The sequence below is a fragment of the Cyprinus carpio genome, chromosome A19 (genome assembly GCF_018340385.1).
Source record: "Cyprinus carpio isolate SPL01 chromosome A19, ASM1834038v1, whole genome shotgun sequence".
NCBI lineage: Eukaryota > Metazoa > Chordata > Actinopteri > Cypriniformes > Cyprinidae > Cyprinus > Cyprinus carpio.
In genome coordinates this window covers 9,239,927-9,312,015 of record NC_056590.1, presented here as the reverse complement: position 1 = coordinate 9,312,015, position 72,089 = coordinate 9,239,927, and the positions used below count along the sequence as shown (strand labels likewise).

The following is a 72,089-nucleotide window of genomic DNA, read 5'->3' as shown; positions in this document are numbered from 1 at the left end:
AATGTTGTTTGTTTAGGTTAAACAGCCTCAGTCTGTTGTTTTGACATCCTTTAGGTGAGTTTGACTCTTAAAAAGCAGGTAAGACTCCTGTAATACACAGAACTACTGCAAACTCCAGGAATCAGTCTGTGCATGTGGCTTTGCTGAGTCGGACGGTTTTCTGGCTTTCTGGCACTTTTACTCTGTCCGTTCAGTGCCATGGGCAGACCTGGTTGCCATGACGACCTGTTCCTTTTTTTGTGTGTGCTGTGACATCGTGGTTACCCCCAACAACCGTTCTAGAGCAACAGGCATCACAACCGTACTGACGTGGTAAACCAGAGATCAGCAGAATGTTGTGTTTAATGGCAGGAGCTTGAAGGTGAATCATTCTGACTTGGCTAAGTACATAACCACCTAGCGACCACCCTAGTAACCACCTAGCAACAAACTAGCAATATGGCGGTGAGTTTTGCACTATTCCCGTTTTCTTCGGAGAATGTAAAAATGTTGTTTTTGTACAGAGTTTGCATTTCTCTGCATGTCTGATTGCCCCTTTCTCTCTCTGTCATTGTTCTGTTCTCCTTATGAAGGAATATCTCCTCCCGTCAGCAGATGATTTACCTATCACTGTCACATCTCCTAGCAACAGCTCTTTAAAAAACTAAATATAACACTTGGTAAGGTGTCGCACCAGAGCCATGTGTATGAGCGCGTGTACATGCATTTGGTGCAGGTGCGTTTTGCAGTGTATTGTTTCCATGCAGATCCAGCTGTATCCATGGGAATTTGTGTGCTGTAACTCTAACTGATGTACTTTCTGATGCCAGTCAACTCACAAAGAAATGTCCAGCTCAAAAGTCAGCACAAAATCAAGAGTATTACGAATTTTAAACTGATTTTCTTTTTATGAAGATTAACCATATTTTTTTCACCTAATTAAACATTACTGTAATGCATCCTGAAATCTAACCTTTTTTTTTCAGTTGTGATTCTCATTAGACTTTCATGACTGTAATACTGCAGTGTAGTCCAATGATTTTAATAAAAAAAAAAAATAGTATAACAAATGTTGCCATGCATAAACATTTATTTTAATTTAATTTAATTTATTTTATTTTTACTTTATCAAATCTGACTTATTGTTGTAGTAGCCTGGAATTGAGAAACAGCCAGAAAAATTCAACATTTTAAATACTCAGCTGTCAAAATGTCTCTCTGTCCGTCCGTCCATCCATCCATCCATTTATCCATCCATCCATCCATCTTATTTTATGTTATTGCATTAGAGAATAAGGGTAAATGTGTTTCATTTTCATGAAAATGAATCATGTCCAACAAATGGCCCTGTATGAGCATCATTTTCTTGCAAAATATGTTTTCTTATTGAGAAATGTGACCCAGACATCTCCTTGACCAGTTTGGTGAGATTCACCTGTAGAGATTTTCTGATTGAATACATTGGTTACTGAAGTGTGTGTGGGTGGCAGATGAAATGCTGGGCTATTAATTTTAAAGTGGATCGAGCGAAAATAAGATAAAATTTCAGAAAAGTGGAGACTGTGGTCACATATTGTCTACAAGCTGAAACGCACACAGAGAGAGAGAGTGATATGGATACTCCTGAACTAGCACAGCAGAATCAACCTCTGAACTTGTGTTCAGAATACAAGATTAAGTGTTGAGAAGGAGGTATAACTACATGATTCATGTTTTGGATGATTTTTTTTGGTGGATTTTGTATTCCAAATCTAGACTTTGTATCTTATGAAAGCTGCAATGGATTTAAAGACAACATGAAAATGCAATGTGATCCATTTCAGTGCAAAATAAATACTCTCTGAAAAAAGTACAGTGGGACTTAAATTTAATTGTGACCCTGGACCGCAAAATCATACAGGTAAAGTTTTTGAAATTGAGACTTATACATAATCTGAAAGCTGAATAAATAAGCTTTCTATTGATGTATTTGTTAGGATAGGACAATATTTGGCTGAGGTACAACTATTTGAAAATCTGGAATCTGAGGGTGCAAAAAAATCAAAATACTGAGAAAATCTCCTTTAAAGCAATGCATATTACTAATCAAAAATGAAGTTTTAATATATTTACAAAATATCTTCATGGAACATGATCTTTACTTAATATCCTAATGATTTTTGGCATAAAAGAAAAATTGATAATTTTAACCCATACAATCAATATATACCCCATCCAACAAATATAAACCAGCAAAAAAAGAAATGCAACATGACATGCATACCCTGAAAGTATATATATCTGCTGATTAATTCTTTCTTTTTTTTTTAAGAAATGAATACTTTTATTCATCAAGGATGTGTTAAATTAATAAAAAGTGATTGTGAAGACTATTGTTAGAATAGATTAAAATTTTGAATAGATGATCTTCTATTAAAAAAGAAAATTATTTTAAATTGCAGTAATATTTTTTAAAAAAAATAAACAAACTACTATATTTTTAAAGCGTATAAATGCAGCCTTTATAATCATAATATAAAATTTAAAAAAACAAAAAAATATCATAAATATACAAAACTATAAAAAATTATTAATTATATTACAGTGTGTGTGTGTGTGTGTGTGTGTGTGTGTGTGTGTGTGTGTGTGTGTGTATAAATATATAAAATAAAAACGACTAATGAAACACCCCTTTTTCCATAAATCCAGTTTTTCCCTATTTTCAGCTGAATATTGTTCCATACGTCACATTATTTTGATAGCTAAGTGGCAGTGTTTGTGTTTGATCTTTGGCATTTAAAGACAAACCTTTAAATGAAACAGGAGTTGTTGGAATGAATCTTGATTGAACAGCTTGTGTTTAGTCAGTGCCGGTGGCATTGTTCTGTTCCAAAACCACTTTCTGTTTCTGGTGGAATGCTATTTTGGGACTTGAAATAACATTTGGGTTTGCAGAGTGAAAAACTTTATTTCACCAAGTCTTACGTCAGTCAGTTGGGACTATGAATATTTGATGATGCAAAGCTAAACATTTGGGCTCGGCTTATAAAAAAAAAACCTTGACATTTGCCTTCACGGTTATGATAGCAACTGTTAAATCATCATTACCCAAACAGACGGCCGTACCTGCCGCTTCTCAGAGCTTAAACCTAGTCCTCGGAGAGCAGCTCTGCCGTTCCTGACATCTACAGCTGTCTTGTCAATGAGAGATTATTTATCTGTGTGGGACTCGTCCTGCAGTGAGCTGCTGTAGTCCTGCGGGGCAGGCTGTCTGTCTGTATGTCATTGACAGAGGCCCGCAGGGACCACATCTCCCAGCATGCTGCTCTCCAGGGACAGGGATCGTGTTATGTGAGAAAGAGAGATGCAATTTTCTTCACTATAACACATAACCTGTATTATTTTCTGATTCTTTTTTATTTTTAGTGAGCGTTTATTTATGATCTGCTCTGAGATCAGTCCTGGTACATCGTGGGTTACCACTGTTTGACTCCCTGAGAGGCAGAACTAAGGTTGATGATCAACTGAAATAGCCTAGTAGATTGTTTTTGTGGGTATCATTTCATTTTAAAGGGTTTGTTCACTCAAGATTGAAAATTCTGTCGTCATTTATTTACTCACCCACATGTCGTTCAGACCGATTTTCTCTTCCTTGGAGCATAAAAGGGGATCTACTCTTTTTTTCATACAATGAAAGTGAATGTGGAATAAAGTTGTTCTGCAAAAATGCAAAAAAAATAGTCCAAATTGCAATACCGTTTATAAGTTTTTGGTCATTTTTTTTTTTTTATGATTTTGAAATTATAATGAGTGGAAATATTTTGCTTTCAGTAGGTTATTTTCTACACATTTTATTTTATTTTTTAAATATCTCTGCTAAATGTCTAAATGTAAATTTATATATACAAACATACATATATATATATGTTTGTATGTATGTATATAATTTATTTATTTTTACAGTTTTTCTACAGACTTCTTACTGTGTTCATTCGCATCCAAAATATTGGAAGTATTCTTTTCCTGAAGTGATGCTTCATTTTTCTGAATCACACTGTAATCACAAAAGCAAAACTTTCATATAAAAAAAGTGTTTTATATTTGATGGTATTGGTTTTTCAGTGCCTGCATGCTCATTCCTTTAAATGCTGGGAGTTTTTCACTATGTTAAACATTTCAAGCTGTTTTGATTCATGCATAGTGGTGGAGTTCATTTTGTTTTTAATGAATCAGACAGTGTGTAATGAGTGCTCTGTGTATATTCATATTTGATGGCTTTATGAAGGCAAAGTGATATAGTTTTGAATAGTGAGCTTGTCCTTGAAGTTTGAGGTTTGTGAGATTTTTTTGTCATAGTTTGGAGAAATGTGTTACATGATTCAGTAAATGAGCTTGTGTTTGTGTTTGTGATGTTATGACTGAATGACTTCTTATTGCAGTTTAGTTGCAATAAATATTCTGGGTGAGCTGAAGAGTTTTGCATTGCAAATATAAAGCATGTCTACACAGTGTTTCAAAAGAGGAGACTCCTTTAGCTTCTCTCATGCTTTCGGCTGAACTTCTCCTGTCTGTCTCTCTCTCTTTTTGTCTGCAGATGTTGTGGTTAACGGTGAGCCGTGTGACTGTGACATGATCGCTGACTGCAGGGTCGGAGACGCTGTGCCGTTAGAGGTGAAACTGACCAACCGCAGCAAGAGCGCTGTCGGGCCATTCTCTCTAACTGTCATCCCCTTCCAAGACTATCAGAACGGAGTCCAAAACTACGACCTGCAGGATGCCATCACTTTTATCGGCTCCAACACCTTCTACATGGGCACGGTGAGCCAGTGACGCACAGAGCAAAGCACACAGCAGCAGGAATCAGTCTGAGCTGGGTCATGTCCTCAACTTCTGAGAATCGTCTAGCTTTCAGTCACAGTCAAGGTGTTGAAGACCCACTTACATACAAGGTTCTTTCAACAGAAATCCAAATTTAGCTTCCCCCAATCACTTTGGGTGTTTTCACATTATTTTGTTTCTTTCGAGAGAGGTTTGCAAAACGTTTGGCTTATACACTAACACACATCTACTTATTCTTTATTAGTGTTATTTTCCACATTGGAGTAAAGTCATCATAGCTATGAAAAAAGTGTGGGAGTTATGTAAAACAAATGAAAATTCATATTTTTCTTTATTTAGTTATTCAGAAATAATTGAAACCATAACATAATTAACCTTTAGATAAAAACATCCAGTCTTTTAACTGGTATTGTGTATGTGAAATATATTAATATACAGGTGCATCTCAATAAATTAGAATGTCGTGGAAAAGTTAATTTATTTCAGTAATTCAACTCAAATTGTGAAACTTGTGTATTAAAAAAACGCACACAGACTGAAGTAGTTTAAGTCTTTGGTTCTTTTAATTGTGATGATTTTGGCTCACATTTAACAAAAACCCACCAATTCACTCAACATCTCAACAAATTAGAATATGGTGACATAACAATCAGCTAATCAACTCAAAACACCTGCAAAGGTTTCCTGAGCCTTCAAAAGGGTCTCTCAGTTTGGTTCACTAGGCTACACAATCATGGAGAAGACTGCTGATCTGACAGTTGTCCAGAAGACAATTGTTGACACCCTTCACAAGGAGGGTAAGCCACAAACATTCATTGCAAAAGAAGCTGGCTGTTCACAGAGTGCTGTATCCAAGCATGTTAACAGAAAGTTGAGTGGAAGGAAAAAGTGTGCAAGAAAAAGATGCACAAACAACCGAGAGAACCGCAGCCTTATGAGGATTGTCAAGCAAAATCGATTCAAGAATTTGAGTGAACTTCACAAGGAATGGACTGAGGCTGGGGTCAAGGCATCAAGAGCCACCACACAGATGTGTCGAGGAATTTGGCAACAGTTGTCATATTCCTCTTGTTAAGCCACTCCTGAACCACAGACAATGTCAGAGGTGTCTTACTTGGGCTAAGGAGAAGAAGAACTGGACTATTGCCCAGTGGTCCAAAGTCCTCTTTTCAGATGAGAGCAAGGTTTGTATTTAATTTGGAATCCAAGGTACTAGAGTCTGGAGGAAGGGTGGAGAAGCTTATAGCCAAAGTTGCTTGAAGTCCAGGGTTAAGTTAAGTTTTTGTTAAATGTGAGCCAAAATCATCACAATTAAAAGAACCAAAGACTTAAACTACTTCGGTCTGTGTGCATTGAATTTGTTTAATACACGAGTTTCACAATTTGAGTTGAATTACTGAAATAAATGAACTTTTCCACGACATTCTAATTTATTGAGATGCTCCTGTACATGTCGTGTTGCATAATATTTTTAGATTATCTGTAATGGATTTTTAGATTTCAATATTTGTTACTAGTGCTATATATATGCTATATATATATATTAAATCATAAACCTTTAATGTTTTTAAGATAATATGAAGCATAAATTAAGTTCCTTGTACCCAAAATTTTACCTTGTAGCGTATGTGAAATTCTGAAATAAATATATAAATGCATAATACACTACATGTAATACTGCATGACAGTTTTCTAATATTTATGTATTTTTTATTTAAATGTTTATTACTACTATTAATAATAATAATACTCAAATAAATTGAATTAAATTAAAATGTATGAGTAATTTTATTTATTGATTTATTTGTACAAACAATAATTACAAGCATTAAATCATAAACCTTTAGATTAAAATGTTTTTAAGATCATGAGAAGCATAAATTCAGTTATTCGTGTCTGAACCTTTAACTGGTAGCTTTTGTGAAATTATGTCAAATATTTTTTAATAATACTACTGATATTATTATTATTATTAATATTATAAAAAAAGCATGAAGTAGATTGAATCACTAAAATGGAACAAAGTGAGATCTACGGACTGACCACCACAGGACTATGATCAGAGTGTGTAGGTTGAAGTGCTGAAGTCAGCAGGTGTTTGAGGTGTGTGATGTTCTCATCTGCAGGTGAACCCTACAGAGAACTCAGTGTGCGTGGGAGCCCTGCTCTTCTTGTACACCGGTGATTTCTATCTGAACATCAAGTTTCAAGATGACAGCACAGCCCGCGACCTGCCGCCCGCCTGGTTCTGTCTGCCAAGCGTCCACATCAGAGCCCAGGAGCCAATCCAAGCAGCCGCCTGAGCTTCTGAACTCTGACCTTTGACCTCACACACTCAGTAGGCCTTTGCAAAAGGACCTGGGAGAAATCTGCTGTTTTTCAGAGTACTACTGAGCTAATCTAGAGCAAGTGCGCTTCTAGTGTATGAAGCTTTTAGAGTTTGAAGATGTTTCAGTTTATGCCAAATCCTCCACTTTACGATCCGTTCTGAAGCCCTCATTCTCCTCTTTAGAGACACACAAAAGGATGAAGTTCATTTTTCAGGTAACCACTAAGTGAAAACATCTAAGGAGGTCTTACAATTTAGTCCTGATGAAAACATCTCCAGCTCATATTTCATTAAATTGGATTTAGTTGAAGCCTCTAGTTGATTTTTTTTTTTTTTAATGACAAATAAGAACTTTTTGTCTTAAGTCGCATTACTGTAATGTGTTTGGTCATTTTTTTAATTAGTTTGTTTTGTAATTCTCATAATTGTAAATATTGATTCTCAGAATTATTGCATTACTGCAATGTTTTTGTTATTTTGCAATAATATATATAACAATAATTTGACTACAGTATTTAACAAAAATATATATTATATTGTAATAAAATGATAAAACAATCATCATAGATAAAATCGAAATTTGATTAGATTTTTGTGCATTGTAGTAATGAGAGTTGGAGGGAAAATGTTCTCAATTGTTATAAGAAAAATTCTGAATTCTAAAATAATTCTTAGTTCTCAAAAAAAAAAGTAATTTGATACAAACAGGCATTAAAAAAAAAAAAAAAAAAAAAAAAAAAAAAAAACATGATTTTGGGCTGAAATATGACCTGGATATGTTCTCAGCAGGTTTTGTAGGGGTTTTGTCTTAATAGTGCATGTAAATATGGTTTACACACTTATCACAAAATTTTCATGTAGGAATGCATACAGCTTTTAGCACATTTGGATCAGTTTTTTGGGGGTTTATGCATAAATGGTTTTGTGACAGAGTGAATTTGATTCACATGTAATTCTGAAACTAGTCTAGTCTCTTTAATGTGTTTGCTTATGAATCTGAATTCCAATCAGCTGATGATTTTAATCTATTTATGAATCTAAGCTAATGATTGGTATGTTGACTTCACTTGACTTTGCAGTTATACAAATTAGATAAAATATTGATTAAATGTTAATTAAAAACTCAAAATATAATCAAAAAATAGTGGTTTGAAGAGTTTTTTTCAGCACTTTAGAATTCATTTCTTAAATGTGTATCAGACCTGCTCTAAAATACAAAAAACACCCAGACTTAAGAATGAACTCGAGCACAACAGGATATGAATGTGCTGGTTTTCACCTCATATTGTTCTAGGAACTGAGGTCATATTTCTGAGGTGAGCTTTCTAGCAACTGATGATTGCTGGAAATGTGATATTAATGCTTTTATTGTGGTGCGGTTCAGTGATGATAATGCAAGAGGCGGATGAAATGGTCTACATTATGTGCTGTAATGGTAAGTGATTGCAGTTGCAGTTATTCAATTAGCATTAAACGTCCACTCAGGGATTCCAGCGCTGAGATTGTCTCAAAGTCCATCTGACCAAATTGTGTCTCTAAATCTCAGAATCATTAACAGAAGAGGTCATTTGCTTTTAAAATTATTCATCTGAGGGATCAGATAATATAACAATGGCCGTTTATGTAGAATATTTAGGTTACACAAGGAATAATATCAGTTAACTCTAAAAAATAAATAAATAAATTAGGTTTTGATTGCATTGTCATGAAAAACTGAAGTTGATTGTAAATTTTACAGTATATATTGAAAGTAATTTAAACCAACATTAACGAAATGACACTTTTGGAGCAGAAACCCAGTGTCCTGTAGTGTATAAATTACAGTAAATAAGAGTTATTTAATAGATTGTGATAATTGGCAATAAAATAATGAAATAACATTATTTAATATTTAGAAATATCACTATATTATGACAGTATTTAGGACTATAATTGATTATATTATTTAGTATTTATCAATAATTAAATTAATTTATATAAAGCAATTTTGACTTGTAAAGTTTAAAAAAAGTCCTTGGTCTTTCCACATACAAAGATAATTAAATCAAATTATACAACATATTAAATAATCTTATTAAACTAAATTAAGATGATTATTGATTCCAGACACGGCATTTAATTTAAGATGGAAATGGAAAAATATATCTATTAAACGTGCATATAATTGCAAATTCAACAGGCATCTGAAATTAAATGCGGTTTCTACAATCAATAATCTTCTTAATTTATTTTTTATTTTTTCTTCCCCAGTGGTAGCATGTTGTATAACCTGATACAATTATCTTTGCGTGAGGAATGTATTTTTATTATAAATTAATTTTAATTATTAGTAACTATAAAATAATAAAATAAGGTTTTATATTTCTTAGAGACCTTTACCTTTGTTTATTTAAAACTTCCAAATGTTCAGAAAAGATAAACTGCTGGAGACATTGAGCAGTGATCAAAGAGAAATGAATAATTTTAATGACACTTTAAACTTTTCATATTTATCTCAATTAGCATGAGTTAATGAGCCGAGATGCTTAAACACACACAAGCTCTGAATGATGAACCTAACAAACTCAGAATATCGAGTTTTTGCGGCCCAGACCTCACAACTTCAATTACCATTGTGTGTGTGTGTGTGTGTGTGTGTGTGTGTGTGTGTGTGTGTGTGTGTGTGTGTGTGTGTGTGTGTGTGTGTGTGTGTGTGTGTGTGTGTGTGTGTGTGTGTGTCCGTGCATGTGTGTCCTTGATGTCCGTTTGTGTGTGTGTTCACTTCATGTTCCGTCATGAATGAGATTATCTCAGCACAGGTTTCCTGACGTTCACTTTGATCTGCTCTGTCGCCACAGGATGGAAAACTCTCATCAAACACACACACACCAAACAAAAACACACACAGGCACACACACACACACACACACACACACACACACACACACACACACACACACACACACACACACAAAATACAGTGAAAATGCAGAATACTGTTTTTCTTAATCTTCTCAGGGAGATGAACCTCTACTAATGCTGTCGTACTGTTCCTCCTGAACCTACAGCACATCCGAGGGTGTCACCACTGACCTATGACATCATCCATTTGACCTTGAATTCAGTCTTAGGTCATTTGCATGCTCTATTCCAGCCTGAAAGTAACTATAGAAGAGGTATGTTAAATGCTAATGTCAGCTATAGCGCCTCTTTTGGCAATTCTAAATATGCAACATATAAATCAAGCTTAAAGTGATAATTCACCTAAAAATTTAAATTCGGTCATTAATCATTGAACAGAGTCGCTATTTTTGTTTTCTCGGTGCACAAAAAGTCTTCTTGTAGCTTCATAAAATTACGGTTGAACCACTGATGTCACATGGCCTATTTTAACGATGAACTTTCTACCTGTCTGGGCCTTGAATGTGGTAGTTGCATTGCTGTTTATGCAGGGTCAGAAAGCTCACAGATTTCATCAAAAATACATTAATTTGTGTTCATGTGTTTGTATGCATTTCTGTACATTACAGTAAAAAATTCACCATAAAAAATCAGTTTGTAGGCTTTTCATGTAGTTAAAGCAAGACATTACAGACAAAACCATTGTTTTTTCAGGTCAGTTTTGAGATTTTGGGCTGTTTTGCTTCTATGCCATCTTCTTTCAGACTTTTAAAGTAAAATATCCAAAATATTCAGCATTTTAGTGTTTTATTACACTTTAATTTAGATATTTTCTGCACTGAGCCAAAAATCTCCACTTCTTTAGCATGTTTATCAAACTTTAGTGTTATTCCCATCTATATTCTGAAAGTTTAGGGTTTTTCATGTAACATTCACCTGATTTATGTTACATTTTATTCCTAAATATATGGTGAATTAGTATTTTCTGATTTATGGAGTAATAAAACGAGATCAAAAATCTCCTCTGTAAAAACCTTGAACACTAATTAGCTAACAATATGAAACAAGAAATTTGAACCTGGCTTTATCCAGAGTTTGGATTTCTGTCCTGGAAATCTACATGCATATTTAATTACATAATGCCTCATTTGCATTTGTAGTCATAACATATGTAGTAATAAAATGTGTAAACTTTTAATAGAAATAATTGTCTTAATGTATTGTGATTAATCAACTGGGGGAAGTATGTTGATATCAATTAGTAGAAATTTTACCCGATTCACCTGTAATGTCTCGCCTTATAGGAATAGTTCACTAAAAAATGAAAATTTGCTGAAAATGTACTCTCCCTCAGGCAATCCACGATGTAGTTGAGTTTGCTTCTTCATCAGAACAGTTTTGGAGAAATTTAGTATTGCATCACTTGCTCTCCAGTGGATCCTGTGCAGTGAATGGGTGCCGTCAGAATGAGAGTCCAAACATCTGATAAAAACATCACAATAATCCACAAGTAATCCACACCACTCCAGTCCAGCAATTATTAACATCTTTTGAAGTGAAATGTTGCATGTTTGTGAGAGAAAAAAAAAATCCAAGTTGTTTATCTTTTGATTCTGCCCAAAATACCAAAACTCCATAATCTATACTAAACTCTTCCTCCAGTAAAAAGTCAATCTCCTGTTGTCCTCTCACTTCAAAATCCACCCACATATTTGTTTAGAGCTGTTTTGGACTGTTTTTACGTTAAACGGTGCTTGATCTGTGCAGATTTCTCTCCTGATTCAGGCAAGATGACTTTTTCACTTGAAAAAGCAATATTATGGATTATAGACGTATTTTGGCGAGAAGCAACAGTTTGAAGTTTATAATGTCTTGATGGATTTGTGTCTTACAAATTTGCAGCTTTTCACTTCACAGGATGTTAAGTGATAGACTGGAGTGATGTGGATTATTGTGATGTTTGAAAAAAGCAGAAGTTGAACTGGCATATGAATTAATGAAGACTAGTTTAGCTTCATTGTTATTCATTATCTTGTATTGTTTGCTACTGCATTGCTCATGCAAAACGGTTCCAAAGAATCGATTCAGTGAACTTCACAAACTTGTGATTTGCAATTTTGACTGTGTTTTGTGTACAGTGTTGATCAGTCTGTGCGCAAGCCGTCTGATGCTCAAACTATATAATGGTGATAGATACCATATGACAACAAAGAGCGCTTTCTCACGCTCTACTGCAACCTAAAGCTGATCTGTGCTGTTGTAAGTGCACACTTGTGTGGATTAAGTGCACTTTCACACACTCAGCAGTGAGCGTCAGTTGCTGGAGTGCTCTCACAGCTCATGGAAGGAGAACCAGAGACCACTCAAGTTACTCTTGCTGATTCAGCCTCTCCAAAAGACGTACTGAATGGTCAAGCGTACATGTGCTAATGTCTGTTTTCCCCATTCAGCTTGTTCTCTTAGCCATGGAGTCCCCGTAACAGTGCATTGTGGGAGTCAGAGACTCGGCAGGTAGAGCTGAGAAGGATTTGTGTGTGTCTGTGCGGTCTGATCCTGGTCTTTGGCGGTGAGGTTCTGACCGCCTCTGGTTTGTCTGAGTGGCCTCTCTGTGCCTCTCCGTCTCCTTGACAACCACCTGTGAATGAGCAGGAGTCTTATCAGTCAGCAGACAGCATCCTTCAGGCGGTGCAGAGCCACAGTCACGTCTCTCTCACTCTGTCTCGCTCTCGCTGGATGTGCTAAATCAGGGGTCTCAACTGGGGGTTTGTGACCCAAAAATGAATAGCAAAATAAACAGGCCAAACACCTTTTATTAGGAGCTGTATATGCCGCTCATAAACATGGTAAAAAAAAATAAAATCTACTACTAGATGCAGCATGGATGTCGCTTGGCATCATCTTATTCTCACAAAACATGAAGAAAACTATAATAATATTACTCATACTTACATTTATTTGGGGTTCATGTGCAACAAATATGAACATATCAGTGTGTTTGTGAAGTGAATTACTTTTAGTAATTCTTAAAAAGTTTTTATGCATAATCAAGTTGGTTGTACAAGTCATTTAAAACTTTAATTACATTAACCTGGCTTAAAAAATCAAGTTGACTTTCATATAACAATGTTGAAATTGCTCAACTTGTGATGAGATGCAGTCATTTAAAAACAAGCTGCCATGACTTAATGATCATGTCATTTTTCATAACGTAATAAAAATAAATGAAAATATAAATAAAATGAAATAAAAATTCATTCAGTTTAAGTAACTGAAATTAGAAAGCAATTCTCCTGGAATTTTAAGTTGTTTATGAAATGTTTAAGGATATTTTCAAGACATTTTTAAATAGGATAATGCTTAAGACAACACAAATCTAAACTATTGTAATTATTGCTTTATATATATATATATATATATATATGTATGTATATATATATATATGTATGTATATATTTGGGGATTTTATTTTTAGATTTCGAAAGAAGTCTCTTATGCTCACCAAGACTGCATTTATTTAATCAAAATACAGTAAAGCAGTAATGTTGTGAAATATTAAAATTAAAACATCTGTTTTCTGTTTGTTTTTGTTTAGTTTTTTTCTGTGATGCAAAGTTGAATTTCCAGTCTTCAGTGTCACATTTTTTTTTTATGTTGAAAACAGTTTTTGTGGAATCTCCTATTACATTTTTCAAAATTCTTTGATGAATAGAAAATTCAAAAGAAGTTTCACAGTTTCTTTTTACTTTGCTCCATACTGTATCTGTATAACAAAGCATACAGGGTTTTTCAGTTACAGATCAATCAATTTGGTGGGGAAAATAATCCAGCAGTTCAGTTTAGAAGTCTACTTTACACAGTTCTACAATTTCATTTCAAGATTCTGATAGATTTTTTCATAGTGATACATACTGATAATTCTATTAGTGTGCCATTCACAGAAGGAATTTTGTGAACTCTGCATCATGTTCATCATCTCACTGTTTCTCTACATGTCGCTGTATTCTGCTGTGATCTCGGGGGTCTCTACTCTTCATATGACACTTTATGTGTTTGTGTGTTTTTGCAGGACCTTGTGATTCCTTCAGGAACTTTTTACAGTTTTGTTTGGAGATTGTTTGAATAATTTAGTGATCAGTGCATGGACTGTCGCAATTCTTTTAATGCCTACCAGATGAATCAAATCAGCGTGTCTCACTGTGTTTCTGCTGTAGGGTCTGTGTGTGAATGCTGAAATGAGATCCAGTGAAGAGAACACAGAAGAGTGGCCCTGTGAAGTCCCAAAGCTATTGTGTGTGTGTGTCGTGGAAAACGAGAGCAGTATTGTTTTCTGTTCTAGTATTCTTTTTGTCTGTTTGTGGCCTGTCTGTCTCTCTCTCCCCAAACGTAAGACGATAATTTGAAGCTAATTTATGAGATGAAAGGAAATCACAGGCTAGAACAAACTTTCCTGTGATATATTATTTTGTCTGTGTTCATCTGTCATTTTCAACCACTTGAACGTTCTTGACTGATATAGATATAGCTGCCTTCTTTTATTGTTTTTTTTTTTAACACACTTTTCTAACCGCACAACCTTCAAAACGTCAGTGACTCAGTGATCAGATAGACAGAATCAACAGCAAGGCCTAATGTACAGATCTCATATTTTCGATTCACTTCGGTTATTCACAGAACACATTTCACAACACACATTTTTCCAAAGCAACTTTATAAAAGAAATGATCTTGCCAAAAGTGACAGTGGCGATTGCAACACCAATGTCATAGGGTTAATTCCCTAAGGAATGCAAAAACTGACCAAATGTATACCTTGAATGCAATGTAAGTTGAAATTTAAAAAGAATAAATTGATGGATAATGCTTTGAGCATGAACAGTTAAAGGAATAGTTGACCCAAAAATCGAAATCCTCCGATATATTTTAGAATTGTTTAGGATTGTTTCTGCTTGTAAACAGCAGTTAATCTGTGCATATTTCTCTCCTGGTTTAGATGAGCTGTCTTTTCACTGGAAAAAGCAATATTATACATAGAGGCCTCATATTTTTAACTGGAAGCAACGGTTTGCAGATTAAAATATCTTGATGTATTTATTTCTTACAAGCATGCAGCTTGTTGCGTCACAACACATTAATTGATGGACTGGAGTGGTGTGGATTACTTGTCAGTTGTTTGGACTAAAATTCTCTGAATCTGTTCAGATGAAGAAACAAACTCATCTACATCTTGGATGGCCTGAGGGTGAGAATATGAACATGCATGCCAAATGTGTAAATACTGGGGCTCTGCATTAGGTCTTGCAGTGGAAAAGAAGCCAGATAAACCTATAATGTTTATTAACATAACTGTTTACATGAATAAATCTTTGAAAAACCTGAAGCAGTGTTTACCTAACTGGAAAATGCCTACAGGCTACATGCTGTTTTTTTTTTAATTTAATTTGATAATGAATAAAATTTATTTACTTTTGAAAACATAACTGTTAATTAGCATATTAGTTTTTGCTGTGGTACTGAAATTGATATCCTGGAATCATACATTTTCATTAATCATCGGATATGTGTTTAGATGTCTGTCACATGATCAGATACATTTCAGATTTAGAATTTGAAAGTGGATGCAAACTGTTGTTTTTTTTCTTTTCATTTATGTGTGAAACAATATTTGATTTGTATCAGATATTGCTAGAAAAATTGGTTGACAGAGTAAATATGGTCAAGAATGCCTCAAAATGCCAAAGAAGGGAGAAAATGAAGACAAATCCAGATAAATGAAGCCCAACTGCTCGAAATATCACTGCTCATGAATAACTTTACGATATTACCTGAAAAGAGAGTGGTGTATTGATCTGTGATGTGTTAGTGTTGGGATATTGAGCCACCCACTTACTGAACTCTGACAGTGAATTGAGGGTCTTTTAGCTGAAGTGGCTCTAATATTGCATTACAGTCTATATATAGTTCAGTTATATTAACTCACTGTTCCCAAAGCATTTAAGTTTGAAACCGTGTTTGTACCTTAAACACATAACTCAGTGTTACAATTTATGCTCTTTATTAGCACAGAAAATACCAGAAAGTTCCTTTTCACATCAAATAACACATTTTTAATGAAATAATTAACAACTGCAAACACAGTTTGTGCCATCTCTTACTTATATAAGAGCATCCAAAAATAATAAAAGAATCTTGCAACTTAGACTTCCATTATAAGTGCATTACTGCAAATGTGATTTTTTTTCTCCATATGCACACAATGGATTATTTATTATTGTATATATTTTAAATGTGCATGGGACAAATCATTTCATTCTTTCTCTTTGATCCACAGATAATAATACGCATTGTTCTCGCAGTTCATGGAAGACGGAGAGAGTTTATCCATCCTTTGGCTCTGGTAACAAAAGAGAAAAGGCAATTTATTTGATTTAATTGATTTATTTTTCTGGCTTAAATGAACCTCTCTTTACTTGAGGGATTTGACCCATTCCTCCCTGCCTGCAAATGAGCGCCAAGGAACCAGGAGTTCAATTAATTTCCATGTTTCCAGCATCTGAGCTCAGAGATTTATCTAAGCTCTCTCTCTTTCTTTCTCTATCTCTATCTCTCTCAGCCACACCCTTCATTATATGTGCCAGCACAGGTGTGAAGAGACAAAAAGGTCAAAAGATAAAACCAGAGATGGATCAGTATGAGATTAGGCAAGAACAATCTGAGGGAAAAGATTGTGCTTGCACATAAGAGAGTTTTACAAATTAATGTGCAACGTTGAAAGCAAGAGAAAAGACAGAAATGGATTAAATGCATTTTTCAGTCTTATCCTGTAACAAGAAAACTTGTGTAACAAAGTGCTGCTTTTGATGTTGTATTGTCCACAAAGCCTTACAAATGGGAAAAGTGAGACCTTAATCAAACATGCTCTCCGAAACAGACTTCTAGACTGCTGGAAAGTCTGATTCATTTCAGCAAATTGGGTGGTTTGGACAGTATTCCAGTGATTTGCTTCATTCAAATGAAAAGGTTCCACTAGTTGATTCATCAACTCATATGAATCATTAGTTACAAAGTTCTTACAAATCATTTTACTTGGTGCGTTGACTTAAACAGTTTGGGGTCAGTAAGGTTTTGAAAGAGGTCTTGTATGCTCACCAAGGCTGCTTAAATAAAATTACAGTAATATTGTGAAATATTATTACAATTTAAAAGACCTGTTTCTTATTTTATTTTAAAAGTAATTTATTCCTGATGGTAAAGACGAATGTTCAGCATCATTACTCCAGTTTTCAGTTTCACATGATCTTTGGAAATCATTCTAATATGATGATTTACTGCTCAAGAAACATTTCTTCTTATTATTATCAATGTTGAAAACAGTTGTGCTGCTTCATATTTTTGTGGAAACAAGGATAATTTTTTTTCAGGATTCTTTAATGAGTAGAAAGTTCAAAAGAACAGCATTTATTTGCAATAGAAATCTTTTGTTACGTCATAAAAGCCTTTACTGTCACTTTTGATCAATTCAATGCATCTTTACTGATTAAAAAAATTATTTTTGATTAATTTATTAATGATTTCTCTAAATTTCTCTTGACTTCTGTAAAACACCTATTTAATATCCTTTTTTTTAAACAAGTTGATAAGAATTTACTTTACCTTTTTAGCCATGCAAAATGAGAACTGATGATGTAAAAGATACATTGCTGTAACCATCTGCACTTTTACTGACTTCAATATAGAAAACTATACTTTTTTTATAGCTAGTGACATGTCCCTACCAATATCCAGCGACTACTAAATTGTCCCTAGCAATAATTTTGATAAAACAATTAAATATTTGTGTATGTAACCACTGTTGTTGTAATTTGTAATTGTAAAAGTAAATATGCTAGAAAACTGCATGCTTTCAAGGACACACATTTAATACAAGTAAGGTATGTAGTGTTGCCGTGCTTCAGTCCAAAAGAAGTTAAATAAAAAGCACCCATCCATAAAAAGTTTCTCACACGGCTCTGGGGAAGAAACAAAGGCCTCCTGTAGCGAATCAATGCGTTTTTGTAAGGAAAATATTTAAAACATAATAATCAATTTAATCTAGCTTGCAATCACTGTTGTACATGGAAGCAGTTCCGGTCAGATGACTTATGAGGTCAGCTTTGCACACGTGCTGCTCAGAAGTAATAGGTGGTCTGGGAAACGGTTCGCTGCTGATGTGAACACAATCGTACCAAAGTGCGGAAGTGAATCGCTATTAATGAAGTATTATTTGATAAAAATGTGTATTTGTGTGTGTTTCACTCACTTTCCTGACAAGCATGACTAACACGCTGCAAGCAGAGATGACACTAACAAACGGCGGTTCGGACCCAAATAATATAATGTGAACACAGTCCAGTGGTGGCAGGGGGAGCAATCGAACTTGGGTTCGGACCAAGCAATCGAACCAAGTGTGAAAGCACTCTTACACTCCAATTGGATTGTGTATTGTGAATCATTTGATTCAGATCGGGACTTTGGAGCATGCATCTTATTTCTTTTTTCTTCTTTTATTTTCTTCTTTAGTAACCAAGTTGTTTTTTTTTTTTTTTGTAGTAGTAGAAGTAGTAGCCTAGCAGTAGTAGTAAAACCATGGTTAATTTTTGTAGAGGATGTGTTGCCAGGTTAACAAAATAAATAAATAACTAAATAAAAGAGAGGTTTAGAAAGAGTACATTTTTGTTTACAGTATATGAAATTTACTAGGCAGGAAACACAAATTAAGCTGTATTTTCCTATATTCTCTTTTGAGTAGTCAAACAATCCAAAGGATTACAGTGAAATAATTTTGCTCCGGGTGTGTGTTCACTTCTCACTGCTGTGTGTGTGCACTTGGATGGGTTAAATGCAGAGCACCAATTTCGAGTATGGGTTACCATACTTGACAAATGTCACGACTTTCACTTTCACTTTCAAAGAAAACATCTTTAAAACAGAAAGAAAAGCCACTTACAAAATTAGATCGGATTAACATTAAAAAATCTGACCAAAATTTATCTGTAAGGGTACATTGGCAAACAAGTGAATCACATCATCCTCAGAAGAGTAACAAAAACAGCAACTCACTTCAATAACTGACTATTATAATTGCAACCATAAGCTTTTTGTGAAATTTGGATTAACTCATTAATCTGTTGCTTGACTTCACTTCTTCATATTTAAATTGAGAATTATAGTTTCCCAATTCGGGCATGTCCCTACCAATAGCGACTCCCAGCAATAATTTTGATCAAACATTTAAATCTGGTTTCTGCCGTTGTGTCTCCACCAATGCCAAGATCAAACCTACGCCCTTGTAACTTATTTGTAAACAGTTTAAGAGCTTCCCCAAGACTGATTTCCACACGTGAGCTTGCGTTTATGCAATCATGTTTCACAGGTGTTCTCTGACCTACAGTGTCTTCCTCTGAAGTCCGTTCTTCATTAAGCAGCCATCGCCCTCCCTTCACACATCTAGAAAAATCCTCCGTGTGTGTCTGTGTGGGTGGAAATTGTGGGGGGTTTGAGATGTGAGAAAACGAAACTAAACTTAGCTGCAGCACATCAGACAGAACATTACACTGTATAGCCTATGTGTTTATAGCCTGTAGATGCCATGCGTTCGCCTGCGTCAGCGTCTGCTCGCGCCCAACGCGTCCTTCTGCGTGTTTACCGAAGGATTATGTATGTTTATATTGATGCATTTGCTGACATTTTCAGCATGTGTGAATATCTATGTACAGCTCGTGTGTGCTTATCTTGGTGCAGATTATGTCAATTAACTTGAGTACAATGAATCTGTCTGATTCAGGATGAGTTTCATGTCAATACTGTACGTGTCATGCTAGCAAAAAAAAAAAAATTCCAAAAGTACAATGTGGGTGTTTTTGCACCTCACTAGGGGGGATGTTGAGCGCTGTGTAAGAGAATAGTTTCACAGAGATTAATTAAAGGGATAGTTCACTAAAAAATAAATGTCAACATTCATTCAGCCAGCGGCAGTGAATCTGTTCCAGATCCACATTAGTTTACAACGTGGAATAAGCTTATTTATTTATTTATTTATTTTTGTTCTGTAGGCCTAAACCAGACATACTACTCATTAGCCACACTCAAATAAATAAAAAAAAAAAGATTTAATCAATAAAAAAAACTATTTGCCTTACAAACCCGTCTGTTTATGATTACGACATCATCATGCAGCATAACTAACTGTTTTTGTACAGCTAAAATAACTGGAAGCAAATGACACCGGAAGTCATCCAAGCTACAAATAGCTGTGCCCACTCTTACATCAAAAATAAGAGGAGGAGAAGAAACTGCACAAACTTCATTGGTTCTTGAATACAGCATGAAATTTATATATATATATATATATATATATATATATATATATATATATATATATATATATATATATATATATATATATATATATATATATATATATATATATTAGGGCTGTCAAATGATTAATCACGATTAATCACATCCAAAATAAAAGTTTTGTTTACATAATATATGTGTGTATACTGTGTATATTTATTATGTATAATATAAATACACACACATGCATGTATATATTTAAGAAGAATATGTTATGTTTATATATTAAATATATTTATATATAATATAAAATATAAGAATATAAATATATAAATGTATATACATGTAAATATTTTCTAAATATATAATTTATGTGTGTGTATTTATATATACATAATAAATATACCCTGTACACATACATATATTATGTAAACAAAACTTTTATTTTGGATGTGATTAATCGTGATTAATCATTTGACAGCCCTAATATATATATATATATATATATATATAATATATATATATATATATATATATATATATATATATATATATGAAGGTGAAAGTCATGACATTTGCCAAGTATGGTAACCCATACTCGGAATTGGTGCTCTGCATTTAACCCATCCAAGTGCACACACAAAGCAGTGAGAAGTGAACACACCGTGAACACACACCTGGAGCAGTGGACAGCTATATCCAGCGCCCGGGGAGCAACTGGGGGTTCAGTGCCTTGCTCAAGGGAACTTCAGCTATCGGTATTAAGGGTGGAAGAGAGCGCTGTTCATTCACTCCCCACCCACCTACAACTCCTCCTTCTGGTTACAAGTCCAATTCTAACCATTAGGCCACAGCTGACCCCCTCTGTATATATATATATATATATATATATATATATATATATATATATATATATATATATATATATATATATATATATATATATACACTGTGTACATCAGTTGCCTAGAAAATAGCAGCCTGAACATTTTGCAGAACATCTCATTTTGTGTTCTACAGAAAAATTAAAGTCAGAAAAAAAAAAAAAAAACACGTGAGTGAGTAAATGATCACAAATGCTTAATTTTTGATTAACTATTATTCCTTTAAAGGCCAAAGCTAGGCATTTACAGGAGTATGTACTTGTGCATTATAAAGTCTTGATTCTTTCTGTCTATATTTTGTTATTAAAGATCTTAAGTGAGTTTATATATCATCTAAATTGTTTTTATATCATCATAAAACTTTGCTTGCACCAGGAGAAAGCACAGATATTGGGACAGGACCTACATTTACCTACCAAAATACTCCTTTGGTGTCCAACTCACTACAGTTATTTTAGTCACAGATCCTCACAGATGGACGCTCTAAAAAAAACTGAACTCTTTTCAGAAGGTCCTTGTGCATTTTTACACTGGAACAACAGTCCATTTCAAACTATTTTTGATTAACCCATCGTTTTTCATTTCCAGATGTCTAGATCAGTTTATCTGATCAATTTATTCAGACACAGATCCTGCTTTGTGTTGAGGAGAGCTGCATACATCCAGACAAGAGTCGACTATATTATGAGGGTATATGTAACCTAAAAGTTAAACTGTATTCTCAGGACAATGTCTGGTCGGGGCAAGTTGTCACATGCAATTTTATGGTACAGTTTATTATTTGCAATGTTTTTTTTTTTTTTTTTGATAACTTTGTGTGCTTCATGAATTTTGTTTCAGTATTGTTTTTACTGTTTAAATTTAGCTGTAAAGCCTAATTTAATAGCTGTTAAATGTCAGATTTCCAGAGGGCACTCCACCTGGTGATTGTAACAGTAACAGCTTACCCCATACAGTGTGACAACATTCCCCAGACATAGTGGTCAATGTGTGTTAAATTAACTATATCCCGCCCCCTCCCCCCCACACGTTAGAAATGTTCACTGATAAATTTTACTGGCTCCTGTAGTGAACTAGTATTTACCCATATGGCTGCTTGGCACATTCTCTCATGTAGCAAATGTTCACACAAGAATAGTACCAAGGAGTTCAATGAGTTTTATTAAAGGAAGTTTATTTTTATAATTCAATATTCATCTTATATATATATATATATATATATATATATATATATATATACACACAGCAGGACTTAACGAACTGCTGCTCTGGATTTACCTAAAAAAAAACAGTCCATTTTACTTTAATTCACACTTTTTCCGAGGTAACCTGTTGAGAAGGTGCAGACTGCATAAATTATTTCAAGCTGAGATCGTAACGCACACGCGCGCGAGCTCAATGCGTGTCTTTAGTGTGGAGTTTTTCCATCTGTGTGTGCGTTTTGGTGATGCGCGCGCGCGTTATTTATTTATTTTTTTTCTCAGCCTGGCACACACTGAAGTCTGCCAGCGGACGCTTGCAGTGCCATACCGTGACAGTGCAGCTTTGCCGAAACGGAGCCAAATGAGAGTCGAGCCCATCCATCCATGCGTTACTGGGGAAACAGATGGGCACGTTCGCGCTCGGACCTGTTGTTTGTAGGATCATCAATCTCAGCGTTTCTGCAAAGCTAAGGGAATAAGTGAGTTTTTCCTGGATTGGACCACGTTTGGAGCATCACTCGTGCGCTGCGCGTCTCTGCCGCTCATCAGATGATGCTGCTGCGTGTTCACGGGTCCTCCCCCGGTACCACCGGCATTACTCACGCACCGGCGGAGTGAGAACAGCTGAAGATGATACTCAGATGAACAGGTCGGGGAAACTTTTTCTGGAAGATGTTCAGGGCAGTTTGGATATCTGATGGCCACGGCGATGAGTTTGTTTAAACGCAGCGGAGAAGGGAATTTAACAGGTGCGTAATTATCACTCGAGCATGAATCCCATTGGCTTCTGGCGTCTTCTCCAGTTCAGAAGCTCTTTGGAGATCACGCGGGGAGCGCGCTAGTTGATGGCACTGCGCGCCGGGAGGACTTTGCTCTGGTTCGGGCAGGTTTTGCGCAGAGTTTCGCGGCTGCAGGGCTTGTGGTCCCGGCGCTCCAGCAGTCTGCTGTGTCTCTCCACCAGCCAGGACCACGATCAAGGGACCTGTTACAACCGCAACCGGTGTCCGAAGACGCAGCAGCACTGTCCCTATCCGCCCTTTCCAGACTGCTGCTGCGCCTTCCCGGGGGATAAGAGGGGACATGAACCCCTCAGCCGCCGGTTCCTGGTGGCCATGAAGAGGCAGAACGTGCGGACGCTGTCCCTGATCGTCTGCACGTTCACCTATCTGCTAGTCGGGGCCGCGGTGTTTGACGCGCTCGAGTCGGACTTCGAGATGCGGGAGAAGGAGCAGCTGGAGGCTGAGGAGAAGCGCCTCCAGGGCAAGTACAACATCAGTGAGGATGACTATAAAAAGCTGGAGACCATCATCATGGAGGCCGAGCCGCACAGAGCAGGGGTCCAGTGGAAATTTGCAGGGTCCTTTTACTTTGCCATCACTGTCATAACCACCATAGGTGAGTTTCGGCTTCTTCTCCGCGTGTCTTTCAAGCAAAGTGGCGAAAATATACTCATTGGGATATAAACGTGTGGTTTATTAGAGCTTTTTGCACTTCGTATGGTGTGATGGACATCGCGTGGGGTACCTGGTTAATCATTTCAGCGGGAGAAAAAGTCTAGACTGGGTTTTGTCTGATGAGATGAAGGGACGTTATTAGCGCAGGACTCTGAATGCGCAGAAAATCACTGTTATTATCACACCACAGGTGTGTCATTTGTTGCAGAATTTCAGAAATCACAAAAACTACATAAATAACTAGTCCAGGCCTGCAGTTTATGAGTTCTAAGGCAATATTTTACATTAAAATACATTTCTAACCTAAGTGTTGGAATCGTCACTTTATGCAATGCTTAACCTGAGCTGTTTGACAAAACTGATGTTGACACACACACGCACACACACACACACACACACACACACACACACACACACACAGACACAGACACACACATATATATATATATATAGAGAGAGAGAGAGAGAGAGAGATAGAGAGAGAGAGAGAGAGAGAGAGATTAACTCAATCAGAGATACAATACTGGAACACGCAAAGACTTCATCTTTGGCATTGGCCTTCATCTGACCTGTGTTTGTGTGAAAGAGAGATTACTGTGCCACTCCAGCATATGTCATGTCCTCATATGAACTATCATGATGCCTGATCATAAAGACGCATTATGAATGTTTTATGTCGTGTGGTGTTCATTCACAGTGACTCTTGTTTCGGTGAGCTGTTCTTTCAGCACCACGGCACAAGACGAACTTCACTGCAGTCCACACTATTACACATGCTCTGAACATAGATGATCATACTAAATTGGCAAATGTTTTATATCTTAATACACTAAACAACAATAAAGTAATTACAATTCCCATTTCTCTTTAACTATTCCCATTTCTCTTCATGCAATGCTTAAAAGATCAGGAGCTCATGCACCTAAAAATCTGATTATGAAAATAAAATCATAATGACAGTTTAATTTTATTTCAAGCTATTTTAAGGACATTAAATAATGAATTATATAATTTAATTACTTTGTTGTTTGTAATAGTGTTTGTTGTATGTTTGTCTTCGTTTGTTGTATGTAATAGTGTGGACCACGGTGAAGTTTGTCTTGTGCTGTGGTGCTGAAAGAACAGCTCACCGAAACAAGATTCACTGTGAATGAGCACCACACAACATGAAACATTCATAATGGATCTTTATGATCAGGAATCAGTTCATATGAGGACGTGAAACGTGCTGGAAAGGCTCGGTAATCTCTCTTTCCCATAAACACACGCACTGAGGTCAGATGAAGGCCAGGGTTTTGTGTGTTCCATATTGTATCACTGATTGAGTTAATTTCTCAATGCATCAACATTCGGTGTCATTAATGGTGCAGTAGAAATGCTGTAACATCAATCCTCATGCAACAGGTGTCGGATGCAGCTGCGTCACCCCTCACAGAGATCACAAACATTATTATTGCAGCATTTGAAGGCTGCACTATATTGATATTCCTCAGACATTCTGGTTTCTAAATGTCTAAATTTTTCTAAATTCTAAATTGTACTTATTCAATTATTGCTAATTGTTCAGATTCCATTCAGATTTTGATATGTAGATAAAGTTTTTAATTGCATTAATAGAATATTCACCATTTCATTCTAGATGTATTTGCATACTGATTGATACTTTTCTTTATTGTAACCATTTAAAGCTGCTTCAAAGATGATGCTGAGTGTCATAACAACAGCAAACCAGCTTTTCATTTAGAACCAAAGACTAAAACTGAAACGCACCTAAAACTTCAGCACTACTTTTGTGCTCCTTTGCAACAATTACATTTCTAGTCTAGAAATGCAACTCTGCAGCACCAAATATTCTCTCTTATTCTGTTTCTCTCTCTCTCTCTCTGCTGCACACGCTCAGGTGCTGGTTTCCTTTTACAGGTTGAACATGTGTGCTGATCTTTTATAGGCCTCGTTTTGAATACACAGTAATTTTACTGCTGCTTCATTCATATAAAACAGCACTTTTCAAACTCTTTTCTGTTCATTGAAAAGTGTTAGTGTTAATACATTAACTAACATTAACTAAATGAACCTTATTGTAAAGCATTACCCATGTTTTAAAATGATAAGATTCCGTTCTGTCATTTTATCAAACTAGATGGAGTGAGAAACCAGTGAAGGGCACAAAACATCAAAGAATTCTATTCAATGATGATGCCACTTCCTTTTTCTTAGAGGATGATGTCATCAGGCATTTGTTAGTTTGAGGGATTAGCATAGCTGGAAAGTGTGACCGAGGACTAGAATTGGTTACCATTTAAAAAAAAAAAAATTCAGAAGAAATGGTTTGATTGAAACATTTTCTTAGAGAAAGAAAAAATGAAGAAAAACCTGAAATATTTCTTAATAAATATTCCATTTTTCAAGTTAAAATTAGTACGGCACCCAAAGACATGACAAAAATGACATTCCTTGAACTAAGTGAACACATAAACTATAACAAGGTCAGAAATGAACCAAATGGCAACAGAATGAACAAAAATATCTCACAGCGAATTCCTTTATTTGTTTTAATTATATTAGTGTTATATAATTAGTTTTACTTACCTTTAAACATTTAACATATTTCCTAACACTTACTTTTTACTATTTTATTTATTTATTGTAGTAGTTATTTTTTAAAATTTACTTCTTAACATTTTATATTTCATAGCATTTTATTTTTATATTTATTTTAACATGACAAAAAGGACATCTGGTCAAACCAGAGCAGTGAAATTCAAAATTCCCCCCATTCACTTAATTGTGAAATTGTAGATAAAAGTTAATAAAATTAAACTAATATGATTTCCATCTTTAAAAAGTGAGTTCAGTATTTTAAATCATATTTGATGTGCACAGATAAATGTTGTGCATAACATCCAAACATTGCATGTCCCCACAGCAGGTCTACTGTACAGAATGTGCTTATACAGCCTGAATGATGGTACTCACTGTGTTGACAGCATTTTAGTGCTGTGTGAACAGCAGCTCTTGTGTATAATGAATAAGCGTCCCATTCTGTAAAAGGACACTAATGCACAACCTGTGTTCTGCTGTGTGCGTTTGTATAGAGTATGATCATGAGAAACACACACGCATATGCAGGTGAGCACACAGTGTTTGTGGACTGAATAAACTGTTTGTTGTTTTGAGCTTGTAATTGCTGATCATTTGAATATAGCTACGGGTTTTGGTTAGATTTTTTACTAATGCATCACTGATGTGCTCATGTCACCATTGTAATTCAGTATATATATATATATATAGATATATATATATATATATATATATATATATATATATATATATATATATTAACTTCATAAAAAGTGGATGACTGTGCAAAAACATCAGAATGACTGACTCTAGACATCCTCATTATCTCCTCTGTGTGTTTCATTGCATTGTTGAGAAGGATCATATTGTGTGTGTGTGTGTGTGTGTGTGTGTGTGTGTGAAGCCACACCTCAGCAGGACAGCAACAATACTGCAGTGCACTGCGTGTGTGTGTGTGTGTGTGTGTTTACACTACTGCAGTATCGCTCAAAGCATCCTAGATTTGATGATGAGTATATTAGTGGTTCAGTTTGAAGTGCAAACGTAACTTTCCATACCACCTGTTATGTATTTGAGATGAATTCTCGTTTTGTAATTGAAATAAATATGGATAAAATAAATATGGTTTTTAATTGCATATACAATAAGACTGGTAAAAAAGAAAAGGAATTACTAGATTAATACAGCTTTAGAGTTGTGTTTTTAGGTTTATTCGGTTTAACTGAGATTGGCAGTATTTTTGTTTTTATATGGACAGTCAGACTTCTCCCTTCATGATGTAAAACAAGTACCCTATTTGTAGACTTTCAAAAAAAAAAAAAAAGGGTACAAAAGCTGTCACTGGGGCAGTATCTTTTCAAAAGGTACAAATGTGTACATTTAAGGTACTTATATATATCCTTTAAGGTAAATTAGGTACAAAAGTGTACCTTTTGAAGAGTTACTGCCTGATCAATTCCTGATGAATAAAATCCAGTTTTCTTTCAGAATAACCCTTTTCACAAAAATATGTCCAATTATGAAAGTAAAATGAGTTAACTCTACTGATTTCTCAAACTTTAGCATAAACCATCTTATGAATTCTATTTGGAAGTGTCAAGAAACATCAGCATATATTAAATTACAAATAATGCATGTTTAAAGCTAATTCTTTCTGACTCACCAGTTGTTTCTCTTTTTTGACATTTATAACAAGTTTTTGATTGTGGTTTATTTAGCACAGCGCTTTATTTGATAATAATTCTGCCTGAATTGCTTTTTAAAATCTATCTATCTATCTATCTATCTATCTATCTATCTATCTATCTATCTATCTGATTCTTTGCGTTTACTAAGCGGTCTGAGCACAGTATGAGTGACAGTATGTTTTCAATAATTAACAGATGTATTAGTTTTGATGCCGTAGAGGTTGCCGTGGATGTGTGGCAGTGTGTATATGCATGTGGGGGGGTGGAAATGTCAGAGTAGCCTGGAGCCTTGGTTTCCGTGGAGACACTGTGTGTCTTGGTCATGTGTGCGGCGCTAACTCGGCATTGAGCAGATTGCGCGGGGAGCTGGTTCCACTTGCCGTGATTAATTGCTCGGAATGTTTCCACCTTTCCGCAGAGACTGAGTGCGTCCGAGTTTGTCCATGCAGCATGTGCTGTTCCGTATAGAGCCGTCTCTCCGCTGGTTATCACACTTTACCCATGATGCACTGCACTGAGTTTGGAGAGCTGGAAAGAGTCAACCTTGGGGCAGTGGAAAAGACACTTCTGTTTGTTTGCAATCTGTATTTAAAGTAATGAACCACCCAAACTAAAGCTGTTTGAACTACAAGCAAATACTTTTTGAATTGTCAAAATAATTTTTAAGTGTTTTGCTTTGTTGGCAGCGGTGTGATGAAAAAATGCAAACAGCCACATCCAGCCCAACCAGTGGCAGCCGCAAAGTAAAATGCCACCAAATGCAAAAAAAAAATAAAGCCTTATACTCTATTCATTTTTATTTATTTTTATAATTTTTTAGTGGTGTATTTATTTTCTTTTAATTATTCATTGTGTTTATTCATTATTCAATAATGTTATTGTATGTTATATTGATTTATTTAGGTATGCATGCACTTGTTTTACATTAATTTGCGTTATTTTATTTCTTTTTTGAGCATTTGCTATTTCATATATTTTTTTGTATATTTTAATAATTTATTGTTTAATGTACTTTTAAAAACATTTTATATATTTCATATTTTTTATTTTATTATTTTATTAAATTTTTAACATTTCATGTATAGTTTACTGCATATTGAAGTATGCATGTGCTTATTTAATATTAACTTGTGTGTGTTATTTTTATTGACTTTTAAACATTTGCTTTTTTATATTTATTATAAATATAAATATTTTATATTTCATGTTCATTATTTTTATGTACTTTTTAACATTTTATTACTACTTATTTTAACTGTATTACTTCTATTTACTTTTTACATTTGATGTGTTTCACAATATAAATTTTTATTATGGTTGTTAAAGCATTTGATGAATATTATATTTTATATTTATTCATCTATTTTTATATTTATTTCTATTATTTTTATATTTTTTAACATTTAATGTAGGCCTGCTTCATTAGTATCGGCCTGATCCTTGTGCATTGTTTACAACTTCTTATTTGATTTTACAAGTAACTGTTAAAATCGTTCAGATGGACAATTAAAGTTAATTGATTTAATTTAAATTTTAGAAATAAATATAAATAGGTCACCTGCTGTGTTTCTTTTTTTTTTAATAGGATTAGAAAAATATTCCATAATAAAGATATGAAAAATGCCCCTGAAAAACAATTCTAGGGGGCAATTATGAAGTTAATATCTCATCCTCTATATCTTGTGTCCACTTACCCGTCTTACTGCAAATCAGTTAGAACATTAGAGAACATTACATCAAATTAATATTCATGATGATAAGAGGTTTAATGTGTCCTCCCACACTTTTCAGTTCAATCCTACACTCCTGATTGTGTCTATCCTGGTACTATCATGGTGCAGGATCTGTTTGACAGACAAACCTGTTTGAGAACAGTCATGATTCCTTTTGGTGACATCACTGGCACAGAAATGATCCGTTTCACATTCCCAAACTGTTCAAGTCTCCATCTGGCTGTCCATAAACACAAGAACGTGCCGTGTGTGATCGGCCGCTCAGGCAGCAGAGCGGCTGATGTCATTCAAGAGTTCTAGATCTCTAGAGCGTATGGAAAATGTAGCAATTAACATTCACATCACGAGCGTTCTCGTTCCATAAAGCACAAATGCTTGACAGCACAAAATGTAAAGTTTGTAGCAAGCAGCAGCATCTTGGATCAACAGCAGTGGCTTTCATCAGCGTGTTACTGTGGAAGCATTAGACCACTCACACTCCTTCTCTCTGCTGCTATTTTTAGCTCCAGCTCTACAAGCCCACAGTCACACTCGGTTGCTTATCCAATAAAGCTAAATCGATTTTCCACTAATTTCCAACATGCTCTGCGTATCTATAACTCTTATAGACTATATCATCTGATGAAAAATCCTTATAGCAACCAAAATAAGATATAATAAATATGATTATGTATCATGTTATGTATCATGGCATGTATCATGGTAATACTATTATTTATGCATGATGGCATATTAAATTACTGTGGCAGTATCATGATACAACTATGGTTATACTGTGGTACATCAAGCTATGCCATGGTACTAAAACTCTTTTATGTTTTTTCTTCCAGTTATACCATGGTGCCATCATGGTACATGTCCAAAAAAAAAGGGGGGGTGCCATGGTACTTTTTGTACTATTTTGTTTTTATTATTTGGTTATTGTCTATTTTGGTCTCTCTCTCTCTCTCTCTCTCTCTATATGCATCACTTGTAGCACTGCTCTGAGCACAGGGGATGATTTGACCTTGTCTCTCTTTTTTTTTCATCCAGTGACTCAAATCATCTTCCCGTTCACGGATAACTGCGGAGATGGGAATCCAGCTCAGTTAGTTTTTTTAGATGAATATCAAACAGTGTTACACTGCTTTTTTCCACAATGCCTTCTCCATTGCGTAACGGTAGCTGCATGGCACTCGGCCATTTTTATGAGTGATCTGTTTTTCAATTAAGTTCAGCCGGCTTGCCGTTGAGGTCTCTCTCTGCTGACTAAACATGCGGTTACAATGCTTTTGTCAAGGGGAAATGGATGGCGCTCTTAAAAGGGTGTTTTTATATTGTAGTACATTTTTATTGATGAGGGTTTTACCAGGTCAGAGTTATATGCTGTGTGCTGTTGTTTTCACACACCACACTGGACAGGTGCCGCACTTCATCAACAAGTCAAGCTAATGAATGACTACAATAAAACTGCTAAAATATCAGTTATTGATTTAGATGTGCATTGTGTGCACTCTCTTATCATATTAAAATAAGCCACTAATATGCATCATATTGACCTTACAGTGTAACAAATTAATCTAGGTGAGAAATGATTCAGCAGAATTTGGTTGTTTAAATCATGGCTGTTGAAAAAAAAAAAAAAAAAAATCACGTGAATTTATTTGAAATATTTGAATTATTTATTGAAATAGATATTAAAATAAATATCAATTGAAATATTTTAATTAAAAATCAATTTAATTATATTGGAAATACATTTAAATGTATTCAATTAATTTAATTTAAATATTTTGTAAATTAAAAAAAAATATAGAAATAGTTAAAAGACACATTAAGCTCAGTTGACAGTGTCTGTAATGCTGTTGATTCATAGAGGAAATAAATGACAAATTTTCAAAAAAAATTCATTATAAGCGCATTTTTCAAAATATTTTAAATACATTTTAATTAAAATATATTTTACAATATTACAATATTATTACATTATAACTATATGTAAATTTAATTAATTTAAATATTTTTTATTAAAATATATTAAAACATTGATTACTATAGGAAATAATGAATGAAAAATGTCCAAAACACTAACAGTATTTTAAATAAATGAATATTTAATTAAATTATTTTAAATAAATATTAATTAAAATAATTAAAGAAATATATTAAAACCAATGACATTTTTAATGTGTTAATTTACAGTAATTAAGTATAACTTTGAAAAAATAGCGTATTTAAATTGAGTATTTATTAAATTGAGTATTTAACCCAGAACATCACTTTCCATTTCATGTGTGAATGTTCCATTTAAAGACCTGTTTATGCATAAAGGAACACTAAAAAAATACTGGGTTGTTTCAACCCAACTTTGGGTCAAATATGGACTAACCTAGCTGTTGGGTTAAATTTTTTAATTAAAATTTTAACCCTAAAGTTTGGTTAGTCCATATCTGACCCAAAGTTGGGTTGAAACAACCCAACATTTTTTAGAGTGAATGTTGCAGTGAATGCTGGGACACATGTCAGCATGAAAAAAACATTTAGTTCTAGTTAGTGTTGGAATACACTCACACATGAGGAAAAATTGCAAAATGCAAAATGCAGTGATATGTAGATTATATGTGTGTCTGAGCAATATCGGATCAAGGTCTGATTACAGGCATTATCTTATTCACAGAGGTGCAAATCAGTTGAGCATGGAGGAGATGTTTAAATCTGCAGAAATTCAGAGAAAGAGCTGTGTGTGTGTGTCATAGAGAAAGCATATCATCTCTCACTGGAAATCTCATTGTAAACACAAACCGCTGTTTGATTGACAGCTCTCAATGGCCCTTGACTTTGGTTTTAATATTTCTATATTTCTTTCACTCTCGTTTTTATTGCATACGAACGAGAAGGTCATAAGATATCACACACACACACACACACACACACACACACACACACACACACACACACACACACACACACACACACACACACACACACTTCTGTGTGTGACTATGATTTTATTCTTATGACATGAGAGAAAATAAATGTACCATAGTTTTTTTTTTTTTTAAGTTAAAGGGATGGTTCACACAAAAATGATAATTCTGTTATCATTTACTCACCCTCTAAAAAAAAAAAGAAGAAGTTTCTTTCTTCTGTTAAGCACAACAGTTGATAAGCAAATCCGTTGACGGTAGCCATTGACATCCATAGAAAAAATATACTTTCACATTGTTAAAAAAAAGTACCAAAAATCCAGTATAGTGGTAGTATCATGGTAGTTTTTATGTAAGTGTACAGTAATCCTATAGGGTTTTCTGGAACATGGTACCATGGTAATACTGAGTATTTTGGGTGTGTACAATAGGCATTTTGGGATATTTGACGTAGTAATCCCATGTCTTTAGGCATTTACCATGGTAATGACATGTTTTTAGGCATTTAATAGGGTTGTAAATTTTTTATGAACATTGTACTATGGTAACAAGTTATGTTTTTGAACATATACTGTGGCAATCTCAAGGTATGATACTGATATCACATTCAAATACCAAGATATTCCTTATAGTAGCTACATTTAAGTATGCAAAATACAATAACATATATATTGACTTATTTGTAATATTTCTAATATCTAATAATAATTTCTAATAATATCTCCAGAAGTAGATTTGGTCTTATTTGATTTACTTCTGTGGACGATTTTAGTTATGCAAACATACACAAACAAACATTTCTACTACTCTTCACTTCTGGCATGCTCATTCTGTCACAGGTGGGAAAAGAAGCTATTTGAAGCTCATTAGCAGTGTGTGTATCATATGTGTGTGTTTATGTCTGTATATGTGTGTGTTTGCGGCTGTTGGACTCAATCAGCTAAGTGAGAAGCAGATTTTAGAGACACTGTTGAGATTCATTTAGATAATGACACATTATCTGCTGCTTTTTTCTCATTGTGATGTTCTATCTTTACCTTACGCTCTCATTGGGTGATGCAAACAAGAATGCAGAATGTTTTCTATCTGTTTAAAGCATATCTGTCGTAATATCATAACCGATTTGTTCACTGCATCTTTGATCGATGCAAATGACTTCAAATGCATTCAGAGGACAAGTGCCCTGTCAGATCACTTGGCAAGATTAAAAAAGATTATTATAATGAGCTGTTTTTGTGTAGAAAAAAACCCCCACTACATTTGATAAAAAAAGAAGGCTTGGAATTCATTTACATTGTTGAGCATAATCAATTTTGGAGATGAATCGGTACAAGCTGAGAATGAATTAAACCATGGATTTAATTACGGGCCATTTTCATAAAGGCTGCAATTTATTTCAAGTGATGAATGGCAGAAAATATGAAATATATACATCATTTCTAAATTCACTCACAAGAAATGAGGGGCTGAGTGCTCAATTTGGTCACCGACTTAATTCTGAAAGACATCTGGGAAAAAGGGCAGCTTCATGTGCGATTAATTAATTCTGAATTAAACAAATCTGCTTCTTGGGCCTTTTGAAGCCCAAAGTTTGACGTCTTTTTCTGTGGCCCCATAAAGAATTTGGGCACTTAAGCCACACATAAAAATATATGAACATCACTGCATTACATAACTAAATATTAAACCAAGTGGCATTTATTTTAAAGTTTGTTTTAAATGATAGAATTGGATGCATGCATATACAGACACTTGGTTTAATATTTTATTATCTAAAGACATTCAGATATTTCCAAGTGACTTATCCTGAAATATTTTTAAGCTTATTTTAGTAAAGAGCCCAGGAAAAAAATAATGACCATTTTGAAAACAAGTTTAGTATGTAAGCTGTAAAACTATGTTTTATATTTTTTTTTTACTCAGTTTTTACCTGTAGTGGTTTAATATGACGTTAAAAGGTTTGGGGTCTGTAAGGATTATGTGAAACTGAAAATTCAACATTGCCATCACAAAAATACATAAAACATTTAAAATATTAAAAAAATAGAAAACAATTATTTTTAATGATATTTCACAATATTAATGTTTTACTGTATTTTTGATCATATACATGCAGTTTATTAGAGACTTCTTTCAAAAACACTAGTGTATGGTCAAACAAGTATTTGTGCTATATATACAGTATATGACTTGCCAAAATATAAAGAGGCAGACGAGAGGGTAAAACAAGGGTAAATGCTGTCACTGCTTCTACTGCTTCTACAGAAGTCTTTGCAACACAAGTAAGCTCTTTAATGTCAAACTTCAGATAAAATAATAAGATGCTGTAAGGATAAGAATAATCGTAAGTGTACGTTTAGAAAAGGTTGTTAAAAAATATGCTTTATTTTTGTAATTTCATATAGCAGAATTTCAAGGTAAGCAAAAAAAAAAAAAAAGCGCTGCATTGTGCAGGGAAAAAGACCTGAGGCTGTTTTTTTTTTTAATGCAAGTCAGTCTACGCTGAATGAATCAACAGTCTATTGGCTAATATTCAACATATGTGCTATTAAACGTTCATTTTGGATTTATTTATTTTAAGAGTTTACGCCGAGAAAATGCTGTTTTATAAGAGAGGCCACGGACAGTTTTGTGACAGGTAGGATTCAGTTTACGGCACTTCTCGTTGACTTCTGTGGTATCCGCAAACCGTGACTGACTGTTGTACAACTGACATCAAGGTTGTGTGTGATTGGTTATCAAGACACACTTGATCCAAGTTGGTCTATTCACTGATAGTGCCACGGACCTTGGTATCTCCCAACATTAAGAGCGGCTCTGCAATGACTGCTGGAGTGGTTGGGTCGGTTGTTTGGGAACAGTTCATGAAAGTTCAAGTTTCCTTCATGCCACTAGTTGGGATAAAACCACATATATTACTACATGAAACGTGTTTGGCCTGCTGGTTAAGGATGTTGCTTTATGATTCCAAACCAATGAGACGACACGTTGAGCTTAAATAATGAAGTGATTGAAAACTAATTGAGGTGTCTAGACAAGGGTCAGGGTAGAAATAAAGCTAATGGGGTTTTGGGAGGTCCAGGAGCTTGTGTGCAGATCTGAGAAGTTCATGTTTAATATTACAGAATGTTAAATGTCATGTTTAAACATGGGGAACTACTGCATTGATCGATACTGTAAGAGCACCAAATTACTTATTTCCTTATTTGGATGTGGATTTAATAGTTTAATAGAATTTAGTAAGTGTAGTATAGTATTTAAATATTTCTGAAAGCTTTGTGGTTGAAGCTCCAATAATATTGCTTAATCATGGTGATGTCATTTTCTGCAATGACTGTTAGTTTTCCAAATGTAAGATTGAGTGATACAGCTTTTTGACCATGTTACATATGTGTTTGAAGTTAGTTTTGTTCATGGTTGTTTTTCGAGTTTATCTCATGCTTATATATTTTGTAGGTTCAAAGAATAAGACAAATCAGACGGATTGCAGATACTGTGCTAGAGTTCATAGTAAAGTTACTGTATGTATGTTGAAATGTCATGACATTCTGCATAATTAAGCATAATTGATCTGTTAAAAACGATTTAACCAAAAAGCATTTACTGACTATTTTTTTCTATGGCCACCAGGTGAAGCACCTCTAACTTTTCCTCAAGCTAGTGCACTTTTAGTCATGCTAATAATGAATTATTTTACAAACATTAATGATGTCAAATGTTCAGAGAGTTTTAATTACTTTAAACCTGTTTATTGTTTTGCTGAATTTTCAGTGTTTTTTAATATATATATATTAATATATAGAGTGCTGTAGATTTGTGACTATAGCATTAGCACATCAGGAGAGCGTTTCCATCGCACCCTTTGCAGTGAACTCATAAAACATTCAGTATGCCAGTGGACTAGCATCAAAAAAGTACTTTTTATTAATAAAACATTGACATGAAGCAGTTATTTTCCTTATTAAATATTGATCTTTGCGTTATGAATATGGTATAAAGATGAATCTCTGGTAATCTGGAGGTTGTTTTTATGAGTTGATTGGTGTGTGTCCTTTAGTGTGTAATGAGTGTGTGGACTCCATTATTATTCAATGCAGTATGAGAATTTAAAATTGTTTTAAAAATGTTATATGTTAGATGATTAAAATATGATGTATTAATGATTGTATTAGAGGGCACAGATTTCATTTAAATTGACAATGAGAAGCTGGTCACCTCTTCTCTCTCCTGCTATCGTCGTATCTCCTCATCCTGTCTATTCTCCTTGTTTAATTCCTCCTTGCCTCGTCCTTCTCGTTTTTCTCCCCTCATCTAGTATCTTCTCATCTCTTCTTTCCCCATATCTTGTCATTTAGTCTCTTCTCCTGCATCCTTTAACTCATTGAGAAAGTCCTGCAAGAAGCTTAAAGAGGACATATTGATCTATGAAGTTAATATCTCACCTCCTCTCCTTTCATCTTCTCTCCTCCTCCTTAATTCTTTTCTTCCTGTGAGTCAGCATAACTAATATTTGGCTCTGTTCCTCATCTTTTGTTCTTTCACTCTTTGTTTTCTTATCCAGTATGAGGTCTGGTTGTTGACTGACATCATGATGCTTCCCTATTGAGTAACAAAGTGTAGCAGCTGTTAATGATGTCATTTCCTGTGGGGAGTTGTATGTTTAATGGACGGTCTTATTGCAGGAACGCTCCCAGAAATCGTGACTGGTGTACTTTCACTTCTAGCACAGCCCGTCTGGGGTATAGTTAATATTTTTACGACAGGTTATCTTTCTTAAGGCATACTGTGCATATTTCATGTGTACGTTTTCAGTAAGTCTAGCCATTTTTGATGACAAGGCGTCAAAACATTAATAAATAAATAAATAAACATTTCAGTCAAGTGAAGTCACTGTTATTTATATGGCGCTTTATACATTTCAGATTGTTTCAAAGCACGAAAGTAAGTTTCAAAATGAATCGATTGAGAAAAAAAAAGTTCATTTCAACTATTAGCAGCTCTACAGAAGATAATCGTGCCATTATTCAATTTAGTTCAATAACAGTGTAGATGTTGCAAAATCAGTGTCATTATCCAGCACAATTCAATTTAAATGTTGTTCTCATCTGATAAATATAATGTACAGGTGCATCTCAATAAATTAGAATGTCGTGGAAAAGTTCATTTATTTCAGTAATTCAACTCAAATTGTGAAACTTGTGTATTAAATAAATTCAGTGCACACAGACTGAAGTAGTTTAAGTCTTTGGTTTCTTTTAATTGTGATGTTTTTGGCTCACATTTAACAAAAAACCCACCATTCACCTCAACATCTCAACAAATTAGAATATGGTGACATGCCAATCAGCTAATCAACTCAAAACACCTCCAGAGGTTTCCTGAGCCTTCAAAAGGGTCTCTCAGTCTGGGTTCACTAGGCTACACAATCATGGGGAAGACTGCTGATCTGACAGTTGTCCAGAAGACAATCATTGACACCCTTCACAAGGAGGGTAAGCACAAACATTCATTGGTGGGTTTTTGTTAAATATGAGCCAAAATCATCACAATTAAAAGAAACAAAGACTTAAACTACTTCAGTCTGTGTGCACTGAGTATATTTAATACACAAGTTTCACAATTTGAGTTGAATTACTGAAATAAATGAACTTTTCCATGACATTCTAAATTATTGAGATGCACCTGTACATTATATGTAAATAAGCATATAATATGCACCATAAAAGCAGTCCATACATCTCATGTGTGCTGAATTTATATATTTATATATATATATATTTTCATATTTATACAATAAGTGTTCTTAAGTCATATGATCATTTTTGGTGGGGAACAGACATTAACTTAAACGGTTCTTTGCAGAGAATCTCTCCAGTGAGCTCTTAAATGCTGTGATTGAATCAGTGAGTCAGTGAAGTTGAACTCATACCAAATCAATACAATTCCTGAAGAAATCATTCAGGCCAGGGGTACATTTCCCAAAAGCATTGTTAGGCAAATATGGTGGTAAGTTCCAGTGAACTCGGTTGGTATCGACAGTAACTTGTGACCATAGTTGCTTTTGGGAAATGCACCCCAGTTTGGTTAACTGAATCAACTGGTTCACTGAAAAAAGATTCAAAGACTCACTGCTTTATTCACAAGCTCTCATAAATGCACCTTTGGATGACAAGATTTTCAGTTTAAGTAACTTAGGTTAGTTCATCAGCTCTGACATGACTTCAGAACAGTTGAAAATGTATGTCATATGGGCTGCATTTATGCCATTGTTTTTCATTTTGAAAGTATTTCACTTTCATTATGTTGAAAAGATTGTCTAGGATCATTTTCAGAAATTGATGGCAGAACTTTCATTAATGGTGAACTGTTCCTTTAAAAATTGATGGCAGAACTTTCATTAATTGTGAACTGTTTCTTTAAAAATGTCAATATTACAAGATAGAATAACACAGCAGTTTTAGCTCTTAATAGATGTGGTTTTGCTAGTGTATCACTTAGGAGATTGTTGATAAAGTGATGTGACGTGTAGCCAAGTATCATGGTATCCCATACTGAGAATTTGTGCTCTGCATTTCACCCATCCAAGCACACACACATCCGGAGCAGTAGGCAGCAGTGCCTTGCTCAAGAGCACCTCAGTTGTGGGAAATGAGGGTGGAAGAGATCACTGATTATTATAGTTCTGAGACTCCAACCCACAACCTTTGGGTTACAAGTTCAACTCCCTAACCATTAGGCCACCACTGTCTCAGTATTATATACCTGTTATTATACACTGCTTCTCCAGAAAGACCCGGTGGACTGGCTAGCATTTGAGCAGCAGTGTCAGGAAAGCAAGCACTGATGTTTTGTCTCTCCTGAGGATATTTCTGCCTTTTTCATGCTCTTATTTTCTCAGACTCACTTGACATCTCAGGAACAGTTCTCAGGACCTTTACTCTCTCTTCCGGGAGCAAATCACAGAAGAAATACAACAGTTTAGAGGGCTTAGTTGTGTTTGTGTTTAAAGCAATCACTTCGTCTGAAGTGCAGCTCCTTTCACGTTGTCAAAGTTTTTCAAAAGTCAACAGAGAGACAACTGAGATGTTAAGAGTGAGTTTTTGGCTGATATACATCATGCGCATCAGGATGACTTCATAAGTCACATGACTGAATGAGGTGTGTGCATTTGTGCATGTACAGTAAAATAGAGAGCGTGTATATACTGTAAGATGTGGGTTGTTACACTAATTGAGCTGTTTCTAATGTAATTGCAACAATCATTCATGCACAAGTTTAGATTAGATTAAATTAGATGTAACTTTATTGTCATCGCATATGTAAGGTACAAGGCAACGAAATGCAGTAAGCATCTAACCAGAAGTGCAACAAGCAGTAACTACAGGATATACAGTGTCTATAATATGTTACAAATGTACAACAAATATACAGATAAGGCAGTACTATGGGCATGATTTACAGATTTTTAAATACTGTCAGCATGATATACAGATAGGTGTACTATGAACATACTATACAGATGGATTATGCAATGTGTATGTACAATATAAGCAGAAACTATGAACATACAGTATGAACATCATTTACACTAGTGCAATGGACAGTAAAAAGTGCACAGAAAAATATTCCATTGTGCAAATGGATCATTCAGTATTCTGGATGAACAGACAGTAGTGCAAGTTGTTTTTTTGTATGAAAAAAAAAAAAAAAAAAAAAAAAAAAAAAAAAACAAAAAAAAAAAAAAAAAAAAAAAAAAAAAAAAAAAAAAAAAAAAAAAAAAAAAAAAAAAAAAAAAAAAAAAAAAAAAACAAAAACAAAAAAATGTGTGTATATGTATACACGACATTCTAATTTTTTGGAGATGCACCTGGTGTGGATATGTATGTGATTATAAATATTTATAGTATGTTTGTAAACCAGATGTAGTGATGAGAAGGGGTGAGGAGTGTGTGTGTTTGGGTGTGTGGGGGGTGGTGGTGGTGGGTGTCAGAGGGCAGAATTTAGTAAGGAGACAGCTGTAGGGAAAACGTTGTTCCTGAGTCTGTTGGTCCTTGTCTGGAGGCTCCTGAAGCACCTCCTGGAGGGCAGGAGGTTAAACAGTCTATGGTCAGTGTGAGAAGAGTCCTCAAGAATGCTGAGAGCTCGACGTAGACATTGTTTTCTCTGTATGTTCTCAATAGCCGGAAGTGGTGTCCCTGTGATGCATTGGGTGGTTTTCACCACCCTCTGCAGTGCCTTGCGGTCAGCAACTGAGCAGTTCCCATACCAGACTGTGATACAACTGGTCAGGATGCTCTCGATCACACACCGGTAAAAGTTCACCAGGATGGCTGAAGACAGCTGGTTATTCTTCAGTGTCCTAAGGAAGAAGAGGTGCTGGTGAGCTTTCTTGACCAGGCTGGAGGTATTTGTGGTTCAGGACAGGTCCTCCGAGATGGTGGTTCCCAGGAACTTGAAGCTGGAGACACGTTCAACAACCATCCCGTTAATGTGGATGGGGTCATGCATGCTTCCTTTCATCTTCCTGAAGTCCACAATGAGCTCCTTTGTCTTTGCTTGTGTTAAGGAGCAGGTTGTTGTCAGCGCACCACGCGGCCAGTTGCTGTACCCCCTCCCTGTAGACAGTCTCATCGTTGTCTCTGATGAGGTCAATCACTGTGGTGTCATCTTCAAACTTAATGATGAAGTTGGATCCATGCACGGGCTTGCAGTTGTGGGTGTAGAGGGAGTAAAGGAATGGGCTCAGCACACAGCCCTGTGGTACGCCGGTGTTGAGTGTGATGGTGGTGGAGCAGGTGTGGCCTGACCTAACATGCTGAGGACTGTTGGTCAGAAAGTCCATAATCCAGTTCCAGAGGGAGGTGTTAATGTCCAGGCCTCCAAGTTTTGTGGTCAGCTTGGAGGCAATGACAGTGTTAAATGCTGTGCTGAAGTCAACAAACAACATCTGTACATATGTGTTGTTATTGTCCAAGTGTGTGACTACAGAGTGCAGCAATGTGCATACTGAATCCTCTGTGCTCCTATTGCTACGGTAGGCAAATTGGTATGGGTCCAATGTGGGGGTGAGGCAGTCCTTGAAGTGTGCTAGGACCAGTCGCTCAAAGCACTTCATAAAAATAGGTGTGAGTGCTATGGGGCGGTGGTCATTCAGGCACATCGGGGAGGAGTGTTCCGGCACTGGCACAATGGATGTGGACTTAAAGCATGTTTGCACAGTTGCTTGGGTGAGGGACAGGTTGAAAATGTCTGTGAAGACCCCTTGCAAGCTGCTCTGCACGTGCCCTAAGCACATGTCCAGAAATGCCGTCTGGGCCAGCAGACTTGCGTGCATTGATCCGGCTCAGTGCAGTGTAGACATCTGTGGAGGTGAGTTTGAGGGGTTGGTGGTCTGCTGAGAGTGTGATCTTGGGGGCCGTCTCCTTGCTGTCGCTGTTGAAGTGAGCATAAAAAGTCATTTAGCTCGTTAAGGAAGGAGACGTCTGTGACCGGTGGAGTAGAGTTTAATGCTGATAAACAGCTCCGTCTACAGTTTAGAGGGTGCAAGTGTGTATGCGTGTGTTTGTGCATGTGGGAGAGTGTGTGTGACATCTTTGGTTAAATAATTTTTGGCAGGGCGGCCCTGTTTAAAATAGACTGTTTTTTTTTTGCTGCTAGATGGAATAATGTGATAGCACAGCCCATCTGAAATAGCTCTTGCTTGCTCCTCCATCTCTCATGCATGATTTGCAAAATGCTCTTCAGCATTTGTGAAGTCTTATTTCTAAAGACATTGTTTTTATTTTATTCTAAAAATGCAAAACTGTTTCATTTAGGGTGTGTGTTAAGGCTGTAGTACATTGAGCTTTATTTAAAAATAACTGGTTATTTATATTTAAAATAAAAATAATTCATGAATAAATTAATCTTTATTTATTTATTTATTTATAACATTACAGTTTGTTTATAATACAGATTTTTTTATTTGGAGGTATTTTTCCATATATTCCACAATTGTAATGAAATACAGAAGGTACAGAAAACATCTGTATGTGTTTTTATTTACTTACTGTAGCTATACTAACGGAATGTTCCCAAAACTAAAAAATGCTTTATAAATAAATAAAGCAACAAGGAAAAAAATGGAATAGAATAGTCTTTGGTAAATATTTACATATACACGTATAAGTTTATTAGCTATACCTGCAGGACAAATTTGTCTGCTTAAAATACTGTAACTAAATATGAAACATCCTGCTTTGGGGAGTATTTAGGGATGTCCTGATTTGGATTCATAAATAAATTCATGCTTTCTAAGGTTTTAAAGGGGAAGTGTTAACGTTAGTCTTAGAATAGTCTAAACTAGAAACTTTAACACTATATTATGTAATTGAAATATTATCTTTATGGTATACCATAAGTCTGTAGTATGATCCCATTTACAAGTAAACATGGGACAACATGATACTATACTAAACAGAGCGCATACATATATATATATATATATATATATATATATATATTGGTACACTTATGTATGTGAGGTTGCACATGTTATCTGACAGCAGCTCTCAAAGGTGTGTGTGTGTGTGTGTTTAAGGGTAAAAAGGTCATAAGTAGCTCATGCCATGACAGTGTTTTTCTGTCACTCAAGCATCATTGTGTCTTACACACACAAACACAGACAGAGTGAGCTGTAGGAACACATCTATACAGACTATAAATACACAGCATTTGAGGTGCATGACTGTGATATCTGCTTGAGCTCTGTGCGATTTAACAAATGTCTGGGTTAAATTTGACAAGATATCAGTGTGTGATCATTAGGGCTGTGAGCCCTCGTCCGCTCAGCTCATCTTCCTCACAGCAGTCCTTTAGAACCAAATTTTTTTATCCATTTGTTTTTTCCTCTAAGTTATGAATTAATCGCAGTATAGACGCATTGTGCTTGCAGTTTAATGGCTGTTGATTGTTTTTGATAATCATCTATATTGCAGTTACTCTCACGTGACATTCATGAGAAAATTTATTTATAATACTGTGATAAGAAAATACAACATATAGGCAACATATATAGTTTATTGAATTCTGGAATATTTTGCTGCTTTTAAGAGAGAATACTTCATAGTGTTAGTGTTCTATGTTTTTTTTTTTTAGTGTATGTATGTATTTACAGTTCACGCACTGCCGCTCAAAAGTTTTTAAAAGCTTTTTTTTTTTCTCTAAAGAAGTCTCCCCTCACCAAGGCTGCATTTATTTGATCAAAAATACAATAAAAACAGTAATATTGTGAAATATTACTATAGTTAAATAATTAAAAATACTGTAAAAATAATAATTATTACAGATATATTATTACAATTTAAAATAATGGTTTGCCATTTTAATGTATTATAAAATGTAATTTATTCATGTGATGCAAAGTTGAATTTTCAGAATCATTACTCCAGTTTTCAGTAACATTTCTTATTATTATCAATGTTAAAAGCAGTTGTGCTGCTTAATATTTTTATGAAAACAAATGTTGTAGGATTCTTTGATGAATGGAAAGTGGAAAAGTACAGCACTGAATGGAAACATTTGTAACATGAAACATCCACAACATTATAAAAGCCTTTATTATAACTTTTGATCAATTTAATGAATCCATGCTAAATAAAAGTATTAATTTCTTCTATAAGACCAACAGGGACAGAAGAAACCAAGAAGAACAGTTATGCTGGAATAGAAAAGCGCCTTCCCCAAACTGTTCCCACTAAGTTGGAAGTAGGGTTGCAAAAAGGTGGAAACATTCCAGAAATTTTGGAAACGTTTCAGGATTTTTTGGAAAATTTCTAGAAATTTACAGGACATTTTCCAACCCTTTGCAACCCTAGTTGGAAGCATAGCATTGTCTAAAATATCTTGGTGTGCTGAGCCTGAAGCATTAATATTTCCCTTCACTGGAAGTAAGGGCCCAGTCCAACTCCTGAAAAACAGCCCCATACATTATTCCTCCTCAACCAAACTTTACGGTTGGCACAGACAGTACAGTCAGGCAGGTAATGCTCTTCCTGGCATCCACCAAGCCCAGACTCATCCATCAGGCTGCCAAACAGAAATGTGATTTGTCACTCCACAGAACAGGTTTCCACTGCTCCAGAATCCACTAGTGGCATTCTTTACACCACTCCATCTGACGCTTGGCATTATACTTGGTGATATGAGGCTTGCATGCAGTATTTGTGCCGATATTAATGGCAGTGGAAGTTTGGAACTCTTCAGTTATGGAATCAATAGAGCATTGGAAAATATATACGTGTAGGCTATAGTGAGAATTCAGGTAAACTGGGATGCATGAAATGAAGAACTGCCCTTTTCCTTTGATAATATGGAACATGCGATGTGCTGTTTTTTTTTTTTTTTTTTTATGTTTTAAGGGTGTGGATGTCTCCGTAGACTTGACCTTACCGTCCCCGTCATATCTTATTTCCCCGATGTTCGTCCCTACACGAGAAAGGGGACTGAGCAGAGCCAAAGCATGTAATTGCTCCTTAAGCAGAAACTCCTTCATGGTTTGATGGATCTCTTTTTCCTCCAGCATAGCTCAGCTCCATTTCTGAGAGTCCTGTCGGCCTGTGGATCCTTTCATCGCCCATAAACAAGCATACAAGATGAACAGAGGCAAATATAGCAACCAGCAGCAATAAGCAGGAGTGTAAATAACCCATGAACTTTCTCAATGTGAAACAAGATGGCTTTTGTGTGTCTGTATGGCACAGTGATGTAATGGCAGATGACAGCTGAGCAATTTAATTGATGTGTGTAAATAACCTTTGTACGTTCTGAATGGGAAAGATAATGTTTGTATCTGTGTGCATGAGAGAGGGCAGAGCGCTTGATGATCTTCACTAGTGCCACTCTAGAACCATTTTTAGTGTGCCTTCTTCAAAATAAGACAGGCAATTTATTCTCAGACAGACCATTTCATCCCATGCTTACAGCAATTTCGTCAAGTAGGAGTGCTCCTAGGTCAAATGCATTGTTGGTCCTGAAATGTCATTCATATTGTATCCTTGTCAACCTTATCTTTTTTTTTTCTTTGATTTTGGGCAAATTGTTCATTTAATTACAAAATAGTAGAATAGGAATGATAAAAAAATAGATATTTATTCCATCAGTTCCTGTTTTAATTCATTTATTTTTAATTTAGGGTTGAATTTAAGCAGTTGACTGTTTTGTTATCATGAGCTGTTCAGACACAACTTATTCTATGCTGCTTGAAAAGAATGTGGTTTCAGGACCTATCAACAGGGTTTCTGCAGGTATTAAGTCAAATTAAGGCCTAGAAAGGTCTTAAATCATAGTAGAAAGTCATAAATTAATAGTCATGGCATTAAATGTTGCATGCATGAGGGGAGTCATGTGAGACTGCCAGTGAAGAAGGCAGCTCAGTTGTGTAGCTCTGTAAGTCCACCAATATATTCAGTTTGTTCAAACATATTTACTTCTCATTTATATCAGAACTAATGCCCCTGTTGAGATCAATCAATTGTGTAACAAATGTTTTTTGTTTTTTGTATGCTTCCCAACTCAAGCTCAGAGCTTTACTTTCAAATGTGCATCACCAAGATTTAAACATGTAATATTATTAGTAACTACACTTATTAATGCAAAGCAATAGTACTGTAATTTCTCATCCAGCTTACACTTACAATCGCTTCTACAATCCATTTTTCCAGAGAGTTTCCCGTATTTCACACCCATCTCCCGCTCCCCTCCCGTTTTATTTCTCCCAGGAAACTCCCGTAATTTGCATGGCCCTACCTCGTCATATATGAATAATCAAATCAATATATTATTCCAAGGTTTTCCAGTTGCCAGATCTTGTGTGAAATGCATCCTACTCACACAATAGACAGATTATACAATTTTGAACCCATTTGTGACCTCAGCCTGGCAACCTACAACTCAGTTGTGCTGTTGATATCTGCGCAGACAGGGGAAGTTGAATCAAACATCACTGGTAGCACTCAGGTGGTGCTACGGCAAAACACACACACACACACACACACACACACACACACACACATATATATATATATATATATATATATATATATATATATATATAGCTGCAAATTTAACAACAGCTGGATGGAGGAATTTAATTTCTTATTGCAAAGCAGCATTGACAGTTCCTCATTCCAAAGTGTGTCGCACTGATTGTAGTATCGGACACGATGGGGAAAATGACGTAACACAGCACAATAAATTGTTGTGTGGTCTCCCGGATTCTGGTATCGAAATGTTGACAGCTTTGCTCGGCAGAGAACTTCCCTCCATATTCCTCGGCCTCCTCCATTGATTGTATATAGCGGGACAAGTTATTCTTTACTTCTGAGCATGAGAAATACAAGGTGGTGTGTCAACTGGTTGAAATGAGTGTGTTTCACAGTGAATGCATGAACTTGACAGCCCTGATGTTAAATGTTACTCCATTTAGATAAACACCACTAAGACTGGCTGAAGTGATTCAGACATTCATACAGAGATACCTCACTCATACAAACATCTTTCAGACAGTGTCAAGTGACAAATCACATTCATGTCAATCAGTTTTATTTTTTTATTAAGCTGTGACAATGACAAGCAACACATTGCAATAAATTTTTTTGCAGCATAGTCCTGAAAACTATATATATATAGTTTTATAATGTTGTCATTCATCTTTGAGCTGGTTGGTTTGATTAATGACTTAGAACTTTATGGAATATTTAGCCTAAATAGAAAAGGAATGGGAAAAATAATTACAGAATGATTGATTGTGATTTATTTATTTTTATATATATATATATATAATATATATATATATATATATATATATATTATATATATATATATATATATATATATATATATATATATATATATATATATATATTTTTTTTTTTTTTTTTTTTTTTTTTTTTTTTTTTTTTTTTTTTTTTTTTCCAGCATTTTTCCTTGAACTGAGGACAAAAAAATGACTTGACACTGGAAACTTGCTGCTTAGCGCCTTGTTAGGATGTGTGTCTATGTTTTTTTTTTTTTTTTCTCCAGTTGTGTCTGCATAGTGTTTGTGTGTATGACGTTTGTCTGAATGAATGCAAATAATTAAACAGCCTTTAATTTTGCTCTAAAACACACAGTTAGGGTGACTCTTTAGTTCTCTGTCCTGTCTGAACACGAATGCTTTCAAAGGTTCAAATGAAACCTACAAGGCGTATTCACCCTTAAATTCGCAGTATATGTGTAAAAATTAAAACCAACAATTTAAAATCAACAAAATCCAAATCCTTTTTTTCTCCCGCCTCCATCCCCACACAGGTTGCCTGACTGAGGACATGGAAAAGGAATGAGTGCAATTGAGAATGAATGGCAACGGGCTTTCCACAGTTGATAAGTTGATTTATCCAAGTTTTAATATGCCTCCGGTCATAGAGCTTCTCAGATTAATGCCAAGACTTTTTAGGTTGGATAGATCTCTGACCTAGTTTGTTTGCTGGCTTCCATGGCTGCAATACGCTGTGTTTTCCGCCGACTGGCAACCTGGGGTGTCAAAATACTATTGCGTAAATTAACAGTGGGCAGAATTGCACAGACCAAAACTAAAAACAAAACATTCTGACATGGAAAACACATTTCAAAAGTAGAATAACTGACTGTAGCATTTTTTTTTTTTTTTTTGAGAAACAATTATGTGAACATAGCATGTTTCCTAAATATCCGCAAACATATTATGGCATTTTTATGCTTTAGTATTGTCAAAAAACATTAACATTCAATTTGGATAAGTGTAAGTCACCAGCATATCCCAGTTCACCAGTGTTAACTCATGGGAAAATGTGGATATTGAATTGCGACGTCACTTTCAGTTGGCCATTTTCGTTGTTGAATAATTCAATCAGAGCATGTAGACATCTTTGTCCCTTTCTTCAGATTTCACATTACTTTTCCTCCATTCACTTGAGCATAATTTCATTTCTGAATCATTAATTTCCGTTCAATTCAGTTACACTGCACTCACTTCCAATCACACTGGAGTGTTTTGGAGGGTCTTGGAGCGCACTGGGTAGCACTGCGAGGCCTGGCGTTCTCATCTCCTCCTGCGCGTAATGATTTACCCTCTGGCCTCATTCAAATTAGCACACACTGAATGCAGTCTGACAGCACAATACTGTTATTTCTAGACTGGATGTATCATCCTATTACATTAGCCTGTGTGTGTGCGCGCGTGTCTATCCCTCATTCCAAAGGCTCAATAAAAGTTTAGTGTCATTTTGTCAGCGGCAATTACATGGCCACCAAACCTTCGATCATTTACACTCTAAAGCTCACTGTGAGTGTGTGTGTGTGGGAGTAAGAGACTTAGAAAGTATCTGCTATTATAAAACCCCAGGCAGGTTGTTTATCAATGGTTTATAATAATAAAGATTTTGTAATGTTTTTAAAGAAGTCTCTTATGCTCACCAAGGTTATATTTATTTGATCAAAATTACTGAAAAACAGTAATATTGTGAAATTATTATAAACATTATAAAAAAGCAGTTTTTATTTTTATTTAAATGCATTTTAAAATGTCATTTATTCCTATGATTGTAAAGCTGAATTTTCAGCATCATTACTCCAGTCTTCAGTGTCACATGATCCTTCAGAAATCATTCTAATATGCTGATTTCCTGCCCAGTTATTACAAATTATTGGTACTCAATATTAATAACAGTTCACATTATTACCAATGTTTTGAGCTTCAGTGGAAGCAAGATTATCTGTAGTATCACATGACCCTTGTCACATTTTGATTTAATATTATTGTAATCTCCTTTACAACAACGCTAATTAGAATACATTACATTAAGAATAGGCTTACTTTTATAGTGCTTTATATACAGGGTTTGTATGAAGTGTTACCAATGTTCTTTGTTGTTGCAAGTGAACATTTGTTCTGTTCTGTTTAGTTCTCAGAACTGGAATCTAAGAGGACATTCGGAAATGTCTATTGGGAGATGAAATGTCCATTCCTCTCTAAGCCAAATCCTAATACTAATAGTCTTGAGGAAAGCAAACTAATAATGAATAAGTTTCCTTTAGCCGTCCTAATGACTGACCTTCGAGCTATCGACATCTGGTGTCAGTACCTTCTCAACTGCAAACCATAGCAGCAGGAAAAGGTCAACTGTGTGTGTGTTTCCTCACACTAAATTTGATGGTTTTTTTTCCTAGTTTTTAGCACTTTACATTTATAGCATTACAATAATCTCTGTATTTTATCCTTGATAGCAATACGATTAAATGAAGAGCAAATGGCGATATCTTTTTTATTTTATTTTTTTTAGCTGAGACATGCAAGTGCTTCTCAAATCTTTCCTGAGTGAAAGACCCTAGTAATTGCACATGCATTTGCTCAGAGTAGATGTCTCAAACCATGCTCAGATTTGCTTGCAATGAAATTCAGATTTTAATATGAATTTACAGTATTTTCTCAAATTCTTCAACACCAAATTATCTGAGCAATGTCAATCACAATAATTGTATTGTACTCTTGCTGTGTTGAAATTGTCTAACGGTTGTCTTTTTATCAAATTTATCTTTAATATATATTTTTTTATTTCTAAAAAAAAAAAAAAAAAAACTATAACTAAAAGCTATAAACCAAGTGTTATAAAAGACCAACATCTGAACAAGTAGTCTTGGTACACTGTTCACTGCAAATAATGACACATTATTTAGTTCTTGTCCATGGTGTTTTAGGATTTTATTTCTTTACATGTCATTTTTCCCCCTCAGCTCTAGAACTTAATTATCCAAAAATATCCAGGTTTTCTAAGACCCTGGTTCTTCAAAATAAAATGAAGATAGGAGATATCTTAAATTTATTTTTTTTTTTTTTTTTTTTTTTTTAGGGGTTTTAGCTTATTTTTAAAGCTTGTTTTGTATTATAAAAGTTTTCCAGGCAGGCCCCCTTGAGCAGCACCCTCACGGTAATGTGTGCTGTGGTTCGGTGTGTCTCGTGTGTTGTTGTAGTGATCCGTAATGGCCACCCTCCTCTTGCTGACGCTCTGTCAGAGTAAAGCGCTCTTGTGTGCCACATGCTGACCTTTAGGTAGTGAGTCATTGTGCTGTGTGTACTCTGTAATCTAGAGCTTCCAGCATCTCCACTACTGTCTGTGAGCTGTGCGATCTGCACTTAGCTTTTGCTGGCTGCCGCTCCATCTGTTTATCTGGAAAGAGTGAGTCAAACATTAAACCCCGCAGGGCCAGATTTTTATCTTTACGATGGATATACGATGATATTCACAAATATCAATGACTTTGTTTTAAACAGTACTTTTGAAAATCGAGTATGGTTGAAGTAGAGCAGAAAAGAGTTGAATAGAATAGAATTGTGTGTGTGTGTGTGTGTGTGTGTGTGTGTGTGTGTGTGTATATATATCTAGATATATATATAATATATATATAGAATATTAACAGAGGTATAATCTGAACAGAAGTAAAGTGAATTGGACTGAACGAAAACAAACAACTGTTATGAAAATGGATTCATTTTGTCATTTTTTTTAAGTTAATTTGGGATGATTTGAATGAGCTAAAACTGATATGAAAATATAAAGTGTTTTGAATTGAAGTGTGCTGAACTGAATGGAATTTGTTTGTTTGGCACATTTATCAAATTTTTTTGTTTGAGTATAAGATTGTCAAAATGGAATAGAACTGATTTAAATTTAACTGAACTAGTCAAATCCAGTCATATAGAAAAATAAATAAAAATAAGCTAAATTAAGTGAGTCCATTTGTATGAATTGTGTGTGTGTGTGTGTGTTTGTGTATATATATATATATATGTGTGTGTGTGTATATATGTATATGTATATATGTGTGTATATATATATATATATATATATATGTGTGTGTATATATGTGTGTGTATATATATATATATTTATCTATCTGAGCAGACATGAAGTGAATTGGATTTGAAACAGAATTACATTTTATTTAAATCTGACTGAATAAAATGTAATTGTTGTGAAAGTTAATTATTGTGATTTTTGTTAAGTTAATTTAATTTGAATGATTTGGAGTAAAACTGGTTTGAAAATATAAATTAATTAGAATTTAACGGAATGTTATCGTTTGGGTGGCACATTTTCTGATTACAAGAAAGTTGGAATAGAATGGAATAGAACTGATTTAGAATTAACTTGATTTAGAATAAGCTGGTTTAGAATTAATTGCACTACATAAACCCAAATTTAGCTCCAGCTGAACAAAGTTTATATTGTTTTAGTGGCACGTTTGGCTGCTTTGATTTATAAGACTGTTGGAATGGAATATAACTCAACTGAAACAGAATGATTTTAAATGAACTGAAACCGAATTGCACTGCATTTGTTTGGGCACCAGATTCGGTTGTTTTTTTAGACTATAAGAAGGTTTTCTTGCTTCAAGTGCAAACACTCAAGACATCTACACTGCACTTTTATTATCAAGAGGGAATCACTCTACATGGCTGGAACAAACACAAAAACAACTGCACACACACACACACACACACACACACACACACACACACACACACACACACATATATGCAAAGAAGAGCCTTCTTACTTTTAACTGCTTTTGATGGCTTTTACAATGCACAAACACTATAGGACTGACAGCAGTGTGTGGGACATCAGATATGATTCTCTGAAAGGCACAGCAGGTGCGTACAAACAGCGGGAATCTGATGAGAAATTAGACGCTTCAGTCCTCTGAGAGACTACTTCTAAAAGGGTGACTGAGTTCATTAAATCACATGGCAGGATGACATTTGTGTGTGTTTGTGTGAGAAAGCGAGTGTGTGTTTATGGGCAAATTCATTCATGCATGTGCGAGAGTGTGTTTGTGTCCAGATGCATTCATGCATTTGTGAGTGTGTGTGTGTGTGTGTGTGTGGGCAAATGAGTGTGGGATTGACTTTCCGTGTGTGTGTTGTGTGTGTGTGTGTGTGTTTTCATGCAGCATCGTTCTACTTCTGAACAAAATGGTGGACCTGCTGTAGATGCAAGACTCCTGATTTCCGTCAATCCCAGAAAATTACTTTATTGCTCAGGTGTTACTCTTTTTTTATTATTGTTTTAATGCCATAATTAAGTTGTACTGTATGTTTTTTGTAACTATTAACTTTGTCTCAGATATTTCTCCTAAAAGAAGACAAAATGAGTCATTTATTTTGCAGGAATTTAATGAAAAACTTTGGAATTTTGAAACACAGCTTGAGACATTAGTGGCTAAACACACACTGTAAAGTTTCAGGATTGACAACTGCATTTTAATACGGGGATGAATCCCCTAAATCATTTTGTGTGTATGGAACAGAACTCATTCTTGAAATTGCAATGACTACCACTGCTATAAATATAGTCAATCATAGTCATAATCAAGATAGTCTTGCGTGTCTTGTATCCTCTATTTTTGACCAAAGTAATGTAGTATATCATTAGTAGTAGTAGTAGTAATAATAATAATAATAATAATAATAATAATAATAATAATAATAATAATAATAATAATAATAATAATAATAATATAGCAATAAAATATTATAGGGACCGAAAACTTATGTTAAGCAATTTTAACTAAAGCACTGTTAACAGAGCCGTGTTTTGTTTTTTCTTAGAAGTTTGCTTTGCCAAGTGCACTCTTGAAGGGTTGCCATTTCCACTTTTTACAAGTGACATGTATTAAGCATCTTTGGACTTGTTATTTGGTGTTGGCTCATACAGTGGTCCAGTTTATGGAGTTAATAAAGTAGGCAGATGCAGGCACAATATTTTGGTATGTGGCTTATATGCAAGCTAACAATTATTTTGGTAATTCAAAAAGTTGGATGATTACTCTGATGAGTAATCAGATAATTTTATGATAGAATTGCTATAGTCCACTGTCATTTCTTGAACAAGAACAAGTAGCCTAGACATCAAAACATGCAAACTGAGAGCGAGGGTTTAAACTTTTATTTTGAAGTCATGATTAACAGTTAACATATTTAGAAACTTGATGTATTCTCCTGTGTTGGAGTAGGTTTATAAATGATTTAGTTTATAAATCTGATAGAATGGTGTATTGTTCCCAGATGAACATTATAAACCCACAGTGCATATATTTATTTAATTGTTTCGCAGCCTTTGTGAATTTACAATAGCACCATACTTTATTATGATTTTACATTTTTTTAAATATTACATGCAGCCTTAGGAAATGGTCTAATCATAGATTTTTGTTCATGGAATGCGCCACTTCCAGTATTTTGCAGCCAGTTAATCAACCCGGGCAAAATGCAGTCGAATATTTTTTTTATAATAGAGTACTCAAATTTAATCAAGAAATCATGACAGCCCTAGATTTAAGTTTATTATGGGCTTGTTCTTATTTGCTGTTCTTTTTTATAGCAATATCTGACAACACCGAGTCAAATCGTAGCTGGTTCACTGTGATTTCTTGCACCGTGCATACTGAAGAGAGACAAAACTCCGAAACAGTTGTTCATTTCATTTCTGTACACGCTGCAAAGAATTTCTGTGAATGTTGTTGTCACTACCTACATATTTGGGAGTCATTTTGGCTGTAGAAGGCGGTTGTCACTCCCATGAATTGTGTGTGAACAGAACAGGATTAAGCACTAAAAGATTCATTTTGACAACTAAATTGACAGACAACTAAATAGCAGTAGACTTTATTTGCTCTTCCCCATCTCATTGCTGAATCAATTGAGCTATTGAAGAGATATAATCAGTGATTTTTTTTTTTTGTTTCGTTTTTTTTTTTTTTTTTTTTTTTTTTTTTGCTGTGTGTTCAGTATGCAGATTCAGTTTAATATGCTCTTGTCTTCGGGGACAATCTGTGACTGTCATTACCTTAATCAGTCCTGGAATAATCAATGATGCTGCTCGGCTCTGATTGGCCAGCGTAACTCGTCGTCACAGCAACAGGACATGTTTTTCACTTATTGATCAAGATGAAGCCCATAGCAGGGCCAGGAAGGGTTTCATATGTAAGCAGTGGTAAAGAATATATTAGATTCTTTACCTTCCCCACACCCACCCCGCATTAGTTTTGTATCAACCTTCCATTTTTGCACATTCACTCATGTGAAACTGTAAATAACAGCAGTAAGTCCATTGTTGTGGTTGCTATTATTATTGTGACTATTATTATCCTTAGTCTGGAATGGAGATCAACTTTTGATAATATTTTTGACATTGGTTTTATTAAAGTTCAAAGACTTTCAGAGACAATTACATTTTTGATGATGCAATAGCACTCTTTAAAGTCGCACTAGTGTTATTTTAGTATTATTTATAGATTATTACACTATTTATTAATATTTTGAATGAGTCTGTATTTCCATATTTTAGTTTAAGTTTTATTGATTTTGTTATATGCTTTGTCATTTAAACTGTTGTTTAGCTTAATTTTATTTTAATTAATTTTATAAAATTTTTAATAGTTGTAGTTTTTCAGTAACAATGACAACACTTATGTATACCACTGTTTTATTTTTATCGATACTATGGGCGAGTTCCAAGCAGCTTTTTTTTGCGCCCTCGAAGAGCACTTCGGGAAGGGGACGCCATTTTTAGAGGTGTTCCAAAGGAAGTGAATCCCTGTACGAAGGGCCCTTCCAGAAGTCAGTTAGCGAAGAGAACATGCGATGGTCACTTCTCAGAAGTGATTTTCGTTTGTGATCATGTGATCTTCAGTTAGGAGATCTTACAATGCATTTTAAAGCAAAGTTGGGGTTGATTTCGATTTTACACACAAACGTAAGTAGAATAGGCTAATTAAATTTGTCTTTATTTTAATATAAGACAAAATATTTTTCATCAGGGATAGAAATATGATGAGATGAATAAGGTAGTGTAAGCAAGTTTAGTTTGAAAATGTTTATCAGTAAATAAGACGCAATTAGACGATATTTGAGTAAATTGAACTAATGCTGCATGCAAACCCAGCGTTGTCAAGGTAACATTTGGTCAGTCATTCCCTTCATCAAGGGAGTTCAAAACGCTTATATGAGACATTAATGCCCTACACCCTTCAAAGAACACACTTCAAGGGCTCTGCCCTTCGAAGGGAGTAGGGCATGGGGATGCTCCCTTCCATTTGGAATTTGTCCTATGTTGTTTTGGTGTCTTGTAGACTATAGTTACCATGGTGAATTTTTGAAAGAGCTCTCTATCATCTTTAACTCACACACACCTGTGACTCTGTAACCCGCCTGTGTTCCGCTGAATGAATGGCTTTGTTGCTGCAGTGATGGAATAATGCGATTATTGTATCAGAATAAGCATGATGTCGTCTAACCAGAGCTGACGAAAAACGATTATCGGCATCATCAAAATGATGCCTCAAGAAAAAAGAAGAAAAAAAAAAAACAGAGGCTGTGACAAATGTATGCCTTGTATTGAGTAATGAAAAATACATGTTTATTGCAGAACCAAAATTACCTTATCAGTGATACCTCTAAAATAAATTCACATTGTTTGCTTTCCACCTAAGTGGAAAAAGTTAGCTATAGTTTTTGTTAGTAACTAGTACCATAATAAACTACGTCAAGGTTAGGCCTTAACTTCCCATCTTCACAGCAACATGAAGTGTTAAATGATGATTGCTTAACCTGTGCATTTGCTTGGTCTGAAAAACAGCAGTGACTCAGCTGTTGTTATGATGTGATCGTGAATGTTATTGCATCAATTAATCAAATCTGCCAATAATGACTCATTTAAATTAATTACTGCACGGGTTCTAAAAGTGTCAAAGCTCAATATTAATTAGCACTTGCATTGTGTAAAATAGAAGGACGGACGACTGAGATGGATCACAGATGCTCCGCAGAAATGTGTGACAAACAGTTATGAAGGTAATTTTTGTGCTCTGCACACCTTGAAGGAGTGTTTAAAACTTAGAAACACCTAAAAACATGCAATGCACATGCTGTGGTGTTAGTGTTCATAAATTTGTCCCTCAGTAGTTTGGTTGTAAAATGCAAATGACTCCTGGCTGTTTTTAAAGTGGTTTATTTTGAATCTGAATCATTTTCACAGTTTCCCATGCATTTCTCCCATTAGCTCAGGCTGTGTAGCGAGAAAGACCACATGCACACACATTATGACTAAGCTCATCAACAGCCAGGACAGGAACGAAAAACCAACCGTGTAAAAGATCAACCCACTGCCACAGATAGTGATAAAAATGCTTTGAAATTGTCACAGTATCGAAGCTCTGCAAGGCTCTGCATTGACAGTAAATAAACCACCTACATGCATCAGCTCTAATCTCTTCACATCCCACTCAAGAGTTCTCGCTAAAGCGAGCGTTCATCCTCGGAATGAGGAGGAGGAATGCCACTGAGGTGAACAGGGAATCACGAGAATTGAATACTATGTGTTTGTCATTTGCTGAATCAAAATCGGTGCATACAGTTCAGTATCTCTATGCTGTAAACACAGAGTTTATGTACTGACATCAGGGCTTGCGTAGACTTCTGACTTGGCAAAAGGTCTGGTTCACATTGCAGCTTGTTTTGGATGAAGACTACCTTGACTGATATGTAACGTGTCATTTTGATTTGTTTTGTTTATAAGTGCAAGTCATTCAGAAGAGTGTTCAACATGCTAGCAGGTCAGCGTTTACCTTATGCAAATGACTCTCTGTAATGCAGTTTTAGCCATCTTTGCTGTTTTTGGCTACATTGACAGTGAGCATGTGGGAGGAGAGAGTGTCCACAATGCTTAGATGATGCAGGTGAGTCACGAAAGCTTGCATATCTCCATTGCCAGCTTGTGTTGTCATGAACAGTGTCAAACTCTCTTACAGGTTACACTACCAGTCAAAAGTTTGGAATAATTCTTTTTTTTTTGTAATGTTTTTGAAATTAGTCTCTTACACGTTTACACAGGCTATATTTACCACTGATAAGAAATGTTTTTGAGCAGCAAGTCAGCATATTAGAATGATTTCTGAAGGATCATGTGACACTGATGACTTGGAATAATGATGCTGAAAATTCAGCTTTGCATCACAAGAAGAAATAAGATTTTACAATATATTCAAATAGAAAACAGTTATTTAAAATTGTAATAATATTTCATAATATTACTGTTTTTACTGTATTTTTGAATGGTAATTTATGTTTGTGTGGAGCTTGATTTGAACACCATTTTGTAGGCCCCAGAAATAAATGTGATAAACAATATTATTGTCGTTTTAAGACCATTTTATGCCTCTGAATTTATAATCATAATGTAACAGTATGGTAATGCAACAACTTTCAAATGACAACAAACATTTAATTCTTAAGAATATTTAGATCATGGAAATATTAGATACCTTAAAAAACTTGAAATAGTATGTTTTTTGACAAAACGTGCAAAGTAGCAAGGAGAAAAAAGAGAATTTTTTTTTTTACATCTACAGATTTTTCCCGGACCTTCTTTCTCTGCAAATTAAGGGTGCACTGTATTGCGAAAAAAAACACAATTCCTACATATGAGTCAAATGTCCATATGCACAAAGGCACAGATCCCTAAACAAGGCCATATCTGCAGATGAAACTTTGTTTGTAGAAGCATTTTTAAAATCTGAACTAGCACTGACTTCACCACATTATGGTGACAAAGCACAACTTAAGTCATATTACCCACTAGTCAACACAGACATAGTGGCAGAACTAGTCAGTGTGTTGAATCAGAATCAAGAGCTTTATTGCCACAAGGATTTATTTATTTATTTATTTTTGGTAATGAAGCTTCTGGTATACACAAATACTACTTTAAAAATATATGTAATATAGATTAAATATTATATAGTAATTAATAAAACATTAATGTAAGCATTTTATATTGTTTGCATGTGTGTTTTTGGGGTCCATAAGGTTTTTTTATGATTTTGAAAAGTCTTGTGCTCACCAAAGCTGCATTTATTTGATCAAAAATACAGAAAAACAGTAATAGTGAAATATTACAATTTAGACCACTTTTATTTTAATATATTTTAAATTGTCAATAGAAAGTTCAATAAAAAAGTTATTAAAAAGTTATTTTGTAACATTGTTTTTACTGTCATTATCACTATACTACCTTTATCAAAACAGTACATCCTTGATATAAGTATAAACTTATTAAAATATTAGCCAAATATATAAATGTCAGTCTTAATCTTAATCTTATAGAATATAAGGTTTTTCTCTAGGCAGCTCTTTTCCAAAAAGCAAAGGCCTGAGCTTTTCAAAAGTGTGCTGTTAAAAATACAGTTACTGAATTATAGACAGCGCCATAATATTTTTCATCTTTAATGTGCAACTGTATTGAATCTGTTTTTGTCTTCAGATATCATTCATATATGCTGCAAATTCTATCCAAGTGCACTTTGACCTTTCAACCTAATGACCCCAGTAATATTTTTCTTCAATATTCCAGCGCAGCAGAGAGTGTTAACATGAAATTTACACACCCATATTTCCAATGTGTGCCCATGTTTGTGCACATGAGGTCAAGACATCAACTCCAACACAGTAAGTACCCAGTGAAAAAGAAAAGAAAACTCTCCCTGGTCCCACTTGCAAATCGAATCGATCAGGCTCGACTTCTAAAATTAGAATCCATAGCCGTACACTCGAGTGGGCAGGCGGCCTTCAGGGGAACTGGGAGATCAATCCTTACAAGTCCAAAAGATCTGTAAAAGCCAGTTAAGTTCGCACAAGTGCTCGGCAGGAGTTGAGCCATGTGGCCGTGCTGTATTGAGGTAATGAATGCATGTGTTTGTGGGTGTTGAGCACTGTGGCGTGGGCCGTCCAGTGGGCGTTCAGAAGGTTTTCAAGAGGTTATGTCAATGGGATACATTCTCATTAAATCTGCTGCTATTTATGTAGAGATATAATTAATTCTCTTTTTTTTTTAGATGGATAGGTACATTTAGATGTATTTTATACAGTTCTAATTAACAGTGTGATTGCAATTCCAGAAGTTCCAGAAGTTGAGTATTGAATATTGTATAAAGTGCTATACAAATAAAGGTGACTTGACTTGACTTTTTTTTCTGTGGTTTTGACTGAATAGGTTTAGTGAATGATTCACTGACTCGCTCGAAGACAGCCACTTAGTTTGGTACTTACCTTGGTTTTAATGCCACGGTTTGGTGCGGTTTTCAGTACAGTGTGGGGGGGGGATTAAAATTGCTTATTTTTTTCTTTTTTATTAAACAGGTCTTTACTGGACAAATTGTGGCTCTGTCTTAAAAAAATAAATAAATCAATACAGCCTTTATTTCCATTAAAATTTCCTTGAGGTTGAAAAAAATCTACCTCAGTTAATGCTGTCAACTAGAGCCCTATTACTTGCACATAATATTAAAGGATACAATTAATAACAGAGCCCAAACAATTAAATTCAATTGTTATATAATTGTATATATAATAATCAACACTCAAAACTCACACAAAAACGTAATTGCACAGAAGGAAATGTTTCTTTGTTTATTTCATGCTATAACTAGTAGTATTGTGTTTGCTCTTGTTCCATTTGAACTGAGGCCCCTATACAGCAATCTGTTATGTCACATCAAATAATGTTAAAACTGCATTTGTCTTTGGATTTCCTGATAAAATTGTCAGAGTCTATATATGAGACACACCTAGTGAAGTTTTATTCATGCATCAACTTCAACTTCAAAGGCATAGAATAAAAGATTGTTATATAAGAATTAATATCGCTGGAATTGTTCAGTACACTTGCATACCCAACCCAAAGACCTGTATGAACCTTCAGTATGAATATGTGTACTGTTACACCCCTCTATATATATATATATATATATATATATATATATATATATATATGTGTGAATTTTTTAGTACACCACTACAATTATGTATTAATGTGTGTTTATATGTAGTATTTGTGTAAATATTTACTAAAATATTGTAGTGTAAAAAAATTACATTTTATATTTCCACTCTGTATTAGAAGTCCTTGCAGCAGACTGTGTGATCTGTTTCACCCCAGTAATTATATAAAAAAACCTTTTGTCAATCTTGAATCTACTGTAATATACAGTAATTAACTTGTTTTTATTTGTGCTACTTTCAGCTACGTCTGATTGGCCATTAATTAAAAATATGCCTTTTGCCTTTAGATCTGCTAACTGCTGAATCTAACCAGCCAAACAATGAGCACCTGCTATGAACAGCACAAAAGAGAATCAAACTTTTTTTTTTTTTTTTTTTTTTTTTTTTTTTTTTTTTTAAGCAGTTAGAAAATGTTCTTTGTCTGTCAGTGTTCAGGGTTGTTGACTTATCTATGGTGGATGGTTTTTGTAAGAAGGCTTTTGATTAAAGGGACTGTGTGAAGTCTAGTGTAAGTTACTGCTAATTTAATCAAGTCTGTTAAAAACATTTTAAACCACTTTGTGTTGAGCTACTATCACACAAACACGTACGCCAGTGTAGCTAAAGCTCTTTGAATGATACCTTCTTAGTGCTAATGAAAGAGAGAGGATGAATACTTGCCATGGCATAGTGAGGTGGGATTTAATACATTTTTACTATAGTCTTGTCTCTTATTTTCTTGCTCATCAGCAAAGATTGTATTAGAAAGGCTCGCTGGCTTCGATGTGAGTCAGCAAATTTAGGCTTTTCACTTCCAGATAAAGTCTAATTAAGCTAAAAGCTTTACTGGCTCCACCAGCCTTTCTTCTTCCTTTATTTTCCAAACATGTAACGCTTACTTTCCTGTCTCGCCCCCCTAAGAAGTGGGCCAAGGGGGCAAGAGAGGAAACCTGGCACTAATTGGACACCCCCTCTAATCTCTGAGCATAGAATAAGATCAAAGAGGCACTTGGTTTGCGTGACTTATACTCAGTGTTTTGGCTAAGATGGTTCATGACTCAGCTCATATTTCCTGCCTGTGTGCATTTTCAGGCGAAGCCAAAATTTGGCGAACTTTAACTTCTTGGAAATTGAATGATTGGCTTCTTGAAATTTGGTGAAAATGATAGAAGTTATAGAAATGGCTAATTTCTACTTGTCTATATGGGATGTGTTTTTGATCAAAAAAGATTTTATATTTATTTATAATTTTTCTTCCCTGGAAAACCAGTTGAAAACAGGCCAATTAAAAACCCAGATGTTGTTTTGCACCTGCATCATTGGTGACCAGCCCAAATTGTTGTTTTTTGTCATCTTTGATTTGATCACTTGTCTCTTTGGTCCTCAGGTTATGGTCATGCGGCTCCAGGCACAGATGCTGGAAAGGCGTTCTGCATGTTTTACGCAGTGCTTGGGATCCCTCTGACACTGGTGATGTTCCAAAGCCTTGGCGAGAGAATGAACACCTTCGTCAAGTACATGCTGAAGCGCATCAAAAAGTGCTGCGGGATGCGCATCACAGAAGTCTCCATGGAGAATATGGTCACCGTGGGCTTCTTTTCCTGCATGGGAACGCTCTGCATCGGTGCGGCAGCTTTCTCCCATTACGAGGACTGGAGTTTCTTTCAGTCCTATTACTATTGTTTCATAACGCTCACCACCATCGGGTTCGGGGACTTTGTGGCTCTGCAGAAGAATAAAGCTTTGCAGAGAAAGCCCCTCTATGTGGCGTTCAGCTTCATGTACATCCTAGTGGGGCTGACGGTCATCGGGGCCTTTCTCAACCTGGTGGTCCTTCGTTTCCTGACCATGAACAGCGAGGATGAGCGGCGGGACGCAGAGGAGAGGGCTTCCCTGGCGGGTAACCGCAGTAGCATGATCATCCACATCCAGGAGGACACGCTCCAGAGGAGTCGACGGAGACGAGAACAGCAGCAGCAGCACTACAAATCCGAGGTCACTGATCTCCAGTCCATTTGCTCCTGCATGCACTACCATTCGCACGAGTTCGGGAGCTCGGTCGGCCTCGGGTTGGGAATGGGAGGAGGAGGAAGCAGCGGCGGTGGCGCGTTTCTGCACCAGAACTCGTTCGGCTCCCAGTTGAGCCCTCATCAGTACCATCACTACCACTCAACGGTGTCCTACCGCATAGAGGAGATCTCGCCGAGCACCCTGAAAAACAGCTTCCTTCCCTCCCCCATCAGCTCCATCTCACCCGGGCTCCACAGCTTCACGGAAAACCTCCGGCTGATGAGAAGACGCAAGTCCATCTGAGGACTGACGGCAAATGCTGAACACACATATCCAATGCTGCTGCTCTACCAAACCTCATTCTGGCACTTTTTTCATCATTTTCAGGCTCTTGCAAGATGACGTCAGACCAGCAGGACATTTGATCGCTCGGTGGATATATTGGAACTTCGTTAAAAAGCATGAAGCATGGGTGTCTATTTTTGCAGAAAACATCGCCTGGGCCTTCTTCGCCCTTTTGAGCAGCACCTCAGTGGATTTGGATATAATAATACTACCCTGATATCTTATCAGATGATGCACACTTGTGTTTTGAATTATACAGAGGGAGATATAAATATATATATAATTTTTTTAAGGGACATGTGAAAATGTGCATTTTATCAAACGGTGAGCAACCTCTGGTTCTTTCTTGAGATTCAAGTGCCACACCACCGAAGGAGAAATAACGATAAAACTGATTTGAAAAGGACTACACAGTATCAGGTATTGTTTTCTATAAGCAATTCTATTTAAGAAAAATAAGACATTGATTCACATCATGCCAAAATATTGTTGCCAACCATAGCATGTGCACTAGTTGTCGTTTGATGTACGTCATTGTTTCCGTTAACCTTTTTAATTTTCTGTTTCTGTTCGTTTAATTTCGATTTAAGGTTTTCTGTAAATTAAACTTGTATGTAGACTTTCCAAGTGCGTTGTATTTAGAGGTGACAGATGAGAGACAGCATAAGTCGATTGTGAGAGGAGAATAATTGCATGTGCTTTGTTCAAACTGGTATGTGTATGCTGTCACGAAGCAAAGCGATAGCACTGGATCCAATATTAAAAGCAAATAATCCTTTAAAAAGTATTTTTTGAAATGAAAGTCAAACTAAACAGCCACTAAAACAGGGCCTCACAAATGGGAACGTAACGGCATTGCAGATGATTGTTATTCATCGTTATTTATATAAACAGCACGACTATTATTCCATTGTGAACAATCAATGTATAATGTATGCTAACCCTAGCAATGATTGCTTTTCTCTCTGCCATAACCATGGCATTTATTTGAATGAGACTTATTTAAATGCATCAATAAAGACAGTTATTTATGTATTTCACACTTTGATGATGTCTTCAGGGGATGCCCTGCAAATGAGATGGTACCTCATAGGCCTAAAGTTGCTCTGATGTTGATGGAAAAGCATAGTTGCACCTCTTTTAGGAGCGGTTTGGATGTAATCAACAGTTCCTTTTCTCTGCTTGTGGTAGAGAGTGTTTTTGTTCACTAACAAAAAATTGCATTTCTAATATAACAGCAACCATGTCACTTTTCGGTTTTAAACTGAACCTTTTTTACTCTTTTACTAGGTCTTTCTGTATCCTGGATATAATATCAGAGTATATGTGTTACAGTTAGAATCATCCAATAAATCAGAGTTGGAGTCATGACCCAGACCAAGACTTGATGCATTGAGAACCAGATCCAGACCAATGCCTGTCCAAGTATGAGAGAAGATGCCGAATTGATTGCAGCATTCACATTGTACAGTGGCTAAATAGCCGTTCAAAGCCATAGACATTTTGCTAATTTTCTGTAATCATGAAGGCACCTTGTTGAATTTGGCTGAGTTATCATCTTTAGAACATAAGTGGACTCTTTTCTTCGCCCTAAACCAAGATTAAATCTGGACCTACAGATGGAGCAATGTGGTCTTGATGGGTCTTCAAGATTTAAACTCTGACACTAACCAATAAAATAACATTGCAAATAATGGCTTAGGGATTTATTTATTTATTTTTAATTTTTTTTTAATGGATGCAGAAGGCTGCATTAATTTTCACTTTTTGGTTTTCCTTGAAAGGATTCCATGTCCATTGCATTTCGTCAGTTTTAATTGAGAGCTGGTCCGTAATTTTACCTCTGTTGACAAAATAAATCGGAAGCAGTCAGGGTGGTGAAGTTTTCATCTAAAATCCAAGATTCTTAGGCAGATGACCAATTATAAATGAGATAAAATGTGACACAGATAGCATGAATCAGTTGTTAAAAAGCTAGCCAAATTTTTCAGGGGTTAATTGACATTCGGACTGGTCCCTTGCCGATATTTTCTTGAAAAATAAATCTCGAGTAATTGTCTTGATGTGGATCACTGAGGTATGCAAAGCCCAAAGTGCCCGCTAAAGTAATTCGGTTTCAGACAAGACTAATTAATGAGAGAAATTCCTGAGGGTCTCCAGTGCTACCGTGCACTCTTAGTCAGTTCCTGAGGCTGCCAGCGGGAAGCGGTCTCAGGCTCAAACATCTCACCCTTCTAATACCAATCAAATTGACGTCTGACATTCTGGATTTCACAGCATATGTTGCAGCACTCATGTAAATTTATGTAAATCGCTACCATTTTATAATATTGTACAGTGCATATATTGTAAGTAGTTATATCCTTGACAAATTACAAAGACATATTTTAAACTCAGATGCTTTCCCATTTTTACAGCATTCAGCATACTGTATGTGCCTTAAAGGGGTATCTTTCAAATGTGGAGTTTGTATTTCATTAAGGCACATACTCAAATTCATATTCAGATATAGAAGCAAACAAATTAAAATGGTTAGTTTTCAAAGCAAAAGCTCCCCCATGTATTCACATGGAAAACATTACATCAAATAAAACCAAAGCAACTAATCCTCACGAATGCCGCCGCCACCCAAACAATGCACAAACATATATTTTAGTGTAAACACTGTCTGAAATGTGTCCATTGTTTCACTAGCACAACAAAAAAGCTTTATTTTACACTTTTTATTGGTTGTCACTTTAACCTATGTATGCACATGATGGCTCCTGGGGTCAGGACAGAATAACATGTATTTTACATCAATAAACTGTACTTGCTTTCTATATGTAATAGCCTGGTGATAAATATTCAGACAGATGAGCTTGTATGTATGGACTAGATGAAATGTAATAACTTTATGATTGGTAACAGATCTACTGCTGTGGGGGGGCATTGACAAATCATGTGTATCAAAATACATTCCCTAATTTATAAGATGAGATAAATATACAAATTCCATTTAATCATAATATTAATTATTAAACAGCAAATTATTATTGTTATTATAGGGTGACAGGAGTTAAAGGAATAGTTGACACAAAAATGGAAAATTAGTTTTGATTATCAGAGTTAGTTTGTTTCATCATAGATTTGGAGAAATGTAGCATTGCAGTACATCACTTGCTCAGCAATGAATCCTCTGCAGTGAATGGGTGCCGTCAGAATGAGAGTCCAAACAGCTGATAAAAACATCACGATAATCCACAGGTAATCCACACCACTTCAGTCTGTCAGTGTCATAGATTTGGTGAAATGTAGCATTACATCACTTACTCAGCAATGGATAGTCTGCAGTGAATGGGTGCCGTCAGAATGAGAGTCCAAACAGCTGATAAAAACATCACAATAATCCACAAGCAATCCACACCACTCCAGTCTATCAGTTAACATCTTGTGAATTGAAAAGCTGCATGTAAGGAACAAACCCAACATTAAGATGTTTTAACTTTAATCCATCACTGGCCAAAAGAGAGGTCCATAATCCATAATAATGCTTCATCCAGTGAAAAAGTCCATCTCCTGTTGTGCTCTCACATCAAAATCCACTGACATATTCGGTTAGAACTATTTTGGACTGTTTTCTCCTATAAATGTTGCTTGATCTGTGCATATTTCTATCCTGTTTTAACTTTTTTATTGGAGAAAGCAATAATAAGAATAGAGAACTTGTGTTTCAGCTTGAAGCTACGGTGGTTTGCGATTAAAAATGTCTTAATAATGAATTTATTACAAACATGCAGCTTTTCACTTCACAAGACGTAAATTGATGAACTGGACTATGGAGTGAATGACTTGTGGATTATTGTCATGTTTTTATCAGCTTTATCAGCTTCTCATTCTGACGGCACCCATTCACTGCAGAGGATATATTGGTGAGCAAGTGATGTAATGCTAAATTTCTCCAAATCTGTTCTGAACAAATCATCCATATATTGATTTTCAGCTAATTTTCGCTATTGCGTGAACTATTCCTTTAATATGATGATATATATATAGTCACTTGAGACATTCACAGTGTAGTAACTAGAAAAAAACAAACAAAAAAAAAAAACAGTTGTTTTGACCAGCACGTTTTCAGTTGTTTACTCTCAGCTACTATATTTTTGTCTTAATGCTAGAGGAATATTGCACTATTAAATCTGTCTGTCCACCCACAGCAGTGTGATTCATGCTGCCGTACAAATATGATTATTCACAATAATCACCACATGTTGCTTTGTATGTATTTCTACAATAACCTCTTTCTGCAATAGAATGCATTATCAACTGCATCAAATAATCTGTGTGACCCTGTCCGACTAAAGAAGGGGATCTGTCATGATACGGATTCAAACTCCGGACTGTCAGAACAACATACTGTTTATTGTTTTCGCCCTTTATTAAGAAAACTTGCAATGAGCATTTAAATTTGTTTGTTTGTCTTATTTGTTGTGTGTGCATGACATTGTGTGGCCGGCTGACCTCTTCACATGACTGGGGTGAATTAAAAATTTGAATTAAAAAAATGTCAACTTCCATCTCTTACCGAGTGCTTTCTGATTGGCCGAGTTTCTGTATCATCATATGACAATTTGCATAAACACATCCATTGGCTTTACTGGTGATGGTAAGTGTATATCTATATATGCACATTTCTTTTATGTACTGAAAATAGTGTTATTTTAGTATCATTGAGAAAGTATTATATATTTTTTAATATTTTGAATTAGATTTTATTTTTGTATTTTCCATTTTAATTTTAAAGGTTTAATTTTGTTGTGTTTTGTCTTTTTTAATGTCTATATAAAGTTTTTATTAATTTTTATTTCAGTTTTAGTTTGTTGTTTTGGTACATCAAGTAAAACCGTAGCAAGTAAAAGTTTCTAGCTGAAATAAGTTCAAGGTTTTTTTTTACATTTTATTTTAAGATTTTATTTTTATTTCCATGCCATATTTATTTCAAGTAACAAATTTTTTTTTTTTTAATTTCAGCAAATTTTTATTTTTATTTAAGTTTAATTATAGCTAGATTATTCAGTGTTATTTTAGTGCCATGGAAATACTATTTTTGAGCCAGTTTTAATTAAAGTTTACATTTTTTGTATATATATTTTTTTTCTTCTTTTTTTCAGTTTTAGTTATTCACGTTAGACAATTAAAATGAGAAATGTTCCTGAATATTTTTTTTAAATCATATTTTCAGTTAGTGTTTAATTCAAGTAAAAAAAAAAAAAAAAAAAGTATTTTCATGGTTTTAGTTTTTAGTTACTATAGTAACTACTTCACACTTGCACTGACCAACTTAATCAGCATTCACATCTGGGTGTATGATTTTTTTGACAGTTACTGTTTGCAAATAATCATGTTGCCAAAGTCTTTCAGACTGTTTTCAGAATCTTGTGTTCCCATATGTGCTGTCAATAAGCGTGCGATGTGTGCATTCTCTCTGGGCCCAAAATTAGTCTGGTTTCTCAGTGCATGATGGGAGGTGAGAGGTGCTGCTATAATCGGTGGTAAATCAAAGGGCTTTCACACCACACAATTCCTCCCACCTTATCTCTCACATCATGATCTCTCCAGCATCTGTCGAAAGCCATGTTCAAGTCCTTTGTGTGCCGTACAGAAAAATCAGTAGAACTCCTCAAGATGCCATTTAAACTTTAACTATGCTAATAAATCAAATGCTGCAATGTTTATTGCTGTATACAGTCGGTCTGCTGTGGTTATGTACCATGCACAAATGGAAGATCTCAGAGTAAACAGAAGATCTTGTAATGTGACCAACTGATAAAAACAGCATATCTACAGATCACAACTTTGCATAAATTCAAGAAATGGCATAAAAGATCATTTTCCACTTTTGAAGAAGTTGTTTTTTATTGTTAATGTATTACATTTCATGACACAAGTCTTAGTTTATGTATGTATATATATAGTTTATGTATCTTTCTAAATAAATAATATAAATAAATATGTTTAATGTTTACCCCAAACAAAATCATATACATTAACCAAACACTTCCCTGCTGAACCCATATGGTAAAATATATAGAGAGAGAGGATTAAACAAAATACATTTTCAAAATGTAAAAATATATTTCATTGAGCTTCACTGTTTACAACATATATATATATATATATTGGCTGCATGTCAATAAACCATCCAAACCTAGACTAATGTGATAATCTGGTCATGTTGGTTAGGATGGTCTTTTCTGTTGTTGTTAAACTGGGAGACCAGCTATACCAGACTCTCTTAACCAGGCTGAAAAAAAAACAAAAAAACATCTTAAACCGACAAAAATTAGCAAAGCCTAGGCTATTTTAAAACATTCTTGAAATTTGAAATTGTTAACCCATAGTCATTTAACCCTGAGTTAAGAAAAACCTCAGGTTATGTAATTCATACAGTTCATATTTTACCCTTACTAATTAATTCAAACTGTATTGGCACCAACATTTTAGTTATATTGTCACAAAAACTCTAAAGAAGGCCTCATTAGCCCTGCTTTAACGAGCACGAGCATCTAAAGCTTCAACAAACGTCTTTCAACAAAGACGACAAAACTGCAGTGCTTATAATAAACAGCGTTATCGTGCGTTCATGTGGATGTTAATATAATTATCATTCTTGACGTGCACAGGCCTTAAAAATATACAGCAGGCTATGCAGAGTTAAAAGATATTGTTATTGTGAAGTGTGATATGAGAGCAAACCTGGCTTATACACAGTGGAGGAAACATCACCTTCTCAATGTGTGAAAACTAAATGAAGAATAGTGAGGGAGCAATTAAGACTTTAAGAGAGAGAGAGAGAGAGACTGAAAGTGCCTGTGAATTTCACCGCAAGCCTATTTGTGGAAACCACACCAACATCTTGAGTGTAAGAATACGAATCTGTCATTTTCTGCCAATAAAAAGTGTTTGCCTGTGTTTTAGTGAGTGAGAACAGCGTTTGTTCCACTCGGAGGCGGTGCGAATGGGAACTACTACAGTTGTGGCAGTAAGTTCAAGCTCCAAGTTTTTATTAGCACATTTATATGTCATTACGCACATTTCAGCAGAGTTAAACTTTAATAAAATAGCTACATCTCAGTGACCATACGTCCTCTCTTTTTTTCCGGGACATGTCCAAGTTTTTGCCATTGTTTGCCTACTGATATGCTCGCTGCAGTTATTATATATATGTTATTTTGCATTGCATTGCTCTGTAGATCCCACCTTCTTGCATGCCACAATTGGTTGATTAATGCCTGCACGCTATTGGTCGAACTACTTTTTAGTCATTACCTTCAGTAAGTATGAAAACAATAGGAAAACAAAGCCAAACCCCGGACACTTAGGCAATTTATAAACCCCAGGCAGGACATGTCCTGGAAAAAAGAGGATGTATTAGTCACCCTGAGACACATTATCACTTGCAAGAACACATCAACTGAAATGCCCCATGTATTTTATTACATTTTTTTTCCTTTGTGGAATAATTGCTAAATAGCATTAGGTATAATAACAAATTATTATTATAATTATTATTATTTTCTGAATTGCTGAATTGCCATTTTATGGAAGCATCTTAAATCAATAAAATAAACTTTAAGTGAAATAAAATAAAATATGCAACAAACCTATTTTAGTTATAGGTACCAAGACATTTCATATTTTAATTTAGTTTAACTTGATGTACCTGCTAACATAACTAAAACTTAAATAATAATAATAATAATTATTATTATTATTTATAATTAAAGCAAGCATTAAATATAAAAACAAATTCAAAATACTAATAAAAACTGTAATAGTATCTCAATACTAAAATAACACTGTCTGTTAGTCACTGTAATATCACTCATGGCTTATTGCTTTACTGTGCTGAGCACAAGTTTCTATTTTGCAGTAGTTTTGCCAGGTGCCATAAATGTATAGATCACAATTCAGACTTTTCTTCTCAGAATTATGAGTTTATATCTTGCAATTTGGAATTTTTTTTTTCTCAGAATTACTAGAAAGAAAATAGTTCAAATTGTGAGATATAAAATGTTTATAACATAAGAATTGTGATATAAAAAGTCGCAGTTACTTGATTTTTTGTAATCCTGTGACAGAAACAAACTTCCATATAGGCTTTGTGATATCAGCAGAAAAGTAACGTTAAGTTAGCATTTTTTTCTTTAGAATAAAATGCATGAGGGATGATTTACAATAAGACCAAAGTGAACCTATGAAAGTAAATAGAGTCAAATTAAATTTTATGTTGACTTATCTTCATAACCCAGAGCGTAATAGATTCTGTGGCACAGTGTGTTTTTATAAAGAGCTGATTTCTTATGCTAATCACAGCGCTGTCATTGGTAAGGCAGTACATTAGCTAATGCTCTAGCAAATAGATATTCTTTTCACTCTTTTCCCAGTTCCCCGTAAGGTTGCAGTTCAGCAGCCTCTATGACATCATCAGCGTCCCCAGTGTTTCGTGGATCTACAGCTGGATGCCGGCCTTTATGGAGTAGGTGGAAGCGAATGTTCCGTGGCCCTATTCATCTCCTGCGGCTCCTCGCTAATTAAGCTGTCAGGCTGCTGTTTGAGGCCGGGGGAGAGCGACAGCATAAGAGCAGTGGTGGAGGGAGGCTGGATCTCTGGCACTGGATCCAGCCTGTAATTTAAACGCAGCTCAAAAGAGCTTCAGCACCCGGCCAAGCCACCCGAGGAGCGGAGCTAACCTCTCTCTTTATATATCACTGATATGAACGGCCTGTCTAATATGCAGGTGCTGAGAGAGAGAGAGATATTAGGCAACCTTATGTAAACATGCATGTGTTGCAACTGAGAAGCTGAGATTTAAAAAAGAAAAACAGTGGAAAGTGTGTGTGTGTGTGTACAAATACACATACATAAGTTTCATACATTTCATAAGCTATTTAAACTTTAATAAAGAGTAATGAAAATTTTATCTAATGCACTAGGGCATTCTGGGACAAAATGAATCCAACTTCATCAAAAATGACTTGGGAGTACTGGCTGTTTTATCATCTCACAGAATATCCTTTTGCACCAGATTGCCATT

The 72,089-nt window shown here is 35.1% G+C and overlaps 2 protein-coding genes across 4 annotated transcripts in view; both read left to right on the top strand.

Moving 5' to 3' along the window:
• The window catches only part of LOC109085850 (trafficking protein particle complex subunit 9-like), a 201,821-nt gene extending 193,935 nt beyond the window's left edge, over positions 1-7,886 (top strand). For 2 of the 3 annotated variants that reach the window (XM_042776264.1, XM_042776263.1), the window contains 2 exons: positions 4,553-4,776; positions 6,924-7,886. In XM_042776264.1, the coding sequence (XP_042632198.1) occupies positions 4,553-4,776; positions 6,924-7,100 (401 nt within the window). In that variant the 3' untranslated portion in view covers positions 7,101-7,886. The remainder of the gene's footprint in view (positions 1-4,552; positions 4,777-6,923) is intronic. The other variant, XR_006162617.1, reaches the window with a different exon arrangement.
• A 14,757-nt stretch (positions 7,887-22,643) lies between these two features.
• LOC109112440 (potassium channel subfamily K member 9-like) lies at positions 22,644-66,907 on the top strand. Its single transcript, XM_042776262.1, has 2 exons — positions 22,644-23,821; positions 62,046-66,907. The coding sequence occupies exons 1-2, from the start codon at positions 23,272-23,274 to the stop codon at positions 62,969-62,971; spliced, it is 1,476 nt and encodes a 491-aa protein (XP_042632196.1). The 5' UTR covers positions 22,644-23,271; the 3' UTR covers positions 62,972-66,907.
• Positions 66,908-72,089: the final 5,182 nt, after the last annotated feature.

Excerpts from the sequence above, each read along its gene's own strand:
- LOC109112440 (XM_042776262.1), top strand. The coding sequence starts at position 23,272 with ATGGCACTGCGCGCCGGGAGGACTTTGCTCTGGTTCGGGCAGGTTTTG. Across the intron at positions 23,822-62,045 it reads CACTGTCATAACCACCATAG|GTTATGGTCATGCGGCTCCA; the intron begins GTGAGTTTCGGC and ends TTTGGTCCTCAG.